The 72,089-nt window shown below is 36.4% G+C and overlaps 1 protein-coding gene across 1 annotated transcript; it reads left to right on the plus strand.

Annotated features, from left to right (window-relative positions):
• Positions 1-7,621: 7,621 nt before the first annotated feature.
• On the plus strand, positions 7,622-50,565 carry LOC117394551 (growth hormone-releasing hormone receptor-like). The gene is made up of 12 exons (XM_059020998.1): positions 7,622-7,715; positions 16,668-16,775; positions 17,731-17,828; positions 18,676-18,773; positions 32,181-32,313; positions 34,330-34,483; positions 35,005-35,065; positions 35,955-36,024; positions 38,056-38,147; positions 39,361-39,490; positions 45,916-45,957; positions 49,505-50,565. Exons 1-12 carry the CDS (start codon positions 7,622-7,624, stop codon positions 49,604-49,606), a joined length of 1,182 nt encoding a protein of 393 aa, XP_058876981.1. The 3' UTR covers positions 49,607-50,565.
• Positions 50,566-72,089: the final 21,524 nt, after the last annotated feature.

A 72,089-nucleotide genomic window follows, 5' to 3' on the forward strand; every position in this document is an offset into this window, starting at 1 on the left:
ATAAAAAGCAACTGCTTGGTGTTTCTTCTCTTGATGAGAAGGAAAGCAGCGGAAGTTTCTATAACGATCTGGAACATGAACATACTTACTGCCTTCTGGATCTTTTACATTTTATCTCTCATGGCAACTGTAAGTATTTAGTTTTTTTAGGTTACATTTTTTTGTTTGTTTCTGTGTTTTTTTGTGTATTTGTAATATACATGGAGGAATTATTATTATTATTATTTTTCGCAACAGGCGTATTGCAACCGGCGAATGAATAAAAAAGGTTATAGTTCCTGATTTTAAATATGAAAATGAAGCCAAAGTCAATACGTTGTTTTTTGTTGTTTGTTTGTTTGTTTGTTTTGTTTTTAATGACTGACCTGACTATTATTACATTGTGTACTAATTTACAACACACAGTCTGCCCCAGTGTGAGACAGTTGTAATAGTTTTTCTTACCGATACTTTATCAAAACCACACACATTTTGTATATCTTTACGATGCTACAAGTACGCCTGTACAATATGCCCTCCAGTAAGCCAACTTCAATAAGCCGAACTGATCTGTTTAAATAGGTGCGTTGCTCATTATGTAAGTAATAGGGCAGCAGTGTGGAGTAGTGGTTAGGGCTCTAGACTCTTGACCGGGAGGGTCGTGGGTTCAATCCCTGGTAGGGGACACTGTTGCTGTACCCTTGAGCAAGGTACTTTACCTAGATTGCTCCAGTAAAAACCCAACTGTATAAATGGGTAATTGTATGTAAAATAATGTGATATCTGTGTAATTTGATATCTTGTAACAATTGTAAGTCGCCCTGGATAAGGGCTTCTGCTAAGAAATAAATAATAATTCCAAATACTTGATTCTACTACTGCATAATAAGTTACAACAGTGTCCAAAACAATAATGTATAGTACCTTGCAGTATCTGCTTGCTTTTTGTAGGGCTATAAAATATCGTTATATTGTCTATGCAATAGATCTAAACCATATAGATCTACATACTGCAGTTTTAAATTATTTACAATTGTGACTTCTTGGGGTTTAACTATTTTATTTTATTTATTTTATTTTATTTACAGTTACTGTCAGATTTTCATAATCTTGAATACATGTTACTCAAAGAGCTTTATTTTAAGGAAGATGCTATTGAAACCATTGTGTTAGCAGACATAAATTCTATATTATAGACACCCGTGTGGCAATGGACAAGAATGCAATTGACACCCGTTTCAAAAGACAAGAATACAGACAGAAAACAATCTTGTAATAGCAGCTTTTATTTGTATAGCCATTTCTAGAAAGGGGCTAGTACCTTTTGGTGGCTTTTGGAGATGCATGTACCTCTGGCACAATGTCACTTCAAAAGTCATCTGCATTATACACCAAATAAAATGTTTTGTTTTGACATGGTTTATGTTTATTTATTGTAATATTCAAACCTCATTTTTTGTTTTCATTATTCACTTGCTATTTTGTCTAGTCCTCCCTTTGATGATAGTGGATTGAATATGTTAGGCATGAGTCTTAACTGAGCAACATATTACACTTGCTCCCCAGGTGATTTTCTTTATTTTTTTATTCTAGTGCACAATCATTACACCACCCCCATCACATTTACAGTGCTGTATTACATACTATGTTTGTTATCATTTACAAATTACAAAGCAATGTTCCACAAATGAGGACACTGGTGTCTTGTATATAGATTTTAGACCTCAAAATAGTGTATAAGGCCTACTTTTACTGAATTATGTTTGGTGTTCCTATGTATACTTTACCACTTTACCACATCTCAAACATGGCAGTTAGAACTAAGCTCTAAATTGTAAATATTACCAGAACACACCATACATTGTAACAAAATTGTCAATTTTTATGGTGTTGAAAAAAATCAGAAAATATGAAAGGTTCATCTAGTTATCTTAATTATCAGTTTTTAAACTTTGGACTCTAAATCTTATTGGCTTGCTGATTTTAACATATGTTATAACATTTTGTGAACAGTAGTATACTGTAATCATTTGTTCAGGGTAAAACTAGGGGACCATCACTGGGGACCATCACACGCCCTGCCACACAGGCTTCGCCGCAGGCCTATAACTTTTCTTTTGTTTAAAATCAGACCTGATAAAGGAATTTCAGGAAACCGCTGACTAACCTGTATTCCAGTAACACATCTATCACCGTCCTCATCATCACTAGCTGTCGTCTTCCCTGGAAGACTTACCTGTATTCCAGTAAAACATCCATCACCGTCCTCATCATCACTAGCTGTCGTCTTCCCCGGAAGACACAGATAAATAAAAGACATTTGTTTTTGTAAAACTGTTCCAAGTGCTTGTTCTTCTAGTTCGTTCTATATTATTGGTCATTGTATGCCTTTGTGTATGCTGCATCATGACAACCCACCCACCCTTGGGAAGAGCGCTACAATGCTTGTGGCCATTGTATTTATTATATGAAGGCACGGGATGGCCATCGGTCTTGTGTATAATTTCATGGTTGTTTTTATATTCAGTTTACTGAATTAGTCTCTTACTTGTTGTTTGTTATGTGTATTGTTATTTCCTGTGTACTGCCTTCCAGTTATACTTTAGGGAGCTTTACTTTTAAGGTAATAAGCTAATTAAAGAGAATGAGGGGCATCTGTGAAAGTGGGCGGGGCTAAGCAGGCATAAAGACGGCTGATTTCTACTAGCAATCAGGTCTACCCAAGAGATCAGTCGACAGACCTTTGCTGTGATATTCCAAATCTAGAGTTCGAAGGAAGTATAGTAAAATCTATTAGTGATGGGAAAAGTGAAGCCTCCTGAACCACTGAACCCTCTGAATCATTTGGTTCGCAAAAAGATTCACTGAGCCGAAGCACATGAAGCGCTTCATGCTCTTTAGTGCCATCTCTTGGTAGATTTGCACAACTCAATACATTGAGAGTAAAGACAGCCCCCTATCTCCAGAGAGAATGCATTTAGTAAAATGGACAATTGCACTGACATTTCATACACTTTTGACATACAATATCAAGCAATTTCATTTTTAATTTTTTCGGTTAATTGGGCATCTATAATTTAAACAGTCGTTTCTATGTAAAGGGACATTTCAGTGCTTTTTCTAAAGACAGAGCTCGGCCATTGCCTTTTTCGAAATTACCTGGAATATTTATTTTATATATCAACCACACATGTTTTGATTCATGCTTATAATCAGATTCTTCAGTGGTGCATGTAGTATAGCTCTAGCTATAAAGTAGAGAGGTGGAAAATAGTGGGCTTGAATCTCTGCCGTTTCCATTTTTAAAGAAATTGTGTACTCTGTATCCTTTATACACTTAATAGATCAGAGGCTTTTTTTACCAATGATGTTCATGAAGAGCTCTGTATGTACATACTTAATGTTTTTTTGTTTGTTGTTAAATTTAAAAAATACATAAATGTTTACGAAATATAAAACAAAAGGCAGTATCTTGATTAAAAAAAAAATGGTTTCCTTCCTATCAGCTACTGCTAAACACTGTTCATGGGTCACATGACCTAGTAGTTCGATGAACCACATGAACCTTGGCTTCGTAACACTGTTTGCTTCAATTGGTTCATGTGGGGTTGAATCAGCTGAGGCTTCAGTCCCATCAATACAATCTATACTAATTTATTTTATTTTGAAAGTTAGTTCTTTTTGTTTAGCTCTTTATTATTATTATTTTTTTCTCACTGTAAATAAACTGAACACTTGTTATCTTGCTCTTAATTGTACTGTAATTCTTGATATGTATTTTTTGTATACAACTGTAAGGGTGTCTGCTAAGAAATTATTAATAATAATAATAATAATAATAATAATAATAATAATAATAATAATAATAATAATTTAAAAAAGAACGTTTGGCTTCGGATTGTTTTCTTTATTTAATCCCGGGGATCTGGATTACCTCCCGGCTAAAAGGGGCCCTGTGACAATAACATTGCGAATACATTGATCATTTATATACAGAAGCACTTAACATGAGGTTTAGTAAACCTTTATGTAGTGTGAGACCATAGCAGAAAATTATAATGGAGTTCATTCTTGAATGTGTACAAATACACACGCAGTCTGGAAAGATGCATGTTAGAGCCCTGTTTCACACAGGTAGTTTGCCAACTAGCCAGGCAGTCGCGAGGAGAAATTAAAACTGGCAAGCCAACCATCTCACTTTAGACTGACTTTCGGAAGAACATTTTGCATGAGACTTTCTGATATAAAGAAAAAACTGCTTGGAATACGACCTGGAGGGAACTGGTCTCTCAGTGATGCCTCTTAACTGGCGGAGGTGAACCCTCGTGAAGATAGTCCAGTAATTATATCATATCGTGTTTAAGTGAACAAAAGTAAAACATGCACATGGTTAATGAAGACGTGATTTTTTTTAAAATTTACTTTATACAATGCATTGTGTAATAAGCAAATGGTTTTGAACAGACATAGTATGTGCAATGTACATGTATAAACATTGTCAGTGTCATTTGTGAGTAAGAGGATGTATCCTACGTACTGTACTCATGCAGTGACATGACAGCATTTTACAAATTTCAAATTTCAGCTAAATTATATTAAATATGCTTGAGTTATTTTGTTCCAGCAGCCAGGGCATGCTTCATACTGCTGCTACACAACAACCTCTTAAATGAAAGTCTGTCATCTTAAACTAGGCTAATGCACAGTGCATTTCAACAACAGACAAGCATGTTTGTGCAATAAAAGGCAAACAATTATTTGCAAAGGATGTTTTAAAAAATGATGCATTTACCCAAGTCTTACTTTATTTTACATGTGCTGGCATTGTTGGCACCATTTAGATCCAATATGCTTCACTCAAAGAAACGTGGAATATTGTTCTCTTTATCAATGCCTTCAATAAGGCTGTTTTAAAAATAGATGGATGCATTGGGCAATGCATTTCTATATATTATTACCTTTTAATGATCAAACCTGGACGCAATTGCCAAACACCTGATTTAGTTATTTATTTTGTTTTAATCCAAATGTTAATTTTTTTTAATGGCTTCTACAACTGAACTTTGTTCAAAATATTTATGTCCTTATCACACCAGCCAGGATGTATCTCACTTTATTGTATATTTTTAATACGAGTTGTAAACTTCTAATAGAAATTTTACATGCATTGTGTAACATTCTGGGTCATTTGCTGAATAACTTTGGGACTAGAAAATCCCCAGGAACCTCCCTCACAGTCTACCAAGAGAAACTCAAGGATGAAAAAAAAGTGTAACCGTCCATAGCTACACAGGCTGGCACTGAGCGAAAGCTTGCTTTGTTTACATCATGGAGGAGAGTGTCCGCTCTGCAGGACAACTACTACAGAACCCTTCAACTGCCAGTCATGTTGCTGTTTGTGTACTCAGGCAGTCACATCTTTTGTTGGTGATTTAATACACGCATCACAGTACTGTACTCGAATTTAAGATGCAGGCCATTTTTGAGAAGAAAGTATTGGTTTAAAAAGTTTGTCTTAAATTTAAAGGAATACGGTATATATATTAATGAAGTTGCCCCTTTTGTAGTACTTAAGGCGGCAGCCCTCACCCACACCGTCTTCTTTCTTTTAAATAATAAAGTCAACACCAGGATGGATGGAAACGCTGTTGCATGTGTTTATTTTTCCTGAAACGATTGCAAAACAAAATAAACAAACTAAACACTTAGTTTTCTGTCTAAATGGGGACAGGCTAATCCTGTTTACCCCAAATAAAACAAAACAAACCCAATGCCTTCAGTGTTACAATTTACCCCTCTCTCTCCCAAAACTCCCTCAACCACATATTTTCCCCATTGTGCTTTTAAAATTCAAACAATTATTCAATTAACGTACATCATTATGCAATTCATTATACAATTGAGGCCTTCATCAACATGGCCTCCTAGTACCTTTACCAAGATGGAGTGCACCTTCCTAACCCAAGGGCACTAAAGCCTCCAGATTCCGGTTAGGAATGTTCACTCCATATTAGTAGTCTCTGCGTATAGGAACACCTCCTAAGAGAATACTTCGCTTAAGGCAAGGGTCTCCAATCCTGGTCCTGGAGAGCTACAGGGTCTTCTGGTTTTCGTTTCAACCAAGCTCTCAGTTACTTAATTGCACCAATTACTGGCTTAACAGGTGTTCCACATCTTTAGCCATTGATGACATACACGCATATAAAACCTGAGGATTTGGGCTCTACAGGACCAGGGTTGTAGACCCCTGGCCTAAGGGAACACCCTTATAGTGAAACAGATTTTTCCCATTGTAAATGCTCCGGGTACAGGAATAGGAACATAAAAAAGCAACTTGTCATCATGAGAGTGTGTTGAGGGACACTGATTGGTTTATTAAATCTTTCCAGAACCGCCGTTATATCATTGGATTATTTTGTATTCAGATTTCCATGAGTGCACCTCATCACTACAAAATGGCATGTAAACAAACGCAAAATGTTTGTAGAAATTGTTCGAGCTTGTGAGAAAAAAACCTGAATGAGCAATTTGGTGTTTCACATTCTGTGAGTTGCTTCACGATTCTGTTAAATAATGTGCATGTCAGGTATATTGCTGCTGCATTTTGTAACGTTTGTAGGGGTGTTGTGTTAACTTAGTTTGACAGTTAGTTTATTAACGTTACGTTAACCCTAAGTAACACCCATTATGTTTGCCTCTGCTATGATAGCCCAAAACACACCCGCCAGCTAATTTCATAGTAAATAGCGATTTAAGCTTTTTGACCATGTTGTTTTGCTTTAGTTTTAGTAATGTCTGTCTTTATTATTATTATTATTTATTATTATTATTATTATAGTTTATTAACATACACTTGCCTATTGTTTTGCTTTTACTTATTCAGTTAATTTCATATGTTGATGCACGTGCGTCATGACAAGTAATACATATGTATTTATTGATTGATTCATATTGTGTCTCGTGGCTAACTCCGTCTTAGAGAACACTATAAGAACACTTTGCTTGTTTCCCCGAGAGGTGTTCTCTTAGCCGGAGACTACTATATATATATATATATATATATATATATATATATATATATATATATATATATATATATATATATATATATATATATATATATATATATGGAGATATCAAAAACACAAGCCTAGTTTCAAGAAACCATTGGGGCAAGCTTGCCCAGCACAAAGCAAATGGTCACAGCTGTAAAATCGATGCGGGCCAAGGTTGTCCCAATTGCTTCTACTAACTTGGCTTAAAACAAAGCACAGTGTAATATGTAAGTAGAACAATAATAATAATATAAAAAAAAACAGTGTATCAGGTGTGTTTTATCATTTATCGGTAAAAAACCAAACATCACAAGCCTTACTTATAATTATATTAGAACATTTATTCTGTCTCGTGTGTAAGGTTTTATATACATTTTTTATATTGATATTTGCCTTTTAAATGGAAAGGAATGAGAGATCATTGAAACTCTTAGACAAGGCTTGCATACAGCAAGTTCTACTCAACATGAATTCAGCACATGTCCTGGAATGTATTACAGGTCATAAAATCGGGTTTTGTGGTAAAAGGGGGGTAAATCGATCTGTGTTTCTTTAAGTCGAGAGAGAGATGAGAGGCGTAGGCAGAGATGAAATCAGCCTTGTTGCAGGTTGACTGGCAGTTCCAGAGGGCACCAGAGAGAGAGAGAGAGCAGGAGGAAGCAGCAGAGCATGGGGGCACGGGTAGAGAGATCAGGTTGGAAGGGTTAGAGCAGTGTTGGTGAGAGGAAAGGAGGACTGGGATAGCAGAGAACAGCAGGAACAGGGAGCAGTGAAGACAAGGCAGAAAAGGCAGAGTAAGGGTAGGACAAAGCCTTTTAGGATGAGTAGCACAATGCCGAGGCAGTTTAAATAGGGAGGGTGATTACATTTGCAGTCAAAGAGGTCTCAGTTCCATATGGCACAATTCAGGACTGTTAGCAACAATCAGCCTGGTAATGAGAGAGAGTACAAACAGTAGTAAATCTGTAGATGTTTGAAAAAAATGATTGCTGCACTGTACATGTCAGATACAGGCCAAGCAGCAAATAACTTGAGCATATCTTGTAAAAATCCTGAGATCTAGTTTACTAGATATGTAATTAGGTGTCTCCAAACAATTTTTCTACATCATACATGGAACTGTAAAAAATAAAAAAAAACATAAGTAATTTACCCAGGATGGAGTCTGATATGTTTCCATTTTATTTATTTTATTTTACAAGTGTAATTCGTTTTTTTGGTGTTCTTGTTTATGGAGATGATTTCCCAACTACATTTTTACATATTAATGAGGAATATGTATTAAAAGGCATGTCACTGACATAAGTCATTGTCATAACACAATCTACTTTTTATTCATCCAAATTCAGTCACAGAATCTTCATTTTACATTCCCAGAGCCTTTTTGCAATCAAGAGAAATGCAAAAGCAGTGAATCACATCATTGAGCATATCCAGCTTTGATTGATTTAGTATTACACAATCTGTAAGCTAACAGCATTGCAAGCGTGCATACGGCACAGCCAATACAGGAATAAATGATTGTGTGGTTTCCTCTAGTTTCAAGGTGGAAAATAAGAGTAAGCAATTTGTTATCTAATTAAATGATAGTGCCTGTCGCTGAAGGCGCTTCCGTGTGGTAGTTGCCCACAACTGGAGTTGTGTCCCGAAGGTTATAGGAGACACTGTGGTCCAGTGGTTAAAGTCCAGGGCTTGTAACCAGAAGTCCATCGGTTCAAACACCACCTCTGCCACTGACTGACTGGCTCACTGTGACCCTGAGCAAGTCACTTAACCTCCTTGTGCTCCATCCTGTGGATGAGATGTTAAATCAATGTCCTGTTGTAAGTGACTCTGCATATAATGCACAGTTCACAGCCTAACTCTGTAAAGCACTTTGTGATGGTGTTCCACTATGAAAGGTGCTATATAAAGATATTATTATGTTAACGAAAGTCAAGGTCAACTACCACATGGTAGAGCCTTCATCAAGAGGGCACTAGCGCTATTTAAAAATATTGTTCTCATTATTTTCTTTAAAAATACACTTTAAAATCTAGATTTACTTTGAACTTGTAATGATTTGTTGGGTACCCTTCCACTGAGCAAAAATTTAGGAAAAATGTTCATATGGATCACTACATAATTACAGAAAAAAACCCTTTATTAAACAAATAACTTTTTAAATTGTCAGTGCTGGTTATTGATTATATATCTGGACATTGCCAGATATCAGAATGGAGCAACATTACTGAACACTCTGTCTCAGTTTGTTGTTGTTGAAAGATGCTGTCTGAACTCCAGTCGAGCTGACAGGCTGTGATCGGCAATTGTGAGTCAGGACTGGATGCTTTTGTCGGTACAAAGTATTTATTGGCTGGTTTTGGTGGATAATAACATTCATTTGGACTAATTGTGTCTTTGTTTAGTATTTTCTGTCCAATAGATGTGAACTGAGCTTTCAATACAGCAAGTCAAAATGAACTAGCCGGTACTTGTGTGGATTGATTTTGTTTTTTAAGAAGCCTTCTAGAGCTGGAAGCTGACTGGCTGATTATACTGAATCGTGTTAGCAACTGCAATAGACAGCAATACATTAAAAGGGGCTGTATTTTGTGATCAGGTAGAAGCCTTAAATGCTGTAAATAATACCTTTCTTCATTGGGCCTTTGCTCTTTGTCTTTATCAATGATATTCCCATGTCTTGCTAAAAACTTAAAGAAAGTACACACAAATGTGACTTATTGTAATATACTTACTCTAAATTAAAAAAAAACAACCAAGACAATGACTTTTGGTACTAATGCTGAACTGAGAACAGTAACAGAACCAGGACTAGTGACTAGTTAATAGGGAAAGCAGCTCATTTTGTAGAGCTATTAGTCCTCGTATAAGTCACCACAAAGGGGAATGTTTATGTGTGTTGTTTTTTTTTTTTTTACATGAAACTTTAAGCACGTTGTATAAGAGCAACTTTCAAGCCATCTTATAAAACGGACATGCGTAACCTAATGTGTGTACTACAACATTTTAATTAATGTGTTTGTATACCACCTTAAAATGACACACACCCTACAATCCCCTTTGGACGACACCTTGTATGGGGCAAGTCATTTTAATGTAGAATAAAAGCACATTCATTCGAGTGCTGTAGAGCCTACATTAGCTAATGCAGGCCTTTTTTTTTAAAGACAGCTTTACAGTTGCTCTTATACAGCATGCTTGAAGATTCATGTTAAAAAAACAACAACAACAACAAAAAAACAGACACAACTTGTAAATTTTTATAATTTGTATTTTAATACCAAGCAATTGGGCATTGTGATTTTTTGTTTTAATACCATGTGACCAGGATGGCTGGTGATGATGTCAGATCAGGAAGTAGACAGACAACAATACTGTGAGTGAAGCGCTGATGCAAGAGTTTAAATATAAATGAAAAGATTTAACCAAACAAAACAGGACACTGGACAAAATTAACAGACAAAACAGACATGGAACCAAACAAACAAGTATCGTACTGGTGTATACCTAGCATGCGTAGCAATTGCTTATTTCTCTTATTTTCTTTGTCGACTCACGACTCCCGTTCCGCCTCTGAACACACTAACCCCAAGTGAGAAATTTGTGCTGCTTTTATCTACAGCTCTGCCTGGACTCGATTGCTAATGAAGCATTCAATTGAATCCCAGCACAGTCTGCACGTGAACTACTTGTGACTTACCCGTGCCCACATACCATCATACATAACCCACACTATACAAAATAACTCAGCAGTGTGGAGTAGTGGTTAGGGCTCTGGACTCTTGACAGGAGGGTCGTGGGTTCAATCCCCGGTGGGGACACTGCTGCTGTACCCTTGAGCAAGGTACTTTACCTAGATTGCTCCAGTAAAAACCCAACTGTATAAATGGGTAATTGTATGTAAAATAAGAAATAATGTGATATCTTGTAACAATTGTAAGTCGCCCTGGATAAGGGCGTCAGCTAAGAAATAAAATAATAATAAAAACACACCCAGGGGCAGGGGGTACCCTGTCACTAACAACATTTATCCTGCCTTAGCTAAGGCTGTGCACATAATATAGATTGAATCTGACCCATTTATATTCACAAAATACAATATATTTAAGATGGAATTAAACTTTTATCTAAATGTTGACTTAGATGAGGATATTTTATTAGAGGAATTTCAAGAAGACCCTAAAAAACACAAGAGATGAGCTCTGTACTGTATGAAAAGTAATAGTAGATTACCGTACGGAACATTACCTTAATGAGTCATGATAGAATATTATTGAGATCTTATTTATAGAAAATGTAAACATTTGTGGCATGAACTAGATATGCCAGGAAAAAAAAACATGATTGTGCTGAATATTACTGTGTGAAAAACAGCGTAACTAACAGCTAAAAAATATCAATACAAAATTGCTAATGAGCCAGTCAATGATCTGCAAAAATAAATTGTAATTCTGTTTTTTTATTTTTGATTTTGATTTCTTTCAAATCTTTCTAGGTCTTGGGAAGGCTACATCCGGAATGTGAATTTATTTTTCAACTGAAAAAAGATCAACAGAGATGTCTAAAAGAAATTACAGAAAATGAAAATCACACAACTGAAGGTACCTAGCAAAAATGCAGTGTACTGCTATTACTATTAAATATTGACTTTTTTTTTTTAAACAAACTAGAAACTGGGAAGAAAAAATAACTTGTGGTACTTTCATGAGTTCATGAATGAATAACAAATAAAGGAGTAAGTGACAAATAGTACAGGGAAAACTAATTTGATAATGGAGGAAATAATGCTGGGAGGTAGGGTAATGTGTGCTCCATTAAGTACATCACTACAACATTCATCTTGTAAAACATTGATCAGTGTACGCAAACACACAATACTTGAGTGTCCCTTTCATCATCAAGGTTATTCAATATACAGTTTCAATATATGCATTTGCCTTTTTGATGACCCTGTGGCAGGATGGCTTGGTGGGTGACGTCAGACCAGACCAGTAAATACACACAGCAACAGTACTGCAGGGTGTTTTAGGTACGTTCCTCTTTCTCTCCGTCACCCTTCTCTGAACAACCAACCCTGTCGCAAAAAGCTGCTGATTATATATATATATATATATATATATATATATATATATATATATATATACAGTGCCTTGCAAAAGTATTCAGACCCCTGACCAATTCTCTCATATTACTGAATTACAAATGGTACATTGAAATTTCGTTCTGTTTGATATTTTATTTTAAAACACTGAAACTCAAAATCAATTATTGTAAGGTGACATTGGTTTTATGTTGGGAAATATTTTTAAGAAAAATAAAAAACTGAAATATCTTGCTTGCATAAGTATTCAACCCCTGTGCTGTGGAAGCTCCCAGTTTACACCGATGAAAAAAATTGCCCTAACGAGGACACAATTACCTTACCATTGGCCTCCACCTGTGAACCATTAAAGTTGCTGTCACATTTTCTGGATAAAAACCCCACTGTTGAAGGATCATTGGTCAGGCTGTGAATCTGAAGGAAAATGAAGACCAAAGAGCATTCTACAGAAGTTAGAGATAAAGTAATACAAATGCATAGATTAGGGAAATGGTACAAAATAATATCCAAGTGTTTGGATATCCCAGTGAGCACAGTTGGATCAATAATCAGGAAGTGGAAGCCGTCCCTCAAAGGCCGTCCCTCAAAGGCCGTCCCTCAAAGGCCGTCCCTCAAAACTCAGCGCTCAAACAAGAAGGAGACTTGTGAGAGAAGCCACAGAGAAGCCAACAATCACTTTGAAGGAGCTACAGAGTTCAGTGGCTGGAAGTGGAGTAATGGTGCATCAGTCAACCATATCAAGAGCTCTGCAAAACACTGGCCTGTATGGGAGGGTAGCAAGAAAGAAGCCGTTACTCAAAAATTACCATCTGAAAGCACGTCTGGAGTTTGCCAGAAAGCATGAGAGTGACCCAGCTGCGATGTGGGAAAAGGTTTTGTGGTCAGATGAGACCAAGATGGGAGCTCCTGTCCATTAATTTGCAATTCTATTTATTCTGGATTTAAATATTAGTAATGAAGAGTGTTTTAGGATCCCATAAGTAGGGTTGCCACCTGGCCCTATAATTCCGGAACACTGTGAGACAGAACAGGATTTTGAATTTGCCTTTAAATTGAAGGAAATTAACATGTGAATTGAGCGCTAAACCTTTGCTAAATTGATTCTGTTGATTAATTAACTTGAGGCAGCATGACAGTACAATAATAGCTTTTAACAAATTAAATAAATAAATAAATACCATCATGTGGCAAAGTGGTTTGCAATGTACCGGTGCAGGAGTGATGCGGTATGTAATTAGCAGACAGTGATTTGTAATCCAGTTGGAAGTATTTTTATTTTTAACAATCCAGGTCTGGTGACCAAATAATGTGTAGTGCACGGGGTAAATAATAACAGGTTTGCGGTTCCAAATAATAACGACAAGTATCCTTCCCACAGTGTACAAACATGGTCACCAGTCCTGGGTGCGTGCTGTAGTGCTCGTGGTGGGTGATGCAGTTTATTGTGTGACAATAGTGCAGTGCTGTTCCGGGTTTTCTGCTGGCCCTTGGCGACAGCTCATGAATGCGTTAGCTGTCTATTAATACAACTAGCAACAATTACAGACAAAACAAAACGAACACTCACAATGTGTTATCACGATACTGCACAGATCCTTCCGGGTTATTTACTCATGACCAAAGTGAAGGAACAGATTCCGAACAGATTCCCCTTTTATGCCATCACACATGACCCCTTGGTAAACGAGTGCAGTCCAATCCACGACTGCCACACCTTTTCCCTTCTGGGTCGATGAGTTAATGCACAGGAATCATAAGTGTGATCAAACCTGAATTGAAATATTCAACCTCAAAACTTTATAAAAAATAACTATCAAAATAACAACACTTCAATAAAGATTTAATATTGTTTTTTTATGTAAATGTTTACTACTCTGCAACTATCAAAACACACAATGCTGTGTTGTATCCAATAATTAATTAATTATTTAAAGCGAGTTAAACCTCAAAACCCATTTGCACAAACCTACAGTAGTGGGGAGTGTCAGATTTTTTTATTGCTGGTGTTTCTTCATACCTGTGTGAGCGATACAGACCCACCATGTTTCACAGAGAAGTCTGTCTGGCAGTATCCACGGTAGAGTTTGAGACACTCGACTTCTTTTAATTAATGACCGTTCTGTGGTAAATTCCTCTCAATATTTTAAATGGAGGAGACTGACATTTTTTGTTTGATTTGTGATTCCTATTTCAATAACTGATAAGTAGGCTGGGATTTTGTTACAGAAATGTGTACTAAAAATTGGAGCAGTCACAGAGGAAGGGGGAAATGGTGTGTGAAGTCACAGGGATGAAAATTCAGCTGATTTTTTTTTTTTTTAAATACAATATACAGTACCTGCATAAAAACAAGTAATCTGTCTATATAAAAACTCTTTGTGTGCATCTGTTGCTTCTGCTGTGGTACAGTTTGCAGTTATTTTACCTTCTGGTTTGTTTACATATTATTCTGATACGACATATTGTACATTTGATACCTTTCTGAAGCGCCTGTCATCCGAAGTACATTTTTGTATGCGGAAAATGATTGCAACAAGAGTTGGGGAATCTCATTTCTGTGTTTTTCCAGAACTGGTAAACATCGCATGTAATTTCACTGACAATTTCGGAGTAAGCACGTTATTCACGCTGTGCTACATAGTTGTCTTCAAACAGTAGAATGGCCTCAAACACTTCTTTCTCAGCTATGCTGAGATACTTAACTTGATTTGGGTCAAAGACCCGACAGGCTGCAAGGTTGACTGTCGTATTGTTATTCGTTGTTGGGTTCAATAAGTAATCACTGAAATGAATTTTAACTCTTTATTTATTTTGTATAACGTACATAAAAACGGCCATGTTCCTACTCGGCTCCTTACTCTAGGGACTGTCTCCCAATTACCACACTGGTACTTATAGATATGCAAGGACTCATCTACAAATGATCACATATCATTTACAGTTGACAAAATAGGGCAGTAGAGTTGCTCTGCATGCATGTTTCAATTTTTCAGTGCTGTCAATTGATTTAAAGTGTGAACTGCTACATTGCAAAGTAAGGCATCATTAGCTAAACCGTGAAAAAACCTTACTTTTTTTTTTAGCTAAGGTGGAATTTCAAGTTCTGTTGGTAAAGTTCAACGTTCTCTAATAAAAATCACGGAATCCATCACCACTTGACTTAATCCCAGCCTTACTGACAAGCAAGCAAATAAACGTGTGATTTGTAATAATAGCAAGGCAACATTTGCACAGCAGTTTCTGAAGGACTCCTAAACTGGTTACTAAGCAACCCGACTCAGAGCTTTTAGTATGTCAGTTAAATGCCACAATAAACTGTCAGTGAAATACAGTATTATTTAAGAACCATTCATTTGTTAAAAGAATTAAACAGGAAAACAGACACATGGTATTGAAATAATATTTCATAAACGTTCAGGCAGTATCCATTTATTTATTTAATGAAAATCATAGTATTATACCCCTTCGACGTAGTGCCATAGCAGAATCTCCAGAATAGTAGCTGCTACGGCCAAATCATAGCAGTTGGCATTTTTGATACTGCCACCATGTCAGTGGAGGAGAACAACAACAACATTTAAAATTAATAGTGACAATAGAATTTACATGAATTATGTTTGTTATAAGCATTTGCTAATTATTTAATAAGATGTTTGCTTTCAATACACATGGTCTTGACCACAGTCGAGAATAAAAGGATAAATTATAGGCAAAACAATATATAAAGCACCATGTCTAGTCTAGACATACGCCATTAAAAGTGTCAATAATAGCAGCCCTAATAAAAATAATAATAATAATAATAATAATAATAATAATAATAATAATAATAATAATAATAATAATACATTTCTGTTTTATTTCTTATTGCCAATAATTCAAATGTGTGTTTATAAGTCTTTTGTTTAATCAGAATAACATAATCATAACATAAAGAATGAATTAATAAAAATGCCCATTCTCCCACATTTGTACTCAGTAGAGTTCGGAATGACCAGGATTTTAGTTAGGAACAGGGCATGAGATGACAGCTGAACACTGTGCTTGATACAACCAAAGTTATCGTTGCACTAGGCATTTTCTGAACACTCATTAACAGCATTAACAGCAAGAATTCCTGTTGCCATTGGTGTCATGGGGAAACACATCACTAGCATACACTGCTACATGTGGCAGTCTACAGTCAAGAAACCTGTGCAGCAACAGTCTGTAAAAGTTAGCTTAGGGGAACTCTCAAGTGATTAGAGTTGCCTGAAGCAATTGATAGTTCCGCAAAATTGCTGAAAGTTATTTCAAGTGATCCGGGAAGACAGGAAACAGCACAGCAATACCATCTTACAAATACTGTTATATCTTATATGGATGTGATGCAGGCTCTTTAAATGTAAAGCAATGCATTGTTTGATACCTGCTTTAGGCTGTAATTGATGTGAAAGACCTTCCAAGAGTGGGTAGTATGGAGGTTTAGCAATAAAAAAAAAAATGATTGAAGACTCCAAACATGTTTTGTTTCTCTTTACTTTCTGAAGGCTGCGAGCAAAATTGGGATGCAGTGATGTGCTGGCCTCTTGCTGCTTTTGGTGAGACAGTCAATGTCTCCTGCCCTCCAGTTTTCTCCGACTTAATGAAAAATCCAGGTAATCTTATTATCTTTCCTGTTGATCACATGCCCTATATATATCTGTATGAAAAATGCACACGTTATTAAAAGTGAATTAGATTGTTTAATGGTATTTTATCTTGTCAACCGCCTAAAGTCCCATGATGGAATAATGAGCAAAATAGTCAAAGATTATGTGAATGTATGCAACTTTTATGAAACTCTGTTTGCTTTGCAGATATCTTGCATATATTCGCAAGTCTGTGAAATTCAAATGAGTTGCAGGGAAAATGCTAATGTCGCAAGGCTGCAGAAATTAATAAATTTAATTGAATCTAAACAGGAAATTAAACGCAGCTCAGCCTACACCCAACTGATGCAGTTTAAAAGGCATGTCGTATGCAGACAGGCTAAAAGAATTGAGAAACATCTAATTTATATTAGATTATGAACTCAAACATATTTTTTATTTGATGGTAATACACAAGATAAGATTTACTGGATTTATATGTACTTTAACTATAAAATACAAAGAACCAAAAGATCTTCAGTATATATGACTTATACTAATAAGAGATAAGAAAATATATTGGAGAATGTTGTTTAGCACCCCTTTTAGAAATCCTTAGGTTGTATCAAAACCTTCTAGAAAAAAAAAATCCTAATTGAAAATGTGTTTATAATAGTTTTTTGTTTTTTTTTCTTCAATGAAAACTGTTTCTGTTACAGCTTCACTGCCTGGTCATGTACTGCCCAGAAAAATTGACTGTAATGTGCTGAACATATTTTTACACAAACTGACAACGGACAAAGAAAACATGAGCATACTAAACTAGATGAGCAGAATTCAATATAAATCTAATATAAGACGTGTACACATGAGATAAAGACACTACTCTTAATAATCTTATCATTTACAAAAGTGTTTATTAAATGTGTCATGCTGTAAATCAGTGTACATGTACAATAATATCAGTTGACTTTTCTTGTAGGTACAGTAAGCAGAAATTGTACCATTAACGGTTGGTCCAACCCATTCCCTCCATATTATCTTGCCTGTACGATTGAAGATGAGATACCTGTAGAGGAAGTGAGTACATTTTTACACATCTTTTATATATTGAGATAAAGAAAACATCATTAAAATCTATTAACTTGATATAATGTTTTTGAAGTTTCTTTGTATAGGGGTAGGGTTTTAACCACACATTGGTATTTATAAAAGGTCTGTGGAACTTGCCTGTTCATGTTTGTATGCAGGAGTATCTCATCACTGCTGCACAAGCATCATAAACAAAGCAAAACAAAAAAACACACACACACACATACTGATAGGCTACTGAACATTAAAAAAAATATGCAAATTTAAATGGTAAAAAGTACTCATTTGTTAGGTGACTACTTAAATGACCCCTTTTGATTGTTGTTATATTAGGTGTTTTATGTTAATATAGTGTAGATGACTTCTAAGTTGATTTTGAAGCCAAAAATGGTTCTGTTTTAAATTGTTTCCCCTTGATTTGCATGACGTCAGGTGAAAAGAGGGTCTTTTCGAGTAAAATAAACTGAGCCGCTGGAAACCTGAAATGTATAGGGTCATTTTTCATTTGGCTTGAATTAGAACACACATGGAAACTCTCTCAATGAGACACTTTTAATGCCATTCATCTTCAATTTAAACCATCATTGTAAATTATTGGAATATGCTTGTATTACCACCTTCCAATTCTGGCAGACATGTATAGGGAGTTGGATATTCGGTACAGGTGCCTGATGAATTTTGTAATACAAAAAATGTGTTAAGGACCAAATCATTCACTTGACACATCCTTGACATCCTAGGATTTTAAAGAGTTTATAGCTATTTAAACCAGTTTCATCACAAAAGATTAGTGACTATAACTATAATAACACTAGCTTTACACCTTGTATTCCAGGAGTCCTACTTTGCAACAGTGAAAGTGATTTACACAGTTGGATATGGAGCATCTATCTTTTCTCTTACTATTGCCATGATTATTTTACTTATCTTTAGGTAAGTTTGGTCAAATATAGACATGGTTTTTCAGAAAACATTCTCCATATTGAATAAACATCTAAAAGTGCTGTTGCTGCTATTTTTATTCCCATCCTTGGCTATAGTCAATCATCGGTGTGATTCTTGATTATTACCATCAGATAGAATTAGCAATGGTCTTTGACTTGCAATGTCAAATGTCTATTGGATCACCCGCTGTAAATATCTATCATCATATCATCTTTATTTTTCGAGCCCCATAAACACTTTTCAGTTAGTTTGCCAATAATATCGTAATTTAATTAGCAGTGTTGCTTCTGGACAATAACTTTGTTCATTTTATTTATTTTTTTTGTATGAATTCCAGTGAAGACATTTGAATTGGTGCACTTGATGAAGGTCAGTTTGACCGGTTAGACGGCTGGATGGTGGAAACCTCTTTGGACCTTAGCCAGGCTATAATGACTAGCCTAGAAATATAATGAATAGCTTAGAAATTCTGGCCTGTGATTGGTTAAAACCTCATCATAGGAGCAACATGCCCTAACACCCTTACACCACCGGTCAGTAGTCTCCCTCTAACATGTGATTGGTTCACATCACTGTCAGTCCTGCCCCTTTTCAAAGGAATGCCCGCCACCTCCACTCCAAACAACAAGAGAAAATGGCTGAATTAAAAAACTGCTGAACAGCAATTCTGTGACTTAACAGAAAATTCATTACAAAACATACTACAAAAGAAAGAAATAAACTTGTGGTATGAACTTCAAAAACATTTTCTGTTATTTATTTATGTTATTTAGTTATTTACTTATGCAGTATCAGCAATATTTAAACAAAATACTGTAATAAATATTTGGCGAATCATACCCATAAAACGTATTTTGCTCCAGAAATGTTGGCAACCTGTTGCACTGGTAGTAGTATATTACTTCATTGTATGTCAAATGCCCCTCAGGAAGACTGTTGTTACCTCCAGGGTGCAATACCCTCAGCTTGCAGCTTTGGGCATTATACAAATAAATGAAATAATGTAAATAATGTTTTCGGATCAAAACTAAAGTTGGGTTAATGCATACACACTGTAAATGATAACTGTGTTAAATAAGGGAAACTTATTATTATGCAGAAACCAGAAACTTGGGGGCATTAGGACCCTGCAGAGGTTACTGGAGTCAGGTTTGAATCCAGGTGAAGTCAATTGTCTAATTGTTCAATTATGTAGTTGGTTATGTTTAAAAGGTGTGTGTGTGTGTGGGTTGGAGAGGTTGATGGTAGGAGTTGTGTTTGGGGAGGTGGGAGAAAGATGAGCAAACTAAATAAACGCACACTACTGTGTTTCCTCGCATCCTGGTTGTCAAGTGTTTGTTTGAAGAAGGAAAACCTGGGACCAGAAGGCAATCCGTCACTATATATATATATATATATACAGTCGACTCCATTTATTTGAATACTGCATAATTGCATAAATCGCTTAATTGCATATCATGCAGCTGGTTCTGTTTTTTAGTGCATGGTTTTCTATGATTGTATGATACGGTTAAAAGCATATCGGCTAAATGCATAATTCACTTAATTGCATAAAGCTTTGTGGTCCCGAAGTCCATTGTACATTGCATTTTAATTGGGGTTAATTGCAAACAACATTCAAGTGTTTTAAAAACAAACAAAAAAGAATGTTCAGAGCGCATAGCAACGGCATGACAGCGGAAAATGCCGGCAAGAAAGTCGCAGAAAATACCAAAGCGAATCTGTAAAAACTATATAGAATACTGATTAGACACTAGCGGTGTTCCAGCTCAACTAGGAGATTTTCTTTTTCTCTTTTACACACTTTTTGGGTTTACAACAACAAAGGCATTCTTTTTTCTCTTTAACCAACACAAAGAACAGAAAACAATAACTGAAAAAAACACTATCAAAACAAAGATGCATGTGGCTTGGTTTAAACATGGTAACTACCCCACACAATAAGTATAGCTATTTCCCTCACTATACTTATCTTCACTACGCTTCCTACTACAACCTTAACAATATGTTCAGTTTTAATTCTCACCATCTCCAGTTGGTTCCAAATTCCCACAATTCTGTGTAAAAAAAAAAAAAAAGAAAAAAAAAAGTGCCTCCTATTTTCTGCTCTGAATGCCCCTTTATCTAATCTCCTGGTCCTTGTTTATTTTTTCAGGTCGAAAAAGTCCCCTGGGTCAACATTAATACTTTTTATCAGAAATCAGATCACCGCATATTCATGAATGAATAGATTCAATTCTTTAAGCCTGTCTGTATTTGACATGCCTTTTAAACCAAGAATAATTCTGGTCGCTCTTCTTTGCACTCTTTCTAGAGCAGCAATATCCTTTTTGTAGCAAGGTGACCAGAACTGAGCACAATATTCTAGATGAGGTCTTACTAATGCATTATAAAGTTTTAACATTACTTTATTTAAATTCAACACTTTTTCCCTATATATTTGAGCATTTTGTTTGTCCGTTTTTATAGCTTCCCCACATTTTCTAGATGAAGACATTTCTGACTCAACATAAACTCCTTGATCTTTTTCATAGATGCCTTCTTCAATTTTACGATCTCCCATTTGGTATTTATAATGGACATTTTTATTGCCTACGTGCAGTACCTTACCTTTTTCTATATTAAATATCATTTGCCATATGTCTGCCCAGTTCTGAATGCTGTCTAGATCATTTTGAATGACTTTTGCTGCTGCTGACCAGTCATTAATGTAGATTAGGAATAGCAGAGGACCTACTACTGATCCCTGTGGTACTCCACTGGTTACCTCACTCCATTTTGAGGTTTCTCCTCTAATCAGTACTTTCTGTTTTTTCCAATCCATGTGCATGCATTTCCTTGAATCCCTACTGCATTCAGTTTGAGAATTTATCTTTTATGTGGGACTTTGTCAAAAGCTTTCTGGAAATCTAAATAAACCATGTCATATGCATTGCAATTATCCATTGTCAACATTGCATCCTCAAAATAACAAACAAGCAGGTTAGTTAGACATGATCTCCCTTTTCTAAAACCATGCTGACAGTCTCCCAGAATACTGTTACCATATACAGGTAATTTTTCCACTTTGGATCTTATTATAAGATACATATAATAGAAGCTGGGCTTATTGGTCTGTAGTTACCTGGTTCGGTTTTGTCTCCCTTTTTGTGGATCGATATTATGTTTGCAATTCTCCAGTCTGTCGGTACCACCCCTGTCTCAAGAGACTGTGTTGCATGATCTCACTCCAGATGTGTTAATATTTCAACTATTCTGATTAGCTTTTCCAATTCACATATAATTCTATGACAACATGAAAACAACCGTGGTTGTTCTGGTTTTAGACCTGACCTCACCTGCCCACTGGTGACTATAAATGTTGTCTGAAGTGAACCCACCTACTGTGCCAGTTAAGCAGTGTGTGCTGGAAAGCCTTGTCAGAACATGGGTCAGGGAAGGGGACAGTGGCAGCCTTACCTGACAATTTCCCATCTTTTCCGGAATAATCAAACTAGCATTTGATTATTTAAAAAGGATAAGGTGATAGGGTATTAAAGTATTATACATTTCTAAATGCAGTTGACAAAATAAAACCCATGTAACTACTTCAAGCCTAGCATAGAGAGTAGGGCAACAGCACAGTTACTTTCATAACAGAAGAAAGGAAGCACCTTCTTTTAAGTTATATACTCACTTCTCATTAGCATATTATTTACTGAAAAAAATTATAATTCTAAAATGAAAAAAAATTGCAGAAAAGATGATTCAAAGAATAAATACATGCAGATAGTACATTTAAAACATGAGGACAGTGTTGTGCTTGATAGGAACCATATGTTCTTATGTTCTATAAATAACCAAGTAAGATGTGTTATTAACAGAATCGTGTTAAAATCCTTACAAGTGCAGTGACAAAATTACTGATCCCACAAGTACAAAGTAACAGCATGCACAGCCCTCTCATTTTCAAATACTGCGTTCTAATTATCCACAAGAGGTTTGAATTCAGGGAAGAACTAATGGAACCATATTGTACATTGAAGCTGCATATAAAAAGGGAACACGTACAATTTTTTAATTACCAGCTGAACCAAAACAATCCATATCTTTAGCAAAACCTTTTGAAAAGCTTACAAAGACCTAGAAGAAAAAAATATTCTAGGGGGAGGGGGAGGTAATCACAAAACCTCCATGACAATGTTATCCTTTGCTTTGACCCAATTTAATTTCTAAAAACAATGGAGGCAGAACACAGACGATTCCAAAATCGCTGTCCAGATGATTATTTGTTCAATGAATAATTTTGACAGCAAGGCAATATGTTTGATTTGCAGTGCAGCGGTTACAGTTATGACAGATTATAACATACAACGTCACTATGACACGCTGCACAAAGCAACGTATTTTGAGTTTACTGGAAATTAATTGAATAGAGGTTGATTTGCAATTTGATTGGTTTCCACACAGCTTTTTGTAGTTGTGTGATACCATTGAAGCGCATTAAAACTATTGTATTGCTGAAGTATTGTCTTTAGCGCAGTTTAGCAGCTGTTAACCAGTTCCCTTGCAAAGTGAGGGTGTGAGAAGAGGCTGTTGGAGAAAATCCGAACATAGCACTGCTCCTGCTCCCACTACTACTGTACCTATTATTATTATTTGCTTATTTAGCAGACGCCTTTATCCAAGGTGACTTACAGAGACTCGGGTGTGTGAACTATGCATCAGCTGCAGAGTCACTTACAATTACGTCTCACCCGTTCTGCTATGACTGTCTCTCACATCCCTGTTATTCTGTCCTCTCACTCCTGTCCTCTGTCCACTCTCCCCTGCTGCTCCCCTAACCCCTCTAACCTCATCCCACTGCCTCTCCCACTCTCTCCCCTCCCTCACTCTCTCTGGTGCCCTCTGGAACTGTCACTCTTCCGCTAACAAAGCTGATTTCATCTCTGCCTTTGCCTCCCACCTCTCTCTCGATTTCCTTGCTCTCACTGAAACCTGTCTCTCTCCTGACAACACTGTGTAAGCCCACCCTGGTCACTCTGCCTGCAGAGTACAGACAAACTAGGCATATCATTAATTAGTTTACTGTGGTCCAGATGAAATGGGGTGGGAATTAACACTGAATGTTAAATAGGTTGGTAAAGTTAAACAAGATGATCCTGGTTCTCAGCGGTAGAATGATGAATTGGCTGAGCCCTTTTGCATAACCTATTAGTGTTGTTTAAATTAAATAAATTGGTTCTTTTGACACAGTGCCTCCACCAGGATGATGCCAACACACTTACCAAAGGTGTCCGGCACATACAAGCCCCAAATTCAGTAATATGACCATATAATGCAATGCAAATCAATTGTAATACTGTATGTTACCCAGAATTGGCAGTACTATAAAATGCAGGGGAAAAATAGGGTAGTGTAGTGATATATATAACACACTCTAGTAGGGTATTTAAACAGAATATTAATAATGCCAGTGTTCTGGTATGCCTAATAGTACAATCAAAATAAACAGTATACTATAAAATTGCTGGTAACAGCCTAAATTAATAATAAAGCAAACATACAACAGTTTGGAGTTTTCAAAATAAAAACCTTTATTTTCCGCTTTCGGACACACACAGTAAAAATAGTATTGGAGATCTCTGTTCACCTGGGCAAATAAAATAGTAAATAAAAATAAACCCTGTCCCCAACTATCAATGCAGTTCCCAAAGTAGATTACCTTTTATATTTTAAACTAGTAGTGGGCCTATAGATTTTAGCAAAACACTATCTTACCATTATGTAAGAGGGGGGAAAAATACCAGCAATGAGTTATGAAAAGAAGAAAAACAGCACTTTCAAGACAGTAACCGACAGATGAAAACCCAATACACAAAGAAAATGAACAAGGCAATAAATAATGAAAAACAAAAAACACTACAAAGGAAACGTACACAAATCAACAAAAATCCAATGTCCCTTCTTTATATTTCGACAGTCCCAATTAAATTAACACTAAAAGGACCGGAGATATACTCATACCTAGAAGCCCCGCAGCAGTCTTTCTGACGGCTATATTCGAAACACTGTAAATAGTATAACGAAAGGAGAAATAGTCGGAGTACGTCACATAAACATTTGAACAACCGAAGCCTATATATGAACATTTATTTTACAAATCAAAACAAGAAAATGTAAATAAATAAACATCTGAACAGACATCGGTTTACAACATACATATTTATAAAACTTAAAACGATAGCAATACATTTTTTACTTTTCAACAGCAATCGGTTTATCATGAGATGAGCAAAAGCAACTGAACAACGTAGATAAATAAACTTAGAAGAAAACATTTTACAGAAGCGTACAGCACAAGAAGTTTTCTCGACAAAAGGGTATTCCTTTACCTTGAGTCTAAGGCTGTTCACAATCAACACAGATAATGTGTTTCTCCACGCCACCTTTCTACACAGGGCACATCTGTCCGAAGTTTTATTTTTATTGCTGTGGGTAAACAGGCAGCAGTGTGGAGTAGTGGTTAGGGTTCTGGACTTGACCGGAGGGTCGTGGGTTCAATCCCAGGTGGGGGACACTGTTGCTGTACCCTTGAGCAAGGTATTTTACCTAGAGTGCTCCAGTAAAAACCTAACTGTATAAATGGGTAATTGTATGTAAAAATAATGTGATACCTTGTAACAATTGTAAGTTGCCCTGGATGAGGGCGTCTGCTAATAAATAAATAAATAGTAATAATAATAATAATAATAATAATAAATGCTTGGCAGGCTCCCTCTGTTCCAAATGCTTCTTGCGAAGTTGCTGCGCTAACTGTAAAATATATTCTCTCCTTGGTAAATTCTTCTCTGTGCATTCTTTGCAAAGTACCCAGGAGTTTATGGCTGCTAGGTCCAATACATTGTAAAACACCTGAACAGACCACTGTCGTCAGCCAGCTTTCACAGAATACTTCCGTGCCATCTGATCCAAAACATCAACTCCATATTTTGTTGCGTTGTAAAACTCCACGGTCTCTGGTATTTATTTTCACTAGTCGAGATGTAATTGACTGACCAAAGCAGCGCAGCAATAAAACAATAGATTGTCAGTCATTCACTCAGGCTGAGAGCAGAGACTAATCTGATTACAGCTAAACACAATGCGGACTGGTAAATAAAAATAATAAAGTAAAATACCGTTCTGTATAATCAAAATACAATAGTTTTTTTGTGTGGCCGTCAATGTGACTGCAATCTCCTTTATTTCTGTACTCCGGCGTTTCATGCTTTGTGATATAATATTTAATACATATGGACAGAAAGGTACACGAACGCACAGCCCCATATGTGTTACACGACTGGAGAAAATTACATTTTAAAACCAAAAACCGCCAAAATGACCGCCACGGGGCTTCTAGTGGGGGTCCCAGAAAGTATTAGAAATTTGTAATCCAAAGATATTAAAAACAACAAAACAACACACCATGCTCTTTGGCCTCTTTTTCTTAAAACACAGTTCTCAAGAGGGCTAAAAAAAATCTCTCCAGCAGCTCAGAACAATAAAAACGTATTTACACTTTTTTTTAAAAAACTTGCCACAGCGGGCAATAACTGATTATGTTTGTCTTCACCCCGTATGGCAAATGATTACAGTTCACCAAAATGTTAACTGTACAAACACTGATGAAGATAAAAGTAAAACAACAACCCGTTCACTCACGACACCGGCTCTGAAAACAAGAAGAGAGAATAGTGCTGTGGATGCCAAGGACAACACAACAACAGGAAAGGACTTTTTTAACTTCAAGAAGCCATGGAAAGTGCAGAATTACCTTGGAAGAAACTAACTGGGATTACAACAAAGGGTGGACCATATATGACTGGACAAAAGAGTGGACTGGCTAGCAGATTGCTGGAAAAAATTAAAGAAAGAAATGCAGAAGTACCCGTTTTCTTATACTGGATTCTGCATCAACAGGCATTATGTGGAGAAGTTGCAGAATTAGAACACGTAGTGAGCATTGTTATCAAATGTGCGAGAAAAGAAGTCAAGTAGCATATTGGCCTACTGTGGCAAAGTGGTTAATAGTGTACAGGTGCAGGTGAAAGAACAGACAGACAATTGTAATCCAGGTGAAAAGGTTTGTTTTTATTAGTTATTTTTGTCCAGTGCCTGACTGCGAAACAAACAGGAAATGGTAAAGTAATACAGCGGTGTGTATTACTTACATTCATAATTCCCCAAGCTGGTCCCGAAATAATAGTCCTGTTCTTGTATCCCCACATTAAACACAAAACACATACACAAGTCCGGTTAGTGCGTGAATTAGTGATTGTGGTGCAATACAGTTTTACAGTGGTACAAGTGAAGTGCTGTTCCGGGTTTGTGCTGGCCTCTGGAGTCAGCTCTGGAACGTGTTAGCCGTCCAGTGAAAACGCTCAACAATAGTACAAACAAACACTCATGATTATTTCACCAACAGTACAGGTCCTTCCAGATCAATGACACAACCAAAACGAAGGAACCGATAACATTGCTTCGACCCCTATTTATACCGTCACGATTGCAGATTTATGATCTGCAGCTGCCACATCATTTCCCCTCCAGGTCAATGAGTTGGTGTACCGAAGCTCCATCTCTTTTCTACATGACCGACTTCCTTTTACCCCTCGGAATGAAATGTCATGCAACGTAGTCCAGAATACTCTGTTCCTGTTACTTAGCACCCTCACAGGTCTAGAGGGAGATTTACCACCAAGAATCATTGTCTTTCTGTCACACCTACATACAATTTATATAGACATTTTCATGTACATTACGGTGGGTGTATGTGTGTGTGTATGTATATATATATATTATTATTATTATTATTTATTTCTTAGCTGACGCCCTTATCCAGGACGACTTACAATTGTTACAAGATACCACATTATTTTTACATACAATTACCCATTTATACAGTTGGGTTTTTACTGGAGCAATCTAGGTAAAGTACCTTGCTCAAGGGTACAGCAGCAGTGTCCCCACTGGGGATATTGAACCCACGACCCTCCGGTCAAGAGTCCAGAGCCCTAACCACTACTCCACACTGCTGCCCCCATATATATATATATATATATATATATATTGTAAACGATTGGACCCACTCGGGTTCGTGGCCCCTTTAAAAACTTGACCCAGAGACAGAAATTGAGTTTTTCCAGCGCGGTTGCGCTATATTTTTAATAAAGACAAAATAAAACAAAACACACAAAACAAACACCTCACTCCGTTTGGAGCGCTTACTGAACAGGTATTTCCCTGACTAACTTGCAGGACGGCTAAGCCGTTTACCTGGCACCACAAAACAAAAACCACACAGGCTTAACACCGCACTTACTTCTCAATGACTGCTCGGAAGCAGAGCACCTTCCATCTGCCTCCTTCTACTCAGCAGTCCCGAACAGACTGCCTGCTCTTCTTTTAAACCCCGCACCTGGGCCTAATTTCCAATAACGCCCAGGTGCGGATGATAATTAAATAATAAAACAATTAACAAATCAACAAAACAATAAAGCAACACAAACAAAGGAACATTCTCTCGCAGGGAGGTTTTAACCCCCTCCCTGCTGTTTCTCATAACCCGCTATTTTACAATATATATATATATATATATATATATACTGAGTACGGCCCTTGCTGCCATATTTTTCCGTTCAAACTAATTTTCATAACCAAGTAATTCAGCAAGATGTATTTATTTCGTGTTAGTGAATCACTGAATCAAACGAACAAATCTGTTGAATTGATTCACTACACTGAATGAATCAAACAAATCGAGTCAGTAAGAAGAATTGAACTGCACATCACTAGTTTTCAGGCCAGAAAAAGCGGTTTAAATAACATGCCTATCAGTGGTTAAAGCCTGGTTTCCATATGGACTAATAAATGATCACTTTAATGCGCGCACTAAAATTAACATCCTTTAGCAAATACCATGTGAATACAGGTCATCTCAGTATTCTGAGCTGGATGCTTATTTAAATACATCAGCATGCATTAAGATAAAAATCACATGTTCTAATTACCATAGTGTGAAGCACTACATTTAGTGTGCGCCATAATATGCCCACTATTACGTGCGATAATTGATAAAATTGCAATAGTTAATATGGAAACCATTAATGTGTGCACTAATTGCAATTGTCGTGCATCATAAAGTTTAGCGTCCTTTCGTAAATGAGGCCTTTAATGTCTCCAACACTGTTGCATGTTCTGAAATGTCATTATTAGCCTGAGTGATAGAAGATAATTTCAAAGTTTCTGTTGACTTTTATATAATCTAAAATGTTATGAATATCCTGGACTACAAAGAATACTGAAATGAGAACCAGGGAATTGAGTAAACCTGGTGTGCCATTTAACTATACCCAGAACGGCAGCAGGGTAGCACTATGGTAAAGAGAAACTGCAGCTGCCAGTCTCATCTCTAACTGAGAAATTCAAGTATGCTAATGTTCTGCTGCAAATGACTCTGTTGGAATTCTGTGACGAGTGTGAAAGGGAAGCAGCACTCATAGTGAGAACTGGGGGAAAGTGGGCAGCAAAGGATATGGTGGAAGATGCAAAGGCTGCCCTTTGTGTCAGTGATATCATGGGGCAAGTACAACAGGGAAGAGTAAGCCATGGTCTCAGTTTGGCTCCCCCAAAAGTGCAAAATACTTACTACCATCCCTGACCTGTCTACCAGTAGCAGCAGCTGATTCATTTTCTAGCGGGACATGCCGCATCATGTTCCCTCTGAGTTTGCAATGTACTAGAGTTTCAATATAACCAGGGCTTAAATTCTCATGGAATATTTTCTTTCAACAAGCAGGCAAAAGGTAAAATACACATATACTGTATTTACGTATTTTCGGGCGGATTGATGTGGAACAGTGATTTAAACATAGTTTGAAAGATAACATTCGAGGTCCTTTTTTAGGGATTTAAGTCCTCGTTTTGACCAATCAGGTTAAAGGAAATCTCTGATACATTTTCTTATTCGTTATAATGTTTCAAACTAGTTAAACTCATACATCATCAGGCAACCAAACTGATATCTTGTTTCAAGTCTGCCAATAGTAGTGACTCATTTCAGTCATGGAAACAAAGCAAATACATTGTGTCAGGTTTACACAGCAGTTAACTCATTTACATTTGCACATGATACACGCACACAAACAGCACTAGCAACAACCAGAGAAAGGAAGGACAAACGCACACATACAGATACAGACGTGGCGCCCCTGTTATGTTGCTCTCCATATACTGTATGTAAATATTTTCACTTGTAATAATTGCCATGAAATTAAATTGCTACAGTCCTCGTGACAATAAATGTACTCCATTGTATCTGCAAAATAGGATTTTTTTTAAATTAATATATTTGCTTATTAATTTAAGAAAAAAATATTGTTAGTTTCTTCGTCTTAAATTCTTTTTTTCTTTTTTTTTTTTTCTTTGATTTCCTCTTTCCGTGTCAGTCCAAACGCACGCAGTTGCTACTTAGGACTACTTTGCTTTTTATAGTGTGTTCAATTGTTAAAGTTCCTGATTGCAACACTAAATAAACCTGGTTTCAGCGGGTCTTAACGCAGTGCTCAATTGTCTATTTGGGACCCCATTGCAGAATTGCTTTGGCGAATATGTTAATGATACCACGCCTTGAAATTTATTATTATTATTATTATTATTATTATTATTATTATTATTATTATTATTATTATTTATTTTTTAGCAGATGCCCTTATCCAGGGCAACTTATAGTCGTAAACAAAAATATATTTCAAGAATCACAGTACAAGTATTAATACAATTAAGAGCAAGATAAAATACAATCACTTCGGTTCTAGCAAGTACAAGTATATGACAAAATACGATTCAATAACGGAGCAGATAACAGTGTCAGTGATAGTTACATCAGGATATAATTAAATACAAAATACTACAGATTAAATGACACTTGACAGATTACAGTACTCTAAAGTACAGGGTTAAATGCAGTAAAATAGGGAGCAGGTAAGAGCAGGTAAAGTGCATTTAAGGAAGAGTGATAAGTGTCCAGATGGAAAAGAGGAGTTTCTACAGGTGCTGTCTGAAGAGGTGAGTCTTGAGGAGGCGCCGGAAGATGGTCAGGGACTGGGCAGTCCTGACATCTGTAGGGTCATTCCACCACTGCGGGGCGAGGGTGGAGAAGGAGCAGGCTCTGGAGGCAGGGGTGCGTAGAGGAGGTAGTAGACAGTCTTCTAGTGCAGGAGGAGCGGAGAGGTCGAGTGGGGGTGTAGGGAGAGATGAGGGTCTGGAGGTAGCTGAGTGCAGTCTGGTCAAGACATCTGTAGGCGAGTACAAGAGTCTTGAACTGGATGGGAGCGGTGATCGGGAGCCAGTGGAGTGAGCGGAGCAGTGGAGTTGCGTGGGAGAAGTGAGGCAGAGAGAACACCAGGTGAGCAGCGGAGTTCTGGATGAGCTGGAGCGGACCAGTGGCGGACACAGGGAGGCCAGCCAGGAGGGAGTTGCAGTAGTCTAGGCGGGAGAGTACCAGGGCCTGGACCAGGAGCTGGTTGGTGAGGAAGGGTCGGATTCTTCGTATGTTGCTCGGGAAGAATCGACAAGTGCGTGCCAGAGAGGAGATGTGCTGGGAATAAGAGAGGCAGGGGTCCAGAGTGACTCTGAGGTTCTTAGCTGAGGAGGAGGGATAGAGTGTGGAACGGAGCTAAATTTATGTTGACCCGTGGCGATGGGGCAGGCGCTCTATAACGGCACAAGACATTTCAGGGCTGTTTTTTTTTTGTTTGCTTTTTTCTTCGCTCCATTTATGTGCCACGCTTCCACTCACATTTGCACTGTGATCAGAATACAGCCCCATGTATCTCTTAAGAGAATATTTTCTTCTTGTATAGTGTTTGAAACACGCAAATTCTGAAAGGCCGCACACAACAAATGATTACGTGCCTATTCAAATGTAAAAACACTTTGGAATAAATTACTTTCAGTAATTATCAAGTATGATACTTTTTATGTTTTTTTTTTCATATAAATCTATTTTTCAGAGCAGTCCTAAACTAAGGCATGTTCACATTCCACATCACAGTTTGGACAACTATTATTTGTTATTTATTTTAAAATATAAGAAATACACATAAACATTTCAAATAAACCTCTCCTTACCTGGTTATTTTGAGACGCAGGCCACACTTCAAAGGGTATGCTGACCACTGACACTAAAGCAGACTGAAAAGGATGTGGCAAATCACGTCACCAAAATAGTATTACGGGGCAGTGGCCGGATTGTGGTGTGTGTCTCATCAAAATCAGGGGCAAACACATTTTGACTAGTGTTAGAGGTTTGCCCTGTCATCAAAAATTGTGTTTATTATAGAACTCACCAGTTATTGTATTTATTTTTGACAGGAGCCTTCACTGTGCTAGAAACTATGTCCACATCCAGCTCTTCGCATCATTCATCCTGAGGGCTGTTGCAGTTTTTATTAAGGATGCCACCCTGTTTGCAAATGATGAAACTGAGCATTGCACCTTTTCTACAGTAAGTTATTCATTTTGAGTTATTCTGTCTCCATGAAGAGTAAACATCTCATGTATGACTGTGACTGTGCTAATGTTGACTTTTGTGAGCCATCAACATCCTTTCTTTAGCAAAGACCACTGCGCTTATCCTCATGCACTTGTGGCTTAGCTTCTACAAATTAAATTGTACCTTTTAAAGGAATTTAGAGAGATGGGTACATCTCTCTAAATTCACTTTAACAATTAGTGTCCCCCAAATGAAAATGCCCTTAAAATGTCACTATATAAAAAAAAACATTTTCAAGTTATTTATCACGGCATACTTGTCAATGTTAGAACTTGGTTGCATTTATTGCTATTTTAGTTCTGTGGCCATGTATTGCTCATCTGCTTATAATAAGTCCACAAAAAGTACCTTTTTTTACTTAGGCTTAACATTACCAGAAGCAAAATATTATCAGTAAACTTAAATTATCCAACTATAAAACAATATAAAAATAGCTACATTTACAATAAAAAGGAGCTATTACTCCTGAACAACAAAAATCTTTTTCTTTTGAAATGGGTTTACAACAAACTTCAAAACAAATAATGCAAGGGCCAATTAAACTCGGTATAAAGAAATCTAATAAACATTAGCAACAGAAAGTGAAGCCACAATTTAACCTTTGAGTAAAGTGGGTTACACTGGCTGTGTTTACAACTTTTGGCACCCAGAAGGGAACTTTATTTTTGTAGATTTGTGATGTCATCATAACGTCATCGTACTATAGTAGGTGTCATTTTATGGTAATCAAGGAGGGGCTATGCTAATATTGCATAGAGCATGCATCATAAGAACAGACTAATAATTAAAAGTGCATTGCATTAAAAAGGGTGTTTATGACGATGTTGTAAGATTTTAGAATGATATTAGTCACATTCCAATTTTGCATACCTAATTGTAGCTATCTTGGTTTGCAGCAGATGTAACTGGAGCATTCTACTGGTCATCTCGCTTTTTTTATATATTTATATCTCCAAGGACGGTTAAATGTAATTATTTGTTAGTTACAAAATAACATACATAGCAGAAAAGAGACTCCTTAATGTGTATGTTACTGCGACTACTGAAACATAAAAAATAGTTATGGGAAAAGATGTATGATTCTTAACTTCAAATCGCTATATTTAAGAAAGGCTACAACTACTATCATTATTAAAATAGAAGTTTTTTTATTAAAATATTTTTCAATAGCAGGTTCAATGCTATGATGTTAAGCAAAGGGTTTATTGATTGATCTAGATGGAGAGCTCAGCTAGTTGCTGAGATTTCAGTGATTTATCAGCCACAGTCTGGAGGTATGTATCAACTTGTATATTGCATATATCATTTATATGTATCAAATTCACCTGTTTTGACATTATTCAGAGATGTCTATTTTGAAATTCCTGAAAATGTTTTGATAGTCGTAGGGAAGCACTGGTGTAGCTCTGTGCACTGTCCCTGGTTGGCATTTTTGTATTTATTTTTTTGATACCGAGTTTCATTGGCCCTTGCTTTATTTGTTTTGATGTAGTGTGAAATGCATTTCTTAACACAAGATTTGCAACAAGATTACAGTAGATAAGGAAGTGTATTTCTGTCTTGGTAAGATGACGATTCTGCAATTTGTCCCTTGAATTTGACTCATTTTGACCCATGGAACGATGCTAATCGTACCAAGAGGGCACTGCTCCCCACCCTGACTAGAATACAGTTAGGTAACCTCAGAAAAGAAGTTGCATTCTCTTAATTATAACCTGGCATGTACAACCATTTTTATCATTGTACATGTTTGCAGTTTACCATCTTTTCTCCATACTTACACTGCTTTATGTGCATATCATGCTTTACCATACTTCTTTATTTATTTACAAATTACTATTCCAGTTTTTCAGGACACTTTAAAACATATTTTTAAAGCCTTTACTATGGCATACCATAGTAAACTTTTAATCGCAATTGAATACAAAACATTTGTTTACAGTTAATACATTGTATGTATCCATACAGGCTGGGTGCAAGGCAGCAGTTGTTTTCTGTCATTACTGTGTAATGACTAATTTCTTCTGGCTGTTGGTTGAAGCCCTGTACCTCAACTCACTTTTGTTCTCATTCCTTCATCGTGGAAGAAAATACTTCCGGTGGTTTGTTCTATTGGGCTGGGGTAAGTGGTCCTCAGTTAGATCTTATTTTCAAACAGTGCGGTCCTTTGATTTAGGAAGTTCTCTTTCACTACTTTATTATCTCTTTTTGGATACATTTTGGATACATTTAAATTAATTGATCCTTTTTCAAGCATTTGCAAATTTTCATAATTATTTTATATGGTATATTACTGTTTGGTGTCATTATAGAGTAAGTCACCAAATGCGTGGCTTTAAAAACATAAATAGCAATTGCAATAGTATAAATGTAGGAAGCTCATGGATGAAGCATATGTATACACATCCATTATTGATGGTGACTCCCTGTCTCTGTGTATTTCAAATGTTAGAGGGGGGTTAGAGATATATTTTAATATAAGTAGAGACCAATATATTAAAATATTTTCAAAGCATTTTACTCCTAGGTATTAAAAAAAAAAAGCTAGTTATAAACCTAGAAATCTTATTATTTGTAACATTTTTTAAAATGATTTTCAAGTTTTAAATACTCTTACTTTTTTTTTTTTTTTTTTTTTTTTAGGAGTTCCAACAATTTGTATCATAGTTTGGATTATTTCCAGGATGTATTTTGAAGACACAGAGTAAGTACAGTACCACCAATGTTTTAAATTGTTTGTCAATTTTCTTCACAGTACTTGAAGTATTTTTAAAATCTGTACTGGACATTTGTTTTATTTCTCATTATGGGCCCATATACACAAAGCTTTAACTCATTTATATGATTTAATACAGTTAAAATAAAATACAGTTTGGTATTTATTATGTGTTGCTGGGTTATTTATTATTACTATTATTATTTATTTCTTAGAAGACGCCTTTATCCAGGGCGACTTGCAATTGTTACAAGATATCACATTATACATTATTTCACATTTTACAGATATCACATTATTTTTACATACAATTACCCATTTATACAGTTGGGTTTTTACTGGAGCAATCTAGGTAAAGTACCTTGCTCAAGGGTACAGCAGCAGTGTCCCCCACCTGGGATTGAACCCACAACCCTCCGGTCAAGAGTCCAGAGCCCTAACCACTACTCCACACAGCATAGAGCATGGTTCATGAATGTGAAGCTTTTATTGTATTTAAAAAGCTACAGCTTTTTAAATACAAAATAATGTAATTGTGTGTAAAAATAATGTGATATCTTGTAACAATTGTAAGTCGCCCTGGATAAGGGCATCTGCTAAGAAATAAATAATAATAATAATAATAATAATAATAATAATAATAATAATAATAATAATAATAATAATAATAATAATCAATTTCCCTATAGAAGTCAGTAATGTCTCTTAACAGGGAGGGGCAGACAAACCATTCTAAATTTTCATCTAATATAAGAGGTTGTTCACTTAAGGCAGTCATGACCGCAATTGCAAATATTATGATTGTACTTCTAGTGAGCTTTAACATGGCCCCTTTCTTAATCCTTCAGAGCTGAATATTGTTTCATATTGTTTCCAGATGTTGGGATGTAAATGAGATCTCTTCATTCTGGTGGATAATAAAGGGGCCTATTGTTGTATCTATTGGGGTAAGTGTGACACATATAGTTTCCGTTAATTGCTTAATCAGATATTTCAAACAGTTATTCACAAACTGTAACCCATAAACAACTATTGTCTCTGAAGCCCATTATCAAGGAGCTGTTGTCACCGGACTGATAAATGCCCTGTAACAACATGGAATTTTAGTAGTCTACCCTAAAACATGTACTTTTTAAAACTTACTTAGGCTATGATTTAAGTATTTAGTGTATTATATTTAATTTAACTCAGATTCAATTACATCAGTGCTTTGTATACAGCACTGTTAAAAAGAGACCACTCAGTTTTGTGACCATAACTATTGAACACAATTCAATAGTCAAACAAAGATATTAATGAGCCCATAATAAGTGTTTTTTTTTCCTTACCATTACATGACTATAGAAGCTGTGGTCGCAACTTTAACTGTATGTGTAAAGTTTTATATCAGAATTTATGTGGCCAGAATTTGAGAATTACAGTAAAACCTGTCATATCCAATCCTGTAAGATCTATTAGGGCATGTGTCATTCGCATGTGCTGCTACCAACTGAACAGCACGGATGAAAACTGATCAATGCACGTTTTATTATGGGTCTAAAACAGTGTATTCAGCTCTTAGCAGGATTGAATGGATTCAGTTGCAGATAAAAAAAAGACAAAATGGTGCACTCTGGAATTCTGTTTCACTTGTTATATGCTGCCCAGCTAAAAACTTTGTTTCTTGCCGACCTCTAAGGCCAGTTTGTGTTTGTGTGTGCACTTTGATCAGATTACTTTGGCAAAGACTGAGAAAGCACAGTAAGAACTGTTTTTGGAATGCTGTTACGTGAATTGTCAAATACCTTATTAAAAAAGTGTTTGTTTTGTATTATAAAATGGGTATTTTTAAATACTCTATCTGATTGGTCAAAACAGGTCACATGGGGGTGTTGATATGTAGGCAATAAGACATGACAGTGTGTTGGTTGGCTAGAATAACAGCACGCTCAGGGGTGTAGCCTTTAGTCCCTGGAAGTGTGGTTATTCTAGCACTACCAACACCATGGAGTGTCTTACTGCGCTTATAAAATGAGTAACTCGTTTTTAGAAATATAGACACATTTTTATTTAAACATGATTATAGGTTTATTTTTTCCTAAATATATTACTACGCTAGATAAAATAGTTCCAATAAATGTAATAGTTGCAATGAATTTAATAGATAAACAGTTTGCAAAAAAACACACTCAATGACATCTTAATGACTTCTCTGTGGGTGCTGAAACTCAAAAATGAACGTAAAAACATAGAAAGAAGTCAGCACTCTTTACAGAATAACTTTTTTAATTAAACAAAAATAATAATAATGGCAGAAATATAACAAACAAGAAGAACTTCTCTAATTGGTTTTATTAAAACTATTCCAGCTTCAGTTTTGGTTACTAAATTACGTGGCATCTTTTTTTCCCCCCACACAGTATCAACCACTCTCAGGTTTGTAAAAGGATGCAAAATGATTTTGGATTGTAAAATGATTTGCAAAAGTTCTAATATGAAGTCAGGTATATTTATGTATGCTGTGGCATTTCTAGACGATGTAGAGTGCTGGAATGTGGTACTATCTATGGAGAACACAATATCATAATAAAACAAAAAATGCCCTTAGGGGGCACATTGTTAATTAAGTAAGGGCTAGAAGCTATTTGCTTCAAATTGTCATTAAACAGTTTTTTTTCCTGAAAGGAAAACACCATTTACAGTTCCTAAATGAATATGAAACAACGTTAGACAACTTAAAAGCACATGATATTCCACACATGCAGTGGCTTATCCAGCTGATGTACAGTGCTGAACTTTGGTATAAAGTTGTATGTTTGAGGCCACAGCTCATTCATTCCACATTGTAGCCTGTACATGAAAGTTGTAACATCACTTCAGTCCACTTTGCACTACCAATCCTGTACATTTCACAACTCGGTATTCATTTCAAAGTAATGATGTATTATTTTTCAGTAGTATTCACTGTAAATTCCTTAAACATATTGTCTTTTTAACAGGTGAATTTTATACTTTTTATAAACATCATACGAATTTTAATTCAGAAGCTGGATCCCCAGTTAATTCAGTTCAACAACTCATCTCAGTACAGGTAAGGAAAGGTCATACTTTGTTAATTGTGTATTACACATCCCCACGTGTTGCTACAACTGTTTAAATAAAGTACCTGTAATTTTTCTTTTTATTGTTAACATCCTCACATTTTACACTTCTAACTAAAGTCTGTTTCAAAGCTCTTTTCAAAATGGCCGGTCTAGTACACTGTGGTTTGAGATCTGTCCTCTAAATCACTGCAGGAAGTGCAATTAAAAAAAAACAAAACAACAAGAAGTGCTCTGGCTATTCTGTTCCATACCACATGATGGGTCGTTATTGCTGTGTTACCTGTTTGACAAAGTGCACAATAATCCTTACAGTATCAGAGCACTAAAGCGGACATTTTTAAAAGCGCTTTGAAACACACTTTAAAGTTATACATGTAAAAAGTTGTCAGGTTGTTAACAATGAAAAGAAAAATTGCAGGTACATTATTTAAACAGTTATAGCAACACGTGGGGACGTGTAACGCTATATTTTTCAGAACCCCACTACTAACTGTTTAAGTATACATGGTGTCAGATTTACAAATTAAACATAGCTTGGTTTAACCTCTTTGACATGATTTTTACAATGTAGATGTGTTGACCTGAAGCAGTCATGCCCTGGGATGGTTACCATGGGACTAACACATATATTTTTTTTTCTCTGATACATGATTTATATTTGACAATAGACTGCGTTAAACCAATGGCAATAATTGACCAATTATATTCATATTGCCCATATTTATAACAGTCTATAAAGTTGAGTTTGCACCTTCGTCAAACTGTATTGAATTGAGTTATAGATCTGTGAAAGAGCCAATAGTTTCAAATGCATTTTATCTTTATGCATTTTACAGCTATTCCTAATTTTTTTCAGCTCAATTCAAATAATTTTTCTGGAATTATTATTTATATTATATTTACCTTTTTTTTTTCTAAGGCGTGATATCTCTCCAAAAACATTTGAGAGATGCAGACAAAAAAGTTCTGCCTTGTAAAGATGTAATGTGAAAGTAACAAGTTAAATAATTGAGGCAAACTTGGCCCCCCATTTGTAATGCAGTAGGAACTAGTAGGAACATGAATAAAATGAAGTATCAAACTTATTTTTATTAACAAAAGCAGACTTTGAAAAAACATTCTTTAAATAAATCATTATTTTTTGTTAAGTACAAATACTATCATTTAAAAAGTTTATCTGTTTTTTGTTTTGCTCAACAGGCGTTTGATGAAGTCAACTCTGCTTCTCGTTCCATTGTTCGGCACCCACTACATAGTGTTTAACTTTCTCCCAGATTATATAAATACAGGGGTGAGGCTGTACATAGAACTCTGTCTGGGATCATTTCAGGTAAGTATACAAGTACTCTAATTTTAAATAAATGAAACTGACAATAAAGCAGCTTTTTATTTATTTATATTCTAAAATTAATTTAGACTACACTGTACTACAGTATGCACCTGTATGTGTCACACATTGCAAATGTATATTTGTGCAGCAAAGCTGAACAGCAATATTTGATTGTGTTTTATATCGATGGAGATGTGTTAACATCACAGTGAGATTATTTGAATATAAGTTGTGAATAACCGTGCCCAGTGATGGTGATAACTCCACTATGTAATGTTAATATCATCAAAGGGTGGCTTTAACACCTTAACGCTTGTAATGGCATTAAACCAAAAATAATGGAGGAGACTAGAACATTTGAATAGGATATTAACGGCACTGAAGCATTAATGATGGTGTTAACATAATGTTGCTATTTAGATCATAAGAACATAAGAAAGTTTACAAACGAGAGGAGGCCATTCAGCCCATTTTGCTCGTTTGGTTGTTAGTAGCTTATTGATCCCAGAATCTCATCAAGCAGCTTCTTAAGGATCCCAGGGTGTCAGCTTCAACAACATTACTGGGGAGTTGGTTCCAGACCCTCACAATTCTCTGTGTAAAAAAGTGCCTCCTATTTTTTGTTCTGAATGCCCCTTTATCTAATCTCCATTTGTGACCCCTGGTCCTTGTTTCTTTTTTCAGGTAAAAGAAGTCCCCTGGGTTGACATTGTCTATACCTTTTAGAATTTTGAATGTTTGAATCAGATCGCTGCGTAGTCTTCTTTGTTCAAGACTGAATAGATTCAATTCTTTTAGCCTGTCTGCATACGACATGCCTTTTAAACCCGGGATAATTCTGGTTGCTCTTCTTTGCACTCTTTCTAGAGCAGCAATATCCTTTTTGTAACGAGGTGACCAGAACTGAACACAATATTCTAGGTGAGGTCTTACTAATGCATTGTAGAGTTTTAACATTACTTCCCTTGATTTAAATTCAACACTTCTCACAATAAATCCAAGCATCTTGTTCGCCTTTTCTATAGCTTGCCCACATTGTCTAGATGAAGACATTTCTGAGTCAACATAAACTCCTAGGTCTTTTTCATAGTTCCCTTCTTCAATTTCACTATCTCCCATATGATATTTATAAAGCACATATTTATTGCCCGCATGCAATACTTTACACTTTTCTCTATTAAATTTCATTTGTCATGTGTCTGCCCAATTCTGAATGCTGTCTAGATCATTTTGAATGACCTTTGCTACTTCAACAGTGTTTGCCACTCCTCCTATTTTTGTGTCGTCTGCAAATTTAACGAGTTTGCTTACTATACCAGAATCTAAATCATTAATGTAGATTAGGAATAGCGGAGGAACTAATACTGATCCCTGTGGTAGACCACTGGTTACCTCACTCCATTTTGAGGTTTCTCCTCTAATCAGTACTTTCTGTTTTCTACCTGTTAACCATTACCTAATCCATGTGCATGCATTTCCTTCTGTGGTTGAGCTCTGTTGGGTTTTCTCGGATTTCCCACATCATGCAGTTGTCACAGATTACTGGCATGAAGACCATTTTTTTAAGTTTAGTTTAGCTTCTGCAGCTGTCAACCTGCTTTCAACTGCTTCTAACTGCGTTGTACTTGTCCACTCATACTTCTCCCACGATGTCGCTTCCACCAGATCAATCAAATAAGGGTGCCTGTGTCTCACTAGCAGTATGAGGATTGGCATCCTGCTGCTACTGGGTAAAGTCATTATATAATGCCAGAAACAGCAGAACTTTGGGTAGAAGGATGTCTGCAATGCATTGCCTATTATGGATCCATGAATTTCAATGTTGGTAGATGGAGCCAAATACAAAGATCCTGGTCTAGGGTAATCACTCCTGAATGGCCTGGTCTCGCTCTTTCTTCACACATTTGATCTGTGCTTCCTATTGTTGGGTGCTAACTGTGAAGTGACTGCAGCCACTGGGGGATAACTTGATTATTTCCCTGTTTATTTGTGGCTACCTAGAAGAAAACTCGGCACAAGAAAGCGTGGTTAATTTTCCGAGTGAACACGGTAGAGCAGAGTTGCATACACTTTTCAAAAGCAGACGTTACAGCAGGGCTATACAATTCCTCAGATTTTCTGAGTGATTCCCTTTTTAACATGTTTTTTTGTCATCAGGCATTTAAATTATTTTAAAAACTGTTAATTTCTCAACAAGAAAAGCTGCCTTTCTCTTATTTGGCATAATCTGTATAACATTTGCTTCGGTTGATATAAAAGCCACTTAAACAACTTTTCCTTTCACCCGGGATTTCGACATACCATAAAAGTCACACAAGTGTAACAAAATTTATGCAAATGATTTGTTTGGTGTACATGGCCTTTCCTTAGCTCTACCTTCAGAGCTTATCACGCAGACTTAATTATCTACCGCTGTGCATACTGAGTGATGTATTTAATTTGAAACAGTCAAAATCAGGAAGGGAAATCCAAATGATTTTGTTAAGACAAGTAATTGCAGATAACATACGAGTGGTTTTAATTAGTTTGGCTAGTACGGTACTATCTCAGGATCATCCTCAGCTCTGTACTAATTTAGTACCAATTGCAACAAAAAAAGATGCGTTACAAAGTTGGGGATCAACTAATCCACAACCTTAGTAGGCCGCACAGGATTAAGCTCTTTATTGTAGTGTGTTACCAAACAGGAACTGAAGGGGGAGCCCAAAATATGAGTAGGTTTAATTTTATTATATAATTCAAACTGTAAATAGATTAGAAGTATCATCTAGAGTGTTATTTTTCCTCGAAGAACATTGAATTGTATTAATAATTGTATTTCTTTATTGAGAAACCTAACAACATCTTAATGATTTTGCTACATATGCAAATTAAGTACAGAAATTAATTAATGCACAAAAGTAAATAGCCAGAATAGCTTACAAACATATGGCACTATTCTTAAATCAAATGTAAAATCTCATTTTCATAAAGCGGCACTAAAATGAATGACAGGCGTAATTGAAAAAACAACACTGTCATTAGTCCTCATTAGTCAATTCACACATAAAACATATGCATTTGTTTAGGTGTAGCCCATATTAAAAGGTGTAAATGAAATCACAAGCAGTGATAACGGTTGGATGTTATTCGGGCAGACTGTACTCGCCGAGCATACGAAAGTCTCTTGTAGTGGCTCCACATCATTAAAGCAGCTGTAGGTGAAGGCAGGAGGCCACTTTATTAGGAGAACAGCTTGTTAAAAACAATGGAGCACCACTGAATAAAGGATTACATCATTATATTTAATGAGCTTCTGCACAATAATATTCCTATGATTTAATTCAATAAACAACAATCACAAGATGCTTTGGCCGTCATACGATCGATGAATAAGGTACGAACGGCAGTCTGTCTAGTTTTACACTCATTTTAATATCAATCCACAATATAATATTTAACTACCGTCACCAGGTGTAATTCATCATCATCAAAGGTTTTATTTAAATTGACAATGTACAATGTTTAACATTCATGACAAGTCACAAGATGTATTGTACCCAGACTTAGCTATAAGCTAATGTACATCAGGAGTCCATGGGCTCATAAGAAACCAAATACAGGCTCCCTTGAGAAATATATGTACAACATATCGAAACGTTGGGCAGCTGGCTCTTTGAGCTAAAATATATATATATATATATATATATATATATATATATATATATATATATATATATATATATACAACCAACACATACAAACAGCACATTACAATAATTACAACAAGATTAATAGATTAGTTCATGTAAACCAAAATCTCATATACTGTATTATAAGTATAGCAGCTACCAAATACCAATATTATTATTTATTTCTTAGCAGACACCCTTATCCAGGGCAACACAGTTGTTACAAGATATCACATTATACATTACTTCACATTATACAGATATCACATTATTTTTTTTACATACAATTACCCATTTAAACAGTTGGGTTTTTTTACTGGAGCAATCTAGGTAAAGTACCTTGCTCAAGGGTACAACAGCAGAGTCCCTCACTGGGGATTGAACCCACAACCCTCTGGTCAGGAGTCCAGATCCCTAACCACTACTCCACACTGCTGCCCAATACTGTTGTCAGCATAATAAATAGAACTAAAATTAATTCTCTTAATAACCCACCCAACCCTTATATTAAAATCGTTATCTTAGAGATATTAAAACTAATAATTTTTATTACAATGCATAATATATTACAAGGCTATAAACATTACCACATCCACGTTACCACAATTACAAGCATTGTGACATAATTAAGAATATATGAAAGTCATATTTCATTTTTTCATTTAATTTATTTTTAATAATTCGGCCTAGGCTATAATTTGAATAAGAATGAAACTCCTTTGGCAAAATTTTGACTTCAAATCATTTTATTTAATATTTGGAATAGTTCAGTTTCATAAATATTGACAATACATTTTGAGATTCTTCACATTTGTTACAGGAGTTAGTACCACAACTTTGGTCTAAAGACAATGCTAGACTAATTTGGACTGTACAGTGTTTTAGTATCCTCTAGTGGGCAGCCGTAGTAATTTGGGGTTTGTAATTGAGAACATTTTTAGTACTCAGCTGGGGACTATCTGGAGGTGCTTAGTTCGTTGCAATTGGTATTAAGTTGCATACTCGTTTAGTACCGTTCTCCGTACTAACCACGGGATCATCCCCAGTTAGTAAGCTCATTTTAGTTTGCTGCAATCGACCCTCAGAAACAGACGCTGTGGTTCCAGAGCTAAAGTACACATTTATTAACAAACGATCTTAAATCACAATACACAAACCATTACACTCACCTAACTCCCTTCTCCCACGCAAACCATTTTGTCTTCCTCATATACAGGTGACAATGCCCCAATTAGCACTTAATTTACAAATTGGGGAATGGCCACACCTGTGATTGTTGGCCTGGGCAGATTTAACCCCATCCCTGCCAACCTTAAATAACTCATTAATAATTAATTAATAATTTACATAACCTCCTCAGTCCCTGTAGCCATTTAAATGATGTTTGGATTTTCAGTATACATCATAAACTGTAGGTTTTTAGGTGCTGGAATCTAAAATGCATTTAAATGGAACCTCCTGGTGTGGTTTATATGGTATTAAACTGTTTTTGTTAATCTTTGGAAACAATAAAGCAGTGGTTCTCAATCCTGGTCCTGGGGGACCACTGCCCTGCTGGTTTTTGTTCCAACCAAGTGCTCAATTACACAATTTAAGCCTTAATTGAACTAATAATTTTCCTAATCTGAGCTTTTTAGTTATTTTAAATAGATGGAGATTTCAATTTAGGTATACAATTGTACTTAAATTCTCCAACTTTTTATAAGCTACACTATTTAAAAAGTCAAATTAAGCTAATTATTAGTTCAATTAAGGGTTAAATTATGTAATTTGAGCGCTTGTTTGGAACAAAAACCAGCAGGGCAGTGGTCCCCTGGGACCAGGATTGAAAACCATTGCACTAAAGTATGACCAATTTATCCCTTTAAATCAGGGGTAGGTTCTATCCCACTGCAGGACTTTTTTCCAACCAGAACTTAATTTATTTAATTGACCTCCAACAGGGTTACATGTTACATTGTTTTTGCTAGAAAGTAAATTAGAATATGCTGGAAATGATTACCTATCCAAAGCAGTGGCTTTTTATCATTTTAGCTGCACCAGAGAGCAAAACACAATTGCATATCCAGGGGTTCACTAACTAATACAGATAATGGCTTTCAGGTATTCAATATCTGTACATAAACAGATAATTCATATATTTTACAAACACATACACATATACAGATGAATTAGCATTACATTTTTTTTTTATTAGCATGCAATTCTACATTTGTTGGATTTGTTGGATTTATCATTTTAACGTTTTTGAATTGATGTATTTGGAGACAAGATGATACTTTTTTATATGCACAAAGTTGCAGTGCCTAATTAACCTAAATGAAGCTATGTATACAGCGATTTTTAGCAAGCCCAAGACCTTCCCATAATGCACTATGTTTTCAAGCACTTAATTGCGTAATAAAAAGTGGCACGACCAGAAAGGGGGTTGCTGGTTGTTTTTGGCTTGATATGATTAATTTGTGGTCTTGTCTTAAAGGTGCAGGCACTTGTGACTATTTATCGAGTTGTCCTTGCTATATGGCATATTATGCGTTTTTTATGCATCATAAAAAATGAAGTCTGTGACATCACAGTGCATTCTGGGAAGAGAACATATTGTTTTGGCTTGCTGAAAGTTGTGGACATTGTGACAACATCACCATCTAGTGTTGAGCAATAAATACAAGTCCAAAGTCCAAGTTTTTTGTGAAATAACAAAAAATTATTCAGCTACTATGTAAGTAAAGAGTTTTCATTGTTTCTGTTTTCTAGGGTCTCATAGTTGCTGTCCTCTACTGCTTTCTCAATCAAGAAGTAAGTGCTATTGAATATTTATAATTATTGTACAAATTATGGGTCATCTATTCACACTTTAAGGACTGGTTGAGGGAATGTTTTTGAAGAATGTTTATAAACACTCTCCTAGGTTGAAAAATCTCCTCTCTTAAAGTCTAATAACAAATCCTGTCCTTCAAGTTCCAGAGTATTGCAAATTGATAGCAAAATGGAAAATATTGACTATGTCCAAAAACGGATGACATTTAGTAAGACTACTGTAATACTATCTACCCATATGTTTAAGGGAGTTATTTTGGGTGAATAAGGACCTTAACTAACCTATTTTCTACCATAGTAAATGAACAAAGCCCATAGTGGGCCGTGTTAACAATTACAACATTATATCGTGCCGCTATAGTTATGGTTTCAACTTTGGTTCTATATTAAACTCTGATTTTCAATCATTAAAATATTGGGAATGGTAGGGAGTAGAGTGATGTCTTTTGGAACATCAACAGTCTTTCAGTAGGATTAGTATTTTAAAAGATAAAAGGGTGGTCAAAAAGTTACAGATCTCCCCTGTACAATGCAAATTATAATGCCAACTTTCAGCAGACCTGGAGAAAAAAACTCAAGTTATTAAATTATTTTACATATCTTCTGGAGAGGTTCAAGAACAACATATATTTGACGGACGTTTGATGTAAACTCTTTTACTTTTCTTTTAATCATTGATCATCAGGCTTACAGCAGTACTTCTCAAACTGATCGCTAGCAATGATATTTAGGTCTGTTTTAGCTTCGGCGAAACGATCAATAACTTTACTCTCCTTTCCTGTTCACATTCCTTTTGTTTTTTGCTAATGCCATTTTCATGATCTACTAGCTTCACTGAAACAGATCATTTTGTCTGTGTAAGTGGGATTTCAAACTCACTCAGAGGAACCCATAACAACGTTCCCACAATGAGACAAACCTTTTAACTGTTTGAACTAAGCGTAACAAAAGAGCAAAGAACTAATCCAATTACCAAATTAACAATCAACTGAATCTCATTATCGAACAAGTATCAATTAGGAAGAAATGTTTTAGGCACTCAAAACAGTGAATTATTTTTACCAATAGAACACTTATCGTTGTTTATCCCTTTCTTAAACTGTAAAGGAACAGGTGTTATGCCAAATAGTGTTGCTGCCAAATAGTCACCTGGCAGTATTTGGCACTATTAGTGCGAAATACAGTCTCCCTGCCAAATAGTGTCACCAACACAATTGTCTCATTGAAGATTATGACTAAGTAACAATGCGCAATAGATGTACAACCATCATATTAATTTGGTATTTTAATTGTGTTGCATTCTTTGTTTTTGGATGTCAAAGAACATTGTACTGCTAATTAGTGTATTTACTTCTTTAGCGTAGCAGAATACTGTCTACATTTACGTTTTCAATGGTGCCACTATTTGGCAGCGACAGTATTTGGCACTTTAGGTACTCTAGACCAATGGTTCCCTATCCTGGTCCTGGGGGACCACTGCCCTGCTGGTTTTTGTTCCAACCAAGCGCTCAATTACACAATTGAACCCTTAATTGAACTAATAATTAGCTTAATTTGACTTTTTAAATAGTGTAGCTTATAAAAAGTTGGATAATTTAAGTTCCTTATATCATTTTATACCTAAATTGAAATCTCCATCAATTTAAAATAATTAAAAAGCTCAGATTAGGCAAATTAAACAAACCCAACTCTGGCTATTCACCCAACCGTCTGCGTTTTCAGTTTCTTTTGGCTCCAATCCCGGTTTACCCTCACGATCCCGTTTTACCCTCACGATCCCGTTTTACCCTCACAACAATCGGAGGCTTTCAGCAAGATGTTTTCCTGTCTTTGTCCGGGTAATGTGGACGATGTTCAGCCTGTTGGCTTTGGTTTTGCATAAAGGGGAAACTCTTTATACCCGATGCCCTGCTGATTAGGATCCCACAGCTAGCAATCACACAAATCAGGCAGGCTCTCCCAGGAGCATCAGGTACTTCGTTATTTACAATCATTGCCACAGGTACTTACTATCATCATTGTTTAACCTGCTTCCCATAGTAAAAGCTTAGCGCAGGCATTGTGAAGCCCAGAAAGTTAGGGTAAAGCATTTTAAAAAACATGGGATAATGTAATACAAATGTCTAAGGGATGTGTCACAGTGGTGTGGGAGTAACCGCATCGACCAAAAAACATTATTTGTACTTTTTCAAACAAAACAGAATTAAAATAGACAAAGATAAATAAAAGAAATCCAACAAAGTTCAACAAAAAATGAGGGACCCTTACATCTTGATGAATGTAACAGAACTACATTAGCAATAAATAAATAAATAAATACAAAAGAAGCAGCTTCCTGTAAGAGCGGCCTCCATAAGCTTTTTAACACCATTAGTTTGAGGGGTAAGACTTTTTAAATTGATTTGTCGATGGCACAAATGTTACAGAAGTTGTGTTAGGGTTTTTTTTTTTTTTTTTTTTTAAGTTACCAAAGTAGTTTACATGTTATTTGACTAGTTTCATCACACCGTTAGATATTAAGCTCTCTGGTTAGCTGTTTGCTTACTGCATCGAAAACCTGGAAGAGCCTGGTGCAGCAAATCAAATATGAGAACCAGTTAATGTGCACCTGTCTATATACTGTACTGAAATCGTGAGAATATACTGTAGATAAATGGTACTAGTTAGTACATTACAGCAGCACGCTTGCCATCTCCTGAAGGATTACTAGAATATACAATATCTTGGTATCCTGAGTAGATGATCATATTTTAATGAGCAAGGCATCTCACAAGTCAAATAGTACCCCAAAATGTAACTCCAGGAAAGCAGTTAAACAGGGGGGTGGAGAGTTTGTTGCCTGATAACCCCACTCAGGCTGTTTGCTCACTAAATATCTTGGCATCCCTGAATAGATAAACATCCTCTTTAAAAAAGCAGGTAAAATATTTTTTGCATGAGTAATCAGTCCCAGAAGTCCAGTGGTACCCTAAATATGATCCACTTACTATAAATGCGGAATGAGTGTGTATGACATGAGTAATACAATTCCCACCCCAGTCATTCTGTAAACTATTTGTTGCTTACAAACTTTTGAGCTGTTGTGTATATTGATTTAAACAAAATACCGTAGCTTCAGGTTGATCATACATAAACATAAAAATGAAAAGAAATTAAGATATCAAATTATGCATTATTTACTTCAGTAATGCAGTAATAAATATGTTATATATACAATCATAATTTATGCTTCCAAAGTGGATGAAGTTCAGTTGATCCAGCGGATCTAAATAATAGATCATTCATTAGAGACTAACGGTATTTTTACAGAATAAACACATTAAAAGATGCACTCTTGGGAGGTACGTTATTGTAACTTTGGTACACAAACAGCTCTATTTTAATTATCTGCACTGTGTTTACAATATCTGTGTACTGTATGTACATGCAGCATGTTCACTATACTTTCAAATGTATTTAGTGGCAGTATGCACTAATACTGGATTAATGCCTAACCCAAAATCGGAACACCTCTTTATTTCTTCAGGTACAGACTGAGATCCGACGAAAGTGGATGCTGTGGTATATTAACTGCTATGGAGAGGTACCAGGTGTGGTCAAAGAGAGTGACATGGATACCCCTTTTTGAATGCAAGCTATTTTTTAATATTCTTTATACAAAGGACAACTTTTTTTCTTTCTTCAAACACATTGCATTATGCCTATAATCGCATCTTTGCTTGCTTAACTAATCGTGGAGATGTGCACCATTGGATACAGACCGATAGCCGCATCAGATGTGTTATGATTGTTACTGGTTTACTTGACTGGTTTACTTGGGTGCAGTGGTTTACTTGGGTGCAGTGTGAAGTAATAATACAGTTAACTGACGGCAAAGATATACTGAGTCTTCAAAGATGGAGTTCAAACCTCTTAAACGTATACAGATCCATAGCAGTAGAATGTCTGCACTTCATATAACAAGTTCAATGTGTGGAAAACAAAGTTAGCTGATTATGGGGTTCTAGAGAGGCGCAAACAGACTTTTTCCTATAAACTGCATTTTGGTGCTATATTTTGCCTTGCCTCTTCTTACATCACAGCTACAACCAGGTGTCACCCACAAATTCTTTGTTTGTCAATATGATGAAAATAGTTATCCTTTTTTTATAAATAGTTCAATGTTGCGTTAATATTTATGGTGTCTAACACCCATGGCCTTCACAGATTTACAGTACAGCATACAGTACATACTTTCTAAATCAGTATTTCCATTGTGAATGTTGTGTAAAATAATAAATACATCACAAGTATTTACATAGAAATACATTATATGTTGATGCTGAGAGGTTTTATGTACAATATCAAAATAAACCATCAAGAAAGTGAGATATGAAAACTAATTAATCTTTTTACTGGTAGCATTAACATTATGATTCACATGCTCCCCCTAGTGGTTTTCTGGTAAAGTTACCATTAGGTACAGATAATTAAATATAGTATGAGGGCTTATACAGTAGTCTTGGGGTAATAGCATTTATCATATTTTATGTTCTGTCACCCAGTCCAGAACCCAGAATCTCTGGACTGGTATTTTGTATGTTAAAATTTCCCCCAAAAATAGTTTACTAGACTGTTTACTAGAATGAAAACATTATTATTATTATTATTATTATTATTATTATTATTATTATTATATCACATGGAAGATAGCTGTTTGAATAGAAGGAAAAATGAGTTAAAAAGAGAGGTTTAACCAGACTCCAAATAACACAGCTTCAGAATGTTTGCACATATCTCACATTTAAACACAACATTAATGTATCATTTTGACTACTTGCTCTCCACCTTGACTACCCATTACCCTTGTAGACATTTTACTTGAAGATAAAACCAGACAACCGGTTTGTATGAAACTTAAAAACGTTTTTTGATAGAATAAATAGTTTGATATGTATGATATTCTAGACCCTTGTTGAAGTGACCAGCCTTGGACAGCTTCACGAATAGGGACCAGATGCCAATTGTACAGGCATGTTATCAAGTGAAGATAAATCATGGAAATAGTAGGACTTCTTAAAACCATTGCAAATCATCTGGTGGTGGTGAGTTCTCTTATGTTGCTTCCCCCCTCCCCCTCCATTGCATTGTTTCACTTTAACTGTTTTAGTCTGATATTGAGCTGGCATGGTGAATCCTTGCTACATAATTATCTTCTTAATACTCTCTAAAATTTAGCATGTGAGCACCTCTTCAGTCTTTGCATTTTTGTATATTGATCTTGTTGTTTTTGTACATACAGTAAATGTTAGTTTTTTTTTTAAATTTATTTATTTATATGGATCATCTTGTTAGTGCACGTGGTGATCTTGATTGATGCTTTTGTGACCAAATGTATTTTGTAATTCTGTATATTGTAAAATGTTTACTAAAAAAAAAAAAAGAAATAAAGAAAAAATGTGTTTAATCTCTCATCTGCAGAATAGTTTTGTGACTAGAACTTTACTGCCCCCCCCCCCCCCCAGTGAAACACTTCAAGAGGTCTTTAATGATCTAACCTCATTCCATAGTATTTATTTTAATTTTATTTTTGTTATTAAGGTGGTAAATGAGCACCCGGACTAATATATATATATATATATATATATATATATATATATTGTAATGTTTTCTGGGGCGGGTTCTTTGTAAGGCGGGGTTTACACATAAAGCCACACAACACAAGTCCAAGTAAAGTTTAAAACCTGTTTATTATTTCCAGGCTTTGGCAGCGTTCTTGATAAATAAAAATCAAAACAAACAAAGTAAATAATCTGCCACCAGTGGGAGGTCCTTCAAGCATTGTCTTTTCAGGCCGGGGTTTGTTACCGAGGGTCGTTTTCATACAGAAGGTGGGTCCAAGTGCCGTTCAGGTTCTCCAGTCCAGTCCTAGTTGGTCGTTGAGTGTTCAATCCTTGTTGCAATTTTATTTACCTCTCTGTAAAACCTCCTTCTCCACAGTACTCTCTCTCTCTCTCTCTCTCTCTCTCTCTCTCTCTCTCTCTCTCTCTCTCTCTCTCTCTCTCTCTCTCTCTCTCTCTCTCTCTCTCTCTCTCTCTCTCTCTCTCTCTCTCTCTCTCTCTCTCTCTCTCTCTCTCTCTCTCTCTCTCTCTCTCTCTCTCTCTCTCTCTCTCTCTCTCTCCAAATACCTCCCACTCCTTCACCTGCCAGGATCAAAAAGACAAAGAAAATAATCCAGGGTGTGGTTAAATAGAGCAACTGATTAGTATCACCTGTCTGCAGTTTGGCTCTGATTACAACTGGAGACAGGTGTGACTGTTCTGCTCCACTGAGCTGTCCGTGGTCCTGCCTCTGTGGAATACTTCACATTGCTGTCCGTGGTCCTGGCAGCCAAAAAACAAATAAACCTCGCAGGCACATAACGTCCATCCACAACACAACCCCTGAAACCGCTACAATATATATATATATATATATATATATATATATATAATTTTTTTTTTCATTCTTCATTGATTTTTGCAACTATAATTATAGTTAAATGTGGCAGGATTTAGATATACAGATGTTTACATTTAAATTCTGGAGCTGCTAGCCATATATTTAGTTTTTTTTTGTTTTGTTTTAGATACCAAATAACAAAATGAACTGTGTTAATAACTGTTTTTAGGTGTTTTATTCAGTGTTATCATCAAATAATTTATTATAGTTATGATTGTTTTTGTTGTTATGTATTTTATAAATGCTGCTCAAGGAATGTTGCAGCAATATTAAAAATGTAATCTCTGGGTTAATCTGCATGTCTTGTTTTGTTATTAGGTATGTTTTAAAAATGTTTAGTAATAATAATAATGATAACGATAATAATAATAACAAGCATTAAAAAAGCAACTGCTTCAAAACCATTTCTCCATGGTAGACCCTGAATACAGTCTTTGACCATCTGTCATGCCAGCACTGGCACAGCCCAACTAGCACAGTAAAATAGTCCTAAACCAGTAATGTGAAAAGCTATAACTACAAATATAAGTATTCAGTTTTGAATAGGTCATAAAGCAAAGCTCATTTCATGTGTATGAGCTCCCAAGACTTCTGTGGCACTGGCTAGCAAGTATTATTCGCTTTATAAGTATGCTTTTTCTATAAAGATGTAACAATTGTAAAAAAAAAAAAAAAACTATGCTTATCAGAAGTGGGATACACCTCCAGTGGAGGCTGCAACCTGCACATCCAGTAACACCTTTACACAATTAAATCAGGACTTGTCTAAATTACAGATGTACTGATAAATAAAGAGCTAACTTGGCTTCAGCCCCCTACTAGAGGTCTTCACAGGTCCAAATGAATCAACCCGACCCGACCAAGAGCCGACAACTATTTACCCGACCCGATGTAAAATTCTTGTTATTAGACCCGGATCCGACTCGGCCTGAAAAAACAGTGGAATGCTTTTACTTTACCCATCTTATTATATGCACTGACTAGATACAGTATTAAAGCAGTGTTTTTTTTCAGTCAACCTGGAAATCTGGCAGAACTACAGACAGTGTTTATTCCATCATGAACTTACAGAGGACTGTAAAATTAAATATATAATATGTTTGTTTGTGTAAAAGGTACAAAGATAAATACATTATCTGAAAATCAAACGAGCTGAAGTAATATCTCATAAATGTGTGATTTTATTACAAACTTAACACAAGAGCAAATGGAATTGAGATGTAAAATGTGTGTTTTACAAAACTTTCCTTCTTTGTCCACAATAACAACAAATGATTCCCACACCACAGACTTGCATTTTTCTGTGAGCTTTTGTTCATGGAATTCGTTTTTCTTAAGTTTTTCTTTCATGTTGTTCATAAACAAATCCATTACTCCGACTTTTAAGAATGAAAAGAAACCTTCGATATGGGTCATGTGTCTGCTGCTGCGCTCCGCAAGCCATGTCATGTGCTACTGGGGGAAGCCAATCCACGCAACAGGAATTATAAACAATGATTTTTAGTACCAAAGAGAGCCTCTTTAATAGTAATCGACAGTTTGTGTGTTACTGAGTAAACAAAATCGGACCTGACCCGACTCGACCCGAGTGTTGTGTGAATTTTGCACCCGAAAACCCATGTCCTCGGGTCCAGGTAGACCCGTGAAAACCTCTACCCTCTAGTGGCCAAAAAAATGAATCTTTCTCATAGATAATGAAAGGCTGTTCTTTTGATGATAAAGTATCTACTATAGATTAATACAACAGTACAGGAACATAAGAAGAATTACATTTCAGCAATAGGAATAGTTGTGGCAATACCTTGTCCTGTTTAGTCATATATACACATTAAAGCAAATGTAAATTTTAACCAGAGGTGACAAGCTAAATCAAGTTAAATCAGTGCGTTAAATTGCATATTTTATCCATTGCATTGCATTATGTCTGTCTTTGTTGGCATGAGGCAATGATGTTGTGCCAGCTTATTTATGATCGAAACAAACTTCTAAATCAAAACTTACCTCACAACAACAACACAGCAGTAAGAAACAACATACAGACGTGCTCAAATTTGTTGGTACCCTTACAGCTCATTGAAATAATACTTCATTCCTCCTGAAAAGTGATGAAATTAAAAGCTATTTTATCGTGTATACTTGCATGCCTTTGGTATGTCATAGAATAAAGCAAAGAAAAGAGATGAATTATTGCTTATTCTACAAATATATTCTAAAATGGCCTGAACACATTTGTTGGTACCCCTTAGAAAAGATAATAAATAATTGGATTATAGTGATATTTCAAACTAATTTGTTTATTTAATTAGTATCACACATGTCTCCAATTTTGTAATCAGTCATTCAGCCTATTTAAATGGAGAAAAGTAGTCACTGTGCTGTTTGGTATCATTGTGTGCACCACACTGAACGTGGACCAGAGAAAGCAAAGGAGAGAGTTGTCTGAGGAGATCAGAAAGAAAATAATAGACAAGCATGGTAAAGATAAAGGCTACAAGACCATCTCCAAGCAGCTTGATGTTCCTGTGACAACAGTTGCAAATATTATTAAGAAGTTTAAGGTCCATGGAACTGTAGCCAACCTCCCTGGGCGCGGCTGCAAGAGGAAAATCGACCCCAGATTGAACAGAAGGATAGTGCGAATGGTAGAAAAAGAACCAAGGATAACTGCCAAAGAGATACAAGCTGAACTCCAAGGTGAAGGTACGTCAGTTTCTGATCACACCATCCGTCGCTTTTTGAGCGAAAGTGGGCTCCATGGAAGAAGACCCAGGAGGACTCCACTTTTGAAAGAAATACATAAAAAAGCCAGACTGGAATTTGCTAAAATGCATATTGACAAGCCACAATCTTTCTGGGAGAATGTTCTTTGGACAGATGAGTCAAAACTGGAGCTTTTTGGAAAGTCACATCAGCTCTATGTTCACAGACGAAAAAATGAAGCTTTCAAAGAAAAGAACACCATACCTACAGTGAAACATGGAGGAGGCTCGGTTATGTTTTGGGGCTGCTATGCTGCGCCTGGCACAGGGTGCCTTGAATCTGTGCAGGGCACAATGAAATCTCAAGACTATCAAGGCATTCTGGAGCGAAACGTACTGCCCAATGTCAGAAAGCTCTGTCTCAGTAGCAGGTCATGGGTCCTCCAACAGGATAATGACCCAAAACACACAGCTAAAAGCACCCAAGAATGCATAAGAACAAAACATTGGACTATTCTGAAGTGGCCTTCTATGAGTCCTGATCTGAATCCTATCAAACATCTATGGAAAGAGCTGAAACTTGCAGTCTGGAGAAGACACCCATCAAACCTGAGACAGCTGGAGCAGTTTGCTCAGGAAGAGTGGGCCAAACTACCTGTTAACAGGTGCAGAAGTCTCATTGAGAGCTACAGAAAACGTTTGATTGCAGTGATTGCCTCTAAAGGTTGTGCAACAAAATATTAGGTTAAGGGTCCCATCATTTTTGTCCATGCCATTTTCATTTGTTTTATTATTTACAATATTATGTTGAATCAAAAATCAAAAGCAAAGTCTGATTTCTATTAAATATGGAATAAACAATGGTGGATGCCAATTACCTTTGTCAGTTTCAAGTTATTTCAGAGAAAATTGTGCATTCTTTGTTTTCTGTGGAGGGGTACCAACAAATTTGAGCACGTCTGTATGTGTTGAAGGGAAAAGCAACAAAACAAATATTTATTTGCAATGATTTTAAATGACATACTGCACAGATAACATCAATCAACAAAGACAAATACATTTAAATTACTATGTTGCAGGGACAAGCTTGTGTAGATTAACAGAAATCCTTTAAACAAGCTTTGATTCTTCTAAGGTAGAGGCAAAAAACATTCAGGGCACGCCCAATGCTGTTTGTTTTTATTAAAAGCAAAAGCCATTTAAAAGAAACAATGTTTTAAATGCATGAAGCAAAACGTAAATGCACAAATCATAGAAACATACATAGATAAATAATTAAACCTGCTCCCGACTGCTGCCGCTAATCAACCCAGTGGCTGCTTTCCCTTAACTAGTCTTTACAAATTAAACAATAATAGTTGTATTGTATTTAAATCACTCCTACCTATGTACATTTTAAATTCAAAGGAAATGTAACTATATAGTATTTACAAAATGGTTGGTCAGTGTAGGTCTGTTATTCCAGGAGTCTTGGGTCCAAAAGGGAGGGGGGGGTTTGCACACTTTACGTTAAAACATTAAACTTACAGGCTGGTGTGTTTATAATTTACATGTGTTTTTAATTTACAGTCACCATCAGCATTTATTGGTTAACTTGAATAAGAATAGTAATTTTTACAAGAACAGGCACTCCATAATTATGAAAGGTTTGGCTCTTTAGTTCCCCTAATCTAGCCACTTTTATGCAACCAGCCTCAGCACTGACACTCAATGAAAGTAAGTTTCCTGTTTTGAAGAACAATTTCATAAATGGGATGTGAATGTGATACAGTGTCAGTACAATCAATTGAAACATGTACATCTGGGAATCCAGCCAACTAGGAAATGTATGGTAATACACTACCAATGAAAGTCATCATCCATTGGCTTAATTTACACAGGCGACAAGGGGGACTTATCCCCTTCACATTTTCAATGATGGGGAAATGTCCCCCTCACATTGCAGGACTACTAAAATGTTTATTTCATGATAATTTATAGGTATAATCACTAGTCAATATAGAAGTCAATAGGAAGAAAAATGGGATCGGATCCAGGATGGTCTTTTACTACAAGGATCTAGATCAGGCTCCACTGATCCGCAAGGCTGATTCGATCCTGGAGCTGCACACACCTTAACTAGGGAAACTGACCAATGAGAAGTGAACATACGTAGGCCCTTTGAAATCACAGACATTTTCTTTAAAGTTCACAGCAGTGTCACGGGTAAAGTATTGTATTTCGTAGAATGTGCATGGAACTGTTTTATATATTATGTGTACAGATTCTTTTTATTTTTTCAAATGTCAAATATAGAGATAAATGCATCAAACATTCAACGTCAAAGTTATTCAAGCACTTTACTTGTAATTTAACAGCCTGTAGCTAAAGTGTATCAGCAAAGAGAGCTTTAAGTTCTAGTATGTCAAATGCATGCTCACCACTTAGGTCTTGCAAAACAAATACAATCGCTGTGTAAAACTCCTGCTGGATACTGCTTTACGTGATCTGGTGCAGACACATTTTTAGCCTTTTTTGAGACATCCATTTTCTTGTTTACAGTGTGTAGTATTGTAATTTCCAGCCCAGAGTGCATATAGTGACATGACATAATCACTGCACAGCACTGTGTGCATGGCGAATATTACATGCAGGCACATAGCAGAGCTGTACAGTTTCGTTAATGTGAATTTTTGTATGAAATACAAATAATTATGAAATCATTTATTTTTATTTCTTAAGACTATTGTTAAAATCGCGGTATTGGGCTAATTTCATGATTTCCGCGCAGCCCGTGAAATCGCGATTTACACAGGGCCTTAAACATATGTGGCGCGTAGTTTAAAGACCCCAGCTGACAAATTTGTATACAGACTGAGATAACAGTAATGTTGGGGGGAAAATGGTAAATGAATGGACAAAGACAGAGGAGGATGCACTACGTTGCTGTATCCAAAACACAGGAAAATGGTTTAAGTTTGTAACTTACCATAGCTTGTGTTACTAATGTTATCACACTGAGGTGTCTGTCTACTTACAGTTTAACTTTTCATTTTAAAGTAAGTAAACTTAAAACAACAAAGTGACCTCTGTGCATATACAAATATAGACGTCAATAAAAACTGAATACATTACCAAAAACTTTTTACACAATTATTATAGCAAATTAATCACGATATATTACTGATTATAAATTATTTTGCTAAACATTTTTAACCTAATAAATAAACAATTACCATAATGAACATTAGCGTATTCATCATAGTAAAGTTGAGTTCTTACCTGTAAGCAGGGACACATTTAAAGTTTGAAACTCATTGTTTGGAGTGTGGTGTTATTTACATTATCGTCGATACACTGCGGTTTGAGTTTCAAGCTGCATCTGCATATTTTAAGTGGATGGAAAAACCCTTTTCTTATACCTATACAGTACAAGCATCATTTTAATAGCACAACTGTATTTATGTTAAGAATTTCAATTGTGGGGAAACCTAAGCGTTTCTAGAAATATATTTCAAGGGCAGTTCTCATAAATCTGCATTATGCCACACTCGCTCTAGTGCTCGCAGTGTTGAGCAGGGGTCGGTTGTACTAAAGGGATCTGATCATGGCTTCGTAATTCTACAGTATGACTCAGAAGTGACTGAATAATATAGCAATTTGCCACACTCATCACTCATGACAACATTATGCCAACGATTTATTGTTTTGAATGATTGCTGCAGGAATGTCTTTGGATCTTTTAATTCGACATACATAGGATGCAATGTTTTGTTATACTTGCTTGTAACATATTTTATTATTTCAGATAGAATAATCTTCATGCATGCCCCACCTCCCCCCACACATGTAAGTTGTTATTGGTAATACTATTATCAACAAAGGACTAGTATTCAACATAGTATGAATACGAATGAATGTATAGAAACAATAAATGCATTTAAATGTTTTGCCTCTAGATGTCAGTGTATACAAGAATGGTGAAAGTGTTTGTAAAACACTTTGATTTTTATGATAGCTCACTTTGAACAGTATAGATTGCTTCAAGATTTATTATATATATATATATATATATATATATATATATATATATATATATATATATATATATATATATATATATACACCAGTGATAAAGTATCTACTGTGAAAGGACAAAGGGAAACCCATGTCTGTTTTTTACTCCATTCTACTGCAAGTCTAAAGTGGAGACCAAATGGAGAATAGCATTTCAGTCAGGGAACTCCTACGATAGATAAACATATTTATTACAGATTAGACACGATAACACATGTATGCATATTATACATTATTCCATTTGATGTACATGATCACAGCAATACTTTCCTATATTTTCTCCCTTTCCCACAGAACCAAAATGAATGTTTATATTAACTCTACATATCAACCAAAGAGCCTTTTAAGTATGTGCCAGTACCATCTAGAGCAGTGTTTTTCATCATGTGGTAGGAGTACCATTACTAATTATGATGAGAGATATTTGTTGTGTATTTTCAAAGTTACTGATGGCGAACCAAGTGATGGTGAACCAAAGCAGCCACTCTGTGTTGTTGATTTCAGTGAGAAAATCGGTTGTAATGGAGTAGGTCTCTGTTTTACTACAGCCGTTTAAGGTTGCACATAGTTACTGGTACACCTGGTGGTCCCTGCTGGAAACACTGGTACTTGAGATGAAAAGGTTGAAAACCACTATCTATCTATCTATCTATCTATCTATCTATCTATCTATATATATATATAAACAACAACAAAAACACTGGATCACTGAAGCATAAGTAAAATAAATCTTGAAACACATGTTGAGTTGATGTTGCAGAAGTATGTTGTTGTCTTTTTTTGGCAGACGACAGGAATGTCACCTGCGGCCTGTGATAGACGTTTTAATTTTGTGAACGTTCTTGTGGTTTTTAGGGTGCCCCTTTACAAGACAAAGTTACACATTTTAAACCGCCAGTCTGTTTTTAATTAAAAATTAATTAACTTCTTTTTAAGGTGCAGGGACCTTTTCTTCTATGTCTTCCAAAGTAAAATTGCATGTCATAAGATACTTTGCGGATGAGGCCTATGTGTACTGCACAACTTGGAAAGGAGCATGGATATCAATGTGATGAGGTCATGACATCTGACCAGTACAGTCATGGTAGGATTTTTATATATGTCTTCGACAATCAGAGGGCTCACTTTGCCCCAGCTATTATATAAACAAGAATTAGTCTTATAGATAATCTCAGATGATTGAAACTTCAAAAAGTAAAAAACAATCTCTGTGATTGGCAGCCATGGAACATCAATGGATCTTCAAAACAGACATTCCACAATTACATTATTTTTCCTAACAGCAGTTTTCTCAATGCTGAGGTATTTGAATCATACAGTCAATCATATGAGCTTGTTCTGTTGAGTGGTACACTTACAATGACTCAAGGTGTCACAATTTTCCCTGAGCAACAATTTCCCCTGTATTGAATTAAGTACTATACCTGAAAACCCCAGAGTACAATTGAATATTTTTGCTTCCTCAGACAACTACATTTGAGAAGTGAGCTGTTTAAAATGTGGATGAGAACCAATAAAGAAGAAAGAATAGTTCTCTGCTATAAAAAGAATAGCATGCTGACCACAGATCATAGTAAAACTGGGTCATTTCGACTTGGTTTATTTGCCTTTTTAAGTTGTCATAATTTTGAGGGTGTCATAGTGGGGCTTATTTTAACAGACATGCACATACATTGCAAGAGAATGGATTTTTACGGTTAGTGTTTGTATCGCTGTTTTGCTAAACACAGGCACAGAAAAAGGGACAGTTTTTTTGTGAAAAGTGCAGACAACTTATGAAGGTGTAATGGTCTCATTGTACAACACATAACATTTCACTCCGCACTTTCAGACTTTGACAGATCTGTAAATTACTGATTTCAGGATCATGCCCTCAATATCAATGGGTAGGCAAATTAACAGGCAAGAAGGACACATTTCTTGCTGAAAGCTGGATATCTTTTGTTAAAAGTACCATCACTGTAAGATTTAAAACAAAAAAGTAAATCATTCAAATAAAGTGCATGTTCTTCATGTTTGCTAAAGAAATATGTTTTACTACACGGACAGATACAGTCATTGACCTTGTCTGTACAATAACTTACCTTCCCAACACGGAGTTCTGTAACCTTTAAGAACATAAGAAAGTTTACAAATGAGAGGAAGCCATTCAGCCCATCTTGCTGTTGTTAGTAGCTTTGTTGTTAGTAGCTTACTGATCCCAGAATCTCATCAAGCAGCTTCTTGAAGGATCCCAGAATGTCAGCTTCAACAACATTACTGGGGAGTTGGTTCCAGACCCTCACAATTCTCCGTGTAAAAAAGTGCCTCCTATTTCTTGTTCTGAATGCCCCTTTATCTAATCTCGATTTGTGACCCCTGGTCCTTGTTTCTTTTTTTAGGTCAAAGAAGTCCCCTGGGTCGACATTGTCTATACCTTTTAGGATTTTGAATGTTTGAATCAGATCGCCGCGTAGTCTTCTTTGTTCAAGACTGAATAGATTCAATTCTTTTAGCCTGTCTGCATACGACAACCCTTTTAAACCCAGGATAATTCTGGTTGCTCTTCTTTGCACTCTTTCTAGAGCAGCAATATCCTTTTTTGTAGTGAGGTGACCAGAACTGAACACAATATTCTAGGTGAGGTCTTACTAATGCATTGTAAAGTTTTAACATTACTTCCCTTGATTTAAATTCAATACTTCTCACAATATATCTGAGCATCTTATTGGCGTTTTTTTTAGCTTCCCCACGTTGTCTAGATGAAGACATTTCTGAGTCAACATAAACTCCTAGGTCTTTGTCATAGTTCCCTTCTTCAATTTCAGTATCTCCCATATGATATTTATAATGCACATTTTTATTTCCTGCATGCAATACTTTACACTTTTCTCTATTAAATTTTATTTGCCATGTGTCTGCCCAGTTCTGAATGCTGTCTAGATCATTTTGAATGACCTTTGCTGCTGCAACAGTGCTTGCCACTCCTCCTATTTTTGTGTCGTCTGCAAATTTAACGAGTTTGCTTACTATACCAGAATCTAAATCATTAATGTAGATTAGGAATAGCAGAGGACCTAATACTGATCCCTGTGGTAGACCACTGGTTACCTCGCTCCATTTTGAGGTTTCTCCTCTAATCAGTACTTTCTGTTTTCTACCTGTTAACCACTCCCTAATCCACGTGCATGCATTTCCTTGAATCCCTACTGCGTTCAGTTTGAGAATTAATCTTTCATGCAGGACTTTGTCAAAAGCTTTCTGGAAATCTAAATAAACAATGTTGTATGCTTTGTAATTATCCATTTTCAATGTTGCATCCTCAAAAAAGTCAAGCAGGTTAGTTAGACATGATCTCCCTTTCCTAAAACCATGTTGACTGTCTCCCAGGATACTGTTACCATATAGGTAAATTTCCATTTTGGATCTTATTATAGTTTCCATAAGTTTACATATAATAGAAGTCAGGCTTATTGGTCTGTAGTTACCTGGTTCGGTTTTGTCTCCCTTTTTGTGGATCGTGTTATGTTTGCTATTTTCCAGTCTGTCGGTACAACCCCTGTGTCAAGAGACTGTTGCATGATCTTGGTTAGCGGTTTGTAAATAACTTCTTTCATTTATTTGAGTACTATTGGGAGGATCTCATCTGGCCCAGGGGATTTGTTTATTTTAAGAGCTCCTAATCCCTTTAACACTTCTGCCTCTGTTATGCTAAAGTTATTTAAAACTGGATAGGAACAGGTCGACATGTGGGGCATGTTGTCCGTGTCCTCCTTGTAAAACCTGTGAAAAGTAATCATTTAATATATTTGCTATTTTTTGATTTTGCCATTTATGTCTCTTAGACATTTAACCTCCTCTTTGAATGTTCTCTTGTGGTTATAATATTGGAAAAACATTTTAGAATTGGTTTTAGCCTCCTTAGCAATATTGATTTCTATCTCTCTCTTGGCCTTTCTAACTTCCTTTTTGACTTGTGTTTGCAGTTCCAAGTACTCTTTCTGTGTACTTTGTTTTTGGTCCCTTTTAAAAGCTCTGTAAAGTGCCTTTTTTCGCTGAATTTTTTTTTTTTAATTGATCTATTAAACCATTTTGGCCATTTTGTTTTAGATTTAGATTTGTCTACTTTTGGGATGTAATTGTTTTGCGCCTCTAGTACTATATTTTTTAAAAATAGTCGTCCTTTTTTCTGTGGATGTTTTCTCTATTTTACTCCAATCTACTTCTGTTGGTCTCTGTTTCATTCCTTCATAGTTTGCCTTTTTAATATTGTAAACCTTAGCTTTAGTCGTTACTTTTAGTGTTTCAAAAGGCACATCAAATGAGACCATGTTGTGATCTGAGTTTGCCAATGGTTCTCTGACCTCTGTTTTAGTTATTGTGTCTTCGTTATTTGAAAAGACTAAATCAAGGCATGCCTCACCTCTAGTCAGTGCCTTGTTGAAATCCCCCATTGGTATGGCTTCTCCTTTGCTACATGCATTTCTAATGTCATTGTATAACAGATTATTTTGCTTGGTATCTGAATTTGGCGGTCTATAGCATGCTCCTATTATTATGCCCTTTGAATTTTTGTCCATTATTCTGACCCATATTGATTCGGCGTTGTTTTCTTTGTCCAGGTTTAACACCTGGGCTTCAAGGCTATTTTTTTATGTATAGCGCTACCCCTCCACCTCTTCTGTCCTGCCTGTCTTTCCTATACAGTGTATACCCACTACTATTATATTTGTATCCATGACTCCCAGTAACCAGGTTTCTGTAACATCTATCACATTGTATTTACTTGTTAATGCAGTAGCTTCAAGTTCTAACACTTCTTTGATGCACATGAACCACACACAGCTTTCTTGCACTGAATGCATGTGTTAGTTGTCTTATTCCCATTGCACAGACGGACTTCGCACTTCTTTCTTTTTGTGATTGGCTGTCCAACTCCCAGATTGTCTCAGTTGGGTTCTTCATCTTCTTTAGCTTCCTGTCCAGTGAGCTCAGATACCAGTTCCAGAAGGAATGTTTGCCAACTAATTGCCTTTCCTGTATTCAATCCAGGCATTGATCCCTGTTATATGCAGAATGTTGCATCCTGGTTTGACACAATAGAGACGTTTCATCTAATCAAGAATCATCTACTCTACACTAACTACAATATATTTTGTGTCATTTTAGAATGTCTCTTGTTTCTTCTTGCCATCAGGTTGAATGGCTGCATCCTCATGTGTAGAGCTAAGAAGTAACAAACTCCTACTTGGCTAAGCCTTGTAGACAGACAGTGTGCATCTACAATTGGTGTCCTTGAATACAGCTGTTTCATGCACTGAAATGTATCTGTTTGATGCAAAGCATCTAAGATGCTAGAGACACCCTCCAAAGGCTTCTAAGGCTTCTGTCCTGCCTATCTTTCCTATACAATGAATACCCACTAATATTCATCTCCATCATTCTGGTGAAAAAAGCTTGAAAAAAGTATGTATTTTCCTAAAGACTGTCTAAATCAGCTCCACACACTCTTGCTTTAACAAAGGTAGACTAAACACTGCACATGTGGAAAATAGATTATTATGATTTTTTTTTAATTGAAAAAACAGTTTAATCTAAAAGAAGGCACAGTGTAATATCAAGTCCAGATTCCTATCCAAGTTGCATTTATTGATTTGCTTCAAACAAAAAAGCAGTAAGAGGAGGTTTTTGAAACCGTTATTTTGTACAACTCATGTCACTTAATTATTTTTATTGTACTGTTTTTCCAGTTTTTGTACTGGTTCATTATGCTAATTATTTCGATATTCTAAATAAAACCTTGAAGGGGACTACAATCATTATTTTTCAAATGTCCAGATTATTTTATTACTTTACCATGTAAAAATGGATCCACCTGCTTGGTTTAACGTTAGTACCATTGATGAACTCAATTGCAGTAAACCAAAAGTTGATTATCTCACTGGCATCATAAGTTAAACTAGATCAAGTCAGTGATACTATATGCATACCATATAAACTCTGACTCGCTCATTTCTGCATTTAAGAAACTACATGTATGTTTTCTCATTAAGAACATCTCATCCCCCAAAAGTAGCTACAGATCTTTGACTGAAAATGTGAGACTGCTATTCCAGACCTCTTGGACAGATACAGACAGGACAGATTATTTTTTTTTTTCAAAGACATTTCTAATAAGCAATTTTTCCCCTTTTTTTCTCAGACCATTGTGCTCACAACTATTTGGTTGCCACCGTCCTGGTTGGGCTGTTGTGTGGGAGACACCTGCTATGAAAAATGGGCACATGAGGGGTGTCCTGACCAACATGACGACAGAAGACGTCCAAAAAACAAAAGAACATGATGATGAATTTTATTTTTGTGTACATTAATAATCTTAATTTACCGCATGTCTTCTTATGTCCAAGATTGTGTTTTAGGTAGAAAAAAGTAGAAATTTCTGTTTGTCTGTGTAACAGGGGGAGACCTGTGCTGACTCTGCTGGCGTGTTCACAGTGCTGCAGGAAGAGGGCAGCAGTCGTCCAACAGCCGCCTGTCAGTCATGGCCGTGACACGGGGAGGTGGGAGTGTGTGTGTGTGTGGACTCTCCCTCTCTCTGAATGGCTGGGAGGCGGGTCTTGGGGGGATTGTTGGCCCTATAAGATAATGCTCTACTGTTTCCTCAGCTCTGCCAGATTTTAATGAATGGGCCAGCAGAGACCCTACGGACGGACAGAGCGGGGCTGGAAGAGAGCCGCGCGCATCTTGAAAGAGAAAAACAAAGACGCCGCGCACAGAAAGAATAAGTGTAGCGGGGAACATAAATGGGCAGAACCCCAAAGTATATAGCGTAGCGAGGGAACAGTGGGAGTGTAGGACGGAGTCCCGGGCCGTGCGGCTAGCGACGGTTGGGGTTTGTTTTGCTGCTGAGTGCAGTACTTTATTTTGTAGGTTTTGAGTATTTGTTTTTGTTTTCGTTTGCCTTCTGTTTCTTGTGATTTATTGCCATGGCGTGTGCGCCATAGGTGAGCACTGAGACACCTTTACCATCGTTGGTAACAACGGCGTCTCAGTGCCACCTGGTGGCGAGAAATAAATAGTGCACCCAAGGGGTGTTTAGAACCCAAAACTTTCTGTCTCCGGTGTCAGTGATTTCCCCCACCCTTCCACAGTCTGTTTTAACAGGTATGAGAAAGCTGTGTTGGTGGTGCGCGTGTAGGAGTACTGCTGGCAGCTGTGGTATCCGACCTGGGTGAGGGTCTAGAAGTACATTTTAAAGGATATCCTGGGGACTTTTCTCCTTGTTAGATCTAAAAAATGGGTATTTTAAAAAAGAACAATATAGTTACAGTGTTGCATATTCACAATATTATTTATTTTCTATCTCTTCCTACAGCCTGCAATAACCGTTAGTCCCCTGACATTAACGACTTGGAGAACTCCATCAAGAAAAACAGTAAGTCATTATTTTCTGTGATTGGTGAAGATAACAGGGCTTTGTAGTTTCACATATATGGGACATTTATTTTCAGAAAAGGCGCAGCAGGAAACTGGAATGCAGACAACTCTTCACTGAGGAGGTTAAACAAAATCCATAACATGCCAGAAAGTAAGAACACCATTTGCGCCTGAAGAATAATCAATAATGTGTCATGATTTGTAATCCACTTTCACTTCACAGCTACGTCAAGTGAGAATACAAAGAGGAACTCTTACAAGGGCAGAAATGAAAAGTCATGGACATGAGAAGCAATGAAAACACTTCCAAATTATACTGAAAACAACTATTCTTCATTATTATTTTGTCTTCACAGATTGTGGAGGTGCTGAAGAAAGACTTCATTAAAACATACAAAACCAAATCAAGAAACTGTTTAAATTAATTTTAAAGCTTTCTTTTTTCTTTACATTTTTTTTTCAGGTTTCTGTCTTTTTATGAATTTGATTGTTTTTGAGAATGCATTTTGTCAATTCACTATTACACCTTTGCAGATTTTTTTTTGTGTACAAACAATAGGGGTAAAATAACATGAGGGAGGGAGAGTAAGGAAGGCATAATATTTAAGGTGACAGGATGTCCCGTTTTGGACAGGACAGACCCACTTTTGAAACACTGGTCCCAGTGTCCCCAGAACCTTTCTTGTGACGCTCATTTCGTCCCGTTTTTTTTTCCCCAGAGCATTGTCGTGCCGGTAACAGAATACTGTATTTTAATGCAGGCTGACATCTGACTTATTACAGTACAATGACACTTGATGTGGCTAAAGGGAAGGTTGAACGACTAGTAGCATTAAAAAGTGGCTGTACAGTGCCATAAAAATCTGGTGAATTACTGAACAGTCAATGTTCATATATGCAGAGAATTGCAGGTGGGTTTATCCAGTGACTGTTGCTAAAATAGGGTTACCATGTGGCTCCAGATTAACCAGACGCTGTGAGACAGAATGGGATTTCAAACTTGCCCCTAAATTTAAATAAATGAATGTGTAAATGAACCATCCTTAGCTACAATTAATAATAGTGCTTAAATACCCGCATGCGCGTCAAATAATTGTATTATACTAAGAATGAATTGTCGCTATTTTTTTCTGTTTGTTAAAATTCAATCGCCCGTATTATTCTGCAAATACAATCAAAGCATCATCATCTCGTTGCTCTATCGATAGATTAGCTATTCGTTCATTAAGAGCTGATCAGTGTGACTTGTTTGCTGCGCCCAAGCAATTCCACCACAGTAGGATTAATCTCAGCAAAGGTGGACCTCATTTATACGTGAATTACTTTCAATTTAGGGGGAATTTTGAAATCCCAGTCTGTCTCAAAGCGTCCGGTTAATCTGAAGCCATATGGTAACCCTAGCTAAAACAAACTAGTGTCTATCCTCGTCTGAATCTGTAGTCAACAATAATGGCTCATACAGGTATCATTGTATTCTGTTGGAATTATTCTCTTCATCCATGATATTTGTATATCTACATGCAAACGACTTTGGTTCATGTGTAGCTACACGTGCCATGTTTACAATGCAGTGCACTGAAGCTTGTCATGGTTTGAACACTTTGTGCATCAAAATAGCCCATCACAACAATAGGAGTGGCTGTCAAATATGACAAAAGTATTTGGAAACATACTTTCTATTCCAATAAGTCTATATTCACTTTCAGAAATGTATGTTAATGAATAATACAAAATACTGTAATTGATGAACTAGTTATTGTCAAATTTGTGAAATTCATGTTGTAAAAATATTTTAAAAGTTTCAAAACATTTTGTTATATATATAATTTTGAAGCAGGATATTACCTCTGTCGTAGGTTGCCCAATCTTGTCATATCAGGTTATACCCATTCAAGGCAATACCTACATTCTGCTCATCTACAAAAGTAATTTCCTTCTTAGATAGCTGATATCCTTACCCTTCTGTTTAATCTGACACTTTAAGTAACATAGCATAAAAAGAGTGACTATCTGTGTAAGAACTGACAGACATGCTCCTCCCCTTAATACCTAATGCCAATACGTGTTGACATTACCTATCTCCATGTCAGATCCATCCAGGTAGGCTTCAACTTCATGAATAAGTATTTTGTTTCTTGCTCATAAATGGCCTGGATATCAGTCTAATACCAACTTCTACCTTAATTTGTTTCCAAATATCCTCGATCTCAGGTATATGTGCCGGAATCATATCTGATGCATTATCACCTCCTCCAATTATTTCTATTTTAAGTGGGATTCAGATTATTTCCTGATCACAGAAACATTGTGTGCTTTATCTCCATGCAAAAATGAAAAAATAGACCTTATTTTGTATTTGATTTTATCATTAGTAAACTATCTTTTGAACTATGTTAATAAAAAAAAAAATTCCCATAGGTTGTATGTTAGTCCACAGTCATACCACAAGTTTGATTTGTAGAAATTTGGTGTATTTTGTGGGTCTGGAGCTGGGGCTCCTCCCTTTGTGTCATCCCGCTAAATTATCTGTCAGTCACCCTATTTAAACTGTAGCCAACTCCTTAATTCTTGTCTTGCCTTTCAGTTAGCGTTTACCACGCAGATTTGCAGACTCAAACTTAAAACTAAAACTTTGTTTACAATCCGTTTAAAATGACTTCTCACTCGAGGCAGCTTTCGTTTTCTTCTGACTTCAATGAAGATTTTTTCTCTTCTCTGGCTGTCTTCCTTCAGCAAATAATCCACTGAAAAAGATTCTCAAATAAATCTGCCCATCCTGCTTCTCCTCTATTTGAGAATGCTGCCGAAGATTTCCATCCAGCCTCCGCCAATCCTGTTGCTTCAACCTCCACTCATCCAGCTGTGCCCAGTCTCACTGTCTCAGCTCCCCAAGCTAAAGAAGCTCCCATTCCCATAACTGCATTAAACCTCAGGATGATTCTCCAGTGCAACTTTATTACAAGGATTGGCCCATCAACAAACTCCTGAAAGCTCATTTCAAAACAGGATTGCCCATTTAAGCAGTGTGCGATCAGGCTGCTTTATTTGTTACATATTGCAATTTTTAACAGTATCGAAAAACTCATTCATCCTCTTTCGACCTCAATTTCTACAGTATCTGGGTCTGGATACGCTAGTTGTCAGGATCACTCGCTTGGACTCGGCAGCCATTACTTCCTCATCAGTGTCAACAGCAGCAGCGCTTGTCACTTCCACTGCTTTAGCCACGCCCACACCTGCTCTCTAGCTGCCACTCTTCACTCTAGGGACCGCCTCTGTTTCTCTTCCTCTATCTGCTATCCCCTTCTGCTTCTGTAGTTCATCGCCACTCTCTCTCTCCTCAACTCAGTCACAATATTATCAAAGGTAAAGACATTAATTTGGCCTCAATACTTATTGCAACCTCAGAATTTCTGGATCACAGGATAGTTGACTGTGGAGATCTGTCTCTTACTCTTAAATCTTGGGATTATTGGCTGTGTAAAAATCTTACTCTAAGAGAAATTGTGTTTTTATAAGAATATTAAATCGGATGGTTTAGTGTATTGCTGGTATAACCTTTGGGCCACTCGTACTGGCTGCCCTGAGCAATCTGGGAAAACAAGGACCACTGTTCAAAGGAACCCAATGTAACCCAACCCCGATCCGTAATACACAACCACATGCACACCATACAATGAGTTCCACAAGAATATATTTTATTAACACACAAGTAAAATAATAAAACAATGCACAAGCAATAACGAGGATTTGTCATCAATCAGTATTGAAGCTCCCCAGCAAGGAAGATATGCTAAAGCCTATCTCTAAACAGTGCTCATACTCCTTTGATAAATATTGTAATGAATTACTGTGCCCCTGGTGTGCTCCATCATATCTATCCAGCACAGTGGTACTATAAAACTGATTAAGTTCTAATTAAAACAATAAACATAAAAATCCACAATGCTGGGCTATACCCAGGTGGTGCACAATACAACGATTAACCCAATAGTGACCTCAAAATTACATGATTGCCCTGTGACCTCCAACTACCAAATCACTGGTCCCACAATATATTTATTTAAACCAGGACCAGTAATTTCTACAATGTCATTTCAGTCCTGTATCACCAATGGCATTTTCTAAAATCAGTCTTTGCAATACTCATAGCCAGAAGGCTAAACAAAACAGTACTTGCACTTCTATGCCTTCAGTGCAGTCCCTGGCTCTTTAACCCTTTTCGGTCCGATGTCGGGCCCTGTCCGACATCATCAAAAAGATGTCAAGCACAGGTCTCTAGTCGTTTTTTCTCCGGAGAAAGCCGAGAAAACCTTTCAATGGCCGAGTGAGACCGATAGGAGCCGAGAGAAGCCGAAAAAGTCCCTTCAGCACAGACCTAACACAGACATAAACAAACAAGATAGCTGCTTCCACACTCAAAGAATATCACGGACATTGGCCAAGCTTTTTGAGATGTTATAGTAGTAAAATAATGACTTGGATCACATTATTGAGGAGTCTGGTGATAAAATGAGTCTTTAACCTACGTGTCAATTGGCTATTAAGTTGTCCCCTATATAAAAGTGTGCCTCATTGTTACCACCTACATCAATTCAATTTGTACAAAGATGTTAGGCGATTACGGTTATGTTTTGTATGCTCGAAGAGTACGCTCTAATGAATGACATCCAAGCATTATCGATGTTTACAAAATCTATTTGTTACATACAGTGAACAGGAGTTTAAAAGGCAATATCGTTTATCCAAGGCGGCAGTCAGAAGACTGATAGATTTGCTGAAACCACGGCTGCAAACTAGAGGAAGAGGAGGGCATCCTACTGACCCAGCACTTCAGGTTTTAATAACTCTGCGATTTTATGAAACAGGACCCTTCTTGCGTGTTGGGAGGGATCTGATTAACATCCACGAAAGCAATGTTTACAGTGTTGTTCACAGGATCGCAAAGCTGATAGCAGCACTTCATAAAAGCTACATATTCATGCCCAATGAAGAGGAGTAACGAGATATTTGCACCAAGTTTTATTCTACAGCTGGAATACCTGGAGTTATTGGGACCATAGACAGCACACACATCCATATTCAATTTCATAGGCAATATAATGATCCGAGCTTCATCAACAGGCATAGCTACAAGTCAATCAATTGCCAGATGGTCTGCGACATCATCTTCGAATACGTAATGTGGTTGCATGATGGGCATGCAGCACACATGATGCGCGGATTTTCAAGAACAGCCGATTGCAGCTACAATTTTCAGAAAGCTTTTATCACGGTGTCCTCTAGGCTGACAAAGGCTACCCTTACAGGAGGTATCTTCTCACACCAGTGCTAAATCCCTCATCACCTGCAGAGCTGCAATACAATAGGAGTCATAAGAAGGCAAGAGTGTGTGTTGAGAGAGCATTTGGAATATTAAAACAGCTTTTTGCCTTGTCTTTGTCTTTCATTTGGTTTGTG

This window comes from Acipenser ruthenus, chromosome 3 (genome assembly GCF_902713425.1).
Source record: "Acipenser ruthenus chromosome 3, fAciRut3.2 maternal haplotype, whole genome shotgun sequence".
Lineage (NCBI taxonomy): Eukaryota > Metazoa > Chordata > Actinopteri > Acipenseriformes > Acipenseridae > Acipenser > Acipenser ruthenus.

Excerpts from the sequence above, each read along its gene's own strand:
- LOC117394551 (XM_059020998.1), top strand. The coding sequence starts at position 7,622 with ATGAAATCAGCCTTGTTGCAGGTTGACTGGCAGTTCCAGAGGGCACCA. Across the intron at positions 16,776-17,730 it reads CGACTTAATGAAAAATCCAG|GTACAGTAAGCAGAAATTGT; the intron begins GTAATCTTATTA and ends CTTTTCTTGTAG. Across the intron at positions 39,491-45,915 it reads TCTGTCTGGGATCATTTCAG|GGTCTCATAGTTGCTGTCCT; the intron begins GTAAGTATACAA and ends TCTGTTTTCTAG.